At 49.9% G+C, this 55568-nt stretch overlaps 1 protein-coding gene and 1 long non-coding RNA gene across 4 annotated transcripts; one reads left to right on the plus strand and one right to left on the minus strand.

Moving 5' to 3' along the window:
- Nucleotides 1-12699: 12699 nt before the first annotated feature.
- Nucleotides 12700-31349, minus strand: KCNE3 (potassium voltage-gated channel subfamily E regulatory subunit 3). 3 transcript variants are annotated; one of them, XM_037916094.2, is made up of 3 exons: nucleotides 31231-31349; nucleotides 17024-17229; nucleotides 12700-14431 (listed from the first exon to the last, which is right to left on the minus strand). In XM_037916094.2, exons 1-3 carry the CDS (start codon nucleotides 31345-31347, stop codon nucleotides 14104-14106), a joined length of 651 nt encoding a protein of 216 aa, XP_037772022.2. In that variant the 5' UTR covers nucleotides 31348-31349; the 3' UTR covers nucleotides 12700-14103. The 3 variants fall into 3 exon arrangements, with proteins under 3 accessions (XP_037772022.2, XP_043383299.1, XP_043383296.1); XM_043527364.1 differs by lacking the exon at nucleotides 17024-17229 and having other exon boundaries at nucleotides 31231-31305; XM_043527361.1 differs by lacking the exon at nucleotides 31231-31349 and having other exon boundaries at nucleotides 12700-14435; nucleotides 17024-17219.
- LOC122462758 lies at nucleotides 30427-43131 on the plus strand. The gene is made up of 3 exons (XR_006285504.1): nucleotides 30427-30487; nucleotides 32459-32834; nucleotides 42898-43131. It is a non-coding gene; the product is annotated as an uncharacterized LOC122462758 (long non-coding RNA).
- The last annotated feature ends 12437 nt before the right edge of the window (nucleotides 43132-55568 follow it).

Here is a 55568-nt window from a genome sequence, read left to right on the forward strand (position 1 = left end):
CAGCTGGTCCTAACCCCTTGCCAATGATGAGTGGCCATTACAGACTGCAGTCTGCCCCAGAGAAAGGGGGCCAGATGATGACTGGCAGTAGCCACTGAGGCAAAGTGGGCTTCGAGGGCTGGAGGTTCCCCTGGGAGGGGAGACCCAGAGTGTGGGGGTACTGCTGGGGCAGAACCCTGAGGTAAAGGGCACTGGGGTCTGGGAGGGACATGGGGCTTGAGGCAGGTGAGACACTGGCCAGCAGAGGGTGCTCTGGAGCTGGAGTTGAGCTAATTCCCAAGATGACCAGCAGGAGGTGCTGCACCAGTGCATCCATGATCTGCTACAGTTTGATTTCCTGTGAGTTATCTTGAAAGCTGCTCTCTTTGTTGAGAGGCTGAAGCTCTGAAAGTTAGCCCTGGAGAAGGTAAGCATTAACAGGAGAGCCATTGACAAAGCCCTGGCTGGGATGATTTAGTTGGGGATTGCCCCTGCTTTGAGCAGGGGGTTGGACTGGATGACCTCCTGAGGTCTCTTCCAACCCTGATATTCTACGATTCCCTAGGGCGCACTGTCCAGCATGCCGACAGACCCAAATCACTGGGTACGTGAATGTAAGTAATGTCCTTAGGCTAGTTCTGTGAGGAAGCAGAGGTCCCAGGGTGTGGGTCAAGGAGATGCCAATGGGGAGGCAGAGGCCCTGTCATGGCACCAATGGGGTCTAATTTGCACTGTGTGCTTTGGTCATCCACTGTGTGATGGCCCTCTTCTGTAATGGGTGCCATCAGCCTGTTGTAAGGGCTCCAACACCACCCTCCTCCCAGCCTGAGGAGAAGGGGGTGTTCCTGAGGGAAAGAGGGCATGGCTGCAGCATCCCCGAGGCTGCTCTACTTTATGTTGGGGGGCCTGCCCAGTGGCCAGATCCCCTCCAAGTTGGTGGGGGTGGCACACAAAAGCGGCTTTCAGGCACATTCCTACACAGCTGCCAGGATCTGCATTGAGCCTAGGATCTGCAGAACCAGGTCACAGGCTGGCCCTCAAGTCTGGCAGGTTGGCAGATGCCGCACTGTGCGGTAGAGTGACTCGGTATCCTGAGTCAGGAAGCTTTTCTGCTGCTTCGCTGATCAGAGGAGCCTGGTAGGTAAATGAGGCAGGAAGAAGATACGCCTGGTTAATACAAAGACACAGATGGAGCCCTGGAAGCCCATATTTCCTGATCTTTAGTCAAAGAAGATCAGGGCAATACAACTAGACAGTCCTCAGCAAGGACTCATCAGAGAGACCCTCAGATATAAAGAGGCAGAAGGTGGGGAATACTGGGTACAACTCCCCAGATACATTTCCTTAGTCAGGGATCTGAGTGAGGGGGAGACCAGACCGTCAGTCAAAGGAAATAGTGGACAGTGCGATGATTATAATCTCAGCCTAGAGGTGCAGGAATGAGTCCAACAAAGTAAAGCCCCTTCAACCTCTTTGTTCATGTTGGCCTGATCCAAACAAAGCTCATAGAAGTCAGTCTTTCCGTTGTCTTTAAAGGGCTTTGGCCCAGGGCTATAGAGAAGAGAATGTGGTATTTGAGCCCTACAAAGGACAGAGCAGAGACCATTTCTATCATTAATAGTGTGGTGATTGGGCTGGAATAAAGCTACTCCAGGGTTCCCCTTTCTCTGCTGTTGCTAAACGTCTCTTCTCCTTGTTGATCCCCCCACACGCAACTGCTGGGCACCACCAAAGTCCACAAACAGGAGAAAAGAGGGAGGAGCAGCATCCACCTGCTAAAATTCATGGGTGAGGATGGACCAAGTAACCTCTGACCTTAGCAATCTCATGTATAAAATAAAAACCAGCAGGATCTTATTTAAAGGGGAAAAGGCAAAATGCCACATTTATTGTGAATACAGAAAGAATCGTAGTAAGCAGTTAGTTATAGCTATAACATTCCATTCAATTTCATATTTATTCACTCATTCATTTATTTATATATATAATACACACACAGGTTCTGCAAGGTTGTTATCATAGTTACCAGCCTTAGAGTTGCTCGTGCCAAGCCACTGGACAGGTGGCCTGGACAAGAGGAGGGAGCAGGGCCTTGTCAGATGCACATCTGATGCTCCTGGAAGCTGGATTGCAGAATCAGTCCCCAAAGTTCTCAGTGCTAGAGTCCATTTTTATAGGAATTTATTCCTATGCCAGTCTATGGGAATTGCTTCACCATGCTGTTGCTGATTCAATCAGCAGAAGGCACGTTCCTGACAGCTCCGTGCTGCCAGATGTTATCTTGTTCTTCGGTTCTCCCATCCTTGAGGCTGTTGGGTGGATTCCAGTCTGCCCTCCGGGGGCCTCTGGTTATTTGCACTTGACGTCTTCTTCGGCTGATGGACACTGATTCTTAGGCTGGCACCTCCCTGATCGTTCCTTTATTATCCACACCAACCATCCATCCACATACATCCTCCATCTCTATTTTAATCACAATTGTTAACAAAGAGATAAATACAACAAAAGGGCGGGGAGTCTCTGTGTGCTGTTTCTGTTGTTACAAAGTATTGCTTTGAGAACAGACTCTGTCTTAGGATGTACTAACGCAATTAGCAGCCAAAAACCAAGAGACCTCCCTCTTAGTTTAAATTCCAGGGTATTACTAATTATGGGGAATCAAACTCATTTGTGATTTTTAATACAGAACTTCTTCAATATGATCCAACAACTATGCATTCCTCAGGGGACCCTTATTACATAACAGTACCGTGATTGGCCAGCCCCAGGCTGGCAGGTCAGGCAGGATAAACCCAGAGCACAGCAACCTCTCTCCTCATGATTGAAACAGGCTGTTTCTACTAGACTGAGCTGATGCACTAGACTGGGCCATGCCTCCTTCACCTATATTACGCAGCAGTAAGGGTGTCAATCACATGATGAAACAAGGAGATCAAAGCTCTGTAGAGCTAGGGACAAGCTCTCTCTTTGCCACCACACACACACGTGCACAAAAAAAGCCGTAGGCAGGCCCATGTTAACCATTAAAGCAGCCTGTCGGTTTGCCTGGGACAGTCCAGCTTGCAGTGTAGTTCTCCTATAGTCACTCTGTACTCTGGCTCCCATCCCCTCTGAGTCTCCCAGCCCAGTCACCATACAGCCCAGGGCGACTCTGAGGAGACCCTTCCTGAAGCTGTTGCTCAGAAAGAAGGGACCTGGCTGGCTGGGAAAGCTCAGAGCACTACAGAGCCTGCTAGGGTGACCAGATGTCCCGATTTTAGGGTCTTTTTCTTATATAGGCTCCTATTATCCCCCACCCCCATCCCGATTTTTCGCACTTGCTGTCTGGTCACCCTGGAAGCCAGCTGGGCCTTTAAAGTTTTTCAGCCTGTCAGCATATTGGATTCAGACTAATTCTCAGGCTGAATTCTATTTATAACAGGTACCTTCCTGTGCTAACTTAACTCCGCTTTGGGGGAGAGTAGAGATCTGTAGGAGGCCGATCTGGGAGACGTATTCTTCCACAGCTACTACTGCGAGGTTCTGACATCTTCCTCTGACCCATCGGGTGCTGGCCGCTGACAGAGATGGGGTCCTGGACTGGATGCAACTCAGTTTTGAGTCAGTCTGCTGAGGCCTATAGATATTCCTTCACTAGTCAGTACCAGACTCCAGGAACCAGCTCCTTGGATGGCGCAAATTGGCTTCACGCTATGGAAGGCAATGGAGCTCTGCAGATTCACACCAGCTGAGGAGCTAGCCCTGCAGCCTCAGTGACTCAGGACACTGGAGTGTGTTGGCTGAGGCTTTGAAATGATCATGGCAATGAGAGATGGGCTCAGACTGGAAACCCCAAACCCAGCACGGGTGGACTTGGGGACGCTGAGATCTGGATCCAAATCCAGCTGAATCATGTGGCTTGGGGCAGTCACTGATTACAATAACCCCTGGTGTATAGCTAGGCTGTGTGTGCTGCACACTGGGTTCCCAACTGCAGGATTTGTCTATAGTCTTTTTAAAAAAAAAAAAAAAAAAAAAAATTTTGAGGTGCAGAAGGACAAGGAAAAATGACACCCTGTCCCAGATCCTGAGCTATTTCTGTGGTACTGGGGTCCCTTTACGAACACAGCAGCCATCTCCATACAGCTGCTAACAAAAAAAAAAAAAAAAAAAAAAAAAAGCTTCCATTATCCTTAAATCCTGTCCTTGTCCCCCTTCCATCCTGCTCTGGCCCTTATTACGCAGTTGGCCTTGTCTACACTTACGTGAGCATGTAGGGTATGGGTAGGTACAGGCGAACGGCTGTGGTAGGGAGGGCAGCCAGGCTCGGCTCGGGGAGCTGCCACTGCCTCTCCAGTGGGGAAAGGCTCTGCCAGAGGGATCTTTCACTGTGGCGGGGAAAGGCTCTGGCAGAGGGGAAGGGGCAGGATGCTACCCTACTAAATATAGCAGTGTAGGCATGGGAGGCCCTGCATGGGCATGTAAGGTGTGTATCCATAGGGTTCGAGCGTCCCTTTACTCACCTAAGCCGTGCCTCACCATCTACACTGTTTATACCTGTGCTAGCAGGATAGAAATAGCCACAAGTGTAGACTTACCCAAAGCAACCCCCCTCTGTTCCCAGAGTCCTAATTGACTGCGCTTGAAGAGGCTTGGGGATTGCAAAGGAAGGCAGGGTCCAAATTAACACCCTGGCCCAGCAGCAGCCCCTCTGGTGGGAATTCCTCCTCCAAAAAATGAGTGCTCTTTGGGGTAAGGCAGAAACTAGTCATGTAAGCCACTCACCACGGGGTGGTGCTGATGCTTTGCCTCCCCTACTTTTTTCTCCTAGGTCCCTTGGTAGCAGATCAGATTATAGCCGGTCTCTGTGCCCATTGACACAGTGTGAGTAGTAGGGTGACCAGATGGCCCAATTTTATAGGGACAGTCCTGATTTTGGGGTCTTTTTCTTATATAGGCTCCTATTACCCCCTGCCCTCGTCCTGATTTTTCACACTTGCTGTCTGGTCACCCTAGTGAATATCAAGAGCCCTTCATCCCCGCGGTGGCATGGGCTGTTACGTGTTTGAATGCTTAATCCTTCCTCTACCTATTCCAGGCCGGAAGGGCTGAGGCGCTGTTTCCCAAGGAGCTTGTTCCAGGACGAGCTAGGTAAGCGCAGACATGGGCTGTACACTACAGCTCTAGGTACTCGCCTTAACCCTAGAGGGGCAGGACATGGGGTCCTTTCTGGTGGCAACGATGCTGTTTTTAATATGAGTGTAGAGTGTTTAGATGCAAGGCGGATGGATAGAAACAGAGTTTGGAAGATCGATAGCTGAAGATCATTGCTTTTATTGTGGGTTTTTTTTCCCCTCTCATAGGAGCCTTTCCAAGCATCACAGACGTATGGTCCAGAGTTAATATGGCAGAGTTGTTAGTTGCATAATAAAGCTGCTGCTGATTTCCAAGTGTGTGGGGCCTGCTTTCCTCACTGGGCACTAGGCTGCATGTAGCCATGTGACTGAGATGTCGTCCTTCTCTTTTCTGGGCACTCCACCTTTAATTGTAGAAGAATCTTCCTGGCTGCAAGCATGCTGACTAGGGTTGCCAGGTGTCTGGTTTTTTACCAGAACGCTTCCTCGAAAAGGGACCCTGGCAGCTCTGGTCAGCACTGCTGACTGGGCTGTTAAAAGTCCAGTCGGTGTGGGGCTGGCAGGCTCCCTACCTGGCTCTGCGCGTCTCCCCGCAAGCAGTGACATGTCCCTCAGCTCCTAGATAGAGGGGCGGACACAGCCCCTATGCATGGCCCCTGCCCCGAGCACCAGCTCAGCAGCTCCCATTGCCCAGGAACCGCAGCCAATGAGAGCTGCAGGGGCAGCACCTGAGGGCGGTGGCAGTGCACAGAGCCACCTGGCCGTGCCTCAGCCTAGGAGCCGAGGGACATGTCACCGCTTCCTGGGAGCCGCCTTAGGTAAACACCGCCTGGAGCCCACACTCTAGAACCCCTCCTGCACCCTAACCCCCTGCCGCAGCCCTGAGTCTCCTTCCCAGACCCCGCACTCCCCCCAGACCCCAACCCGCCCTGAGCCTCCCTGCACCCCAAACCCCTCAGCCCTACCCCAGAGCCCACACCCCCAGCTGGAGCCCTCACCTCCCCTCTGCATTCCAACTGCTGGCCCCAGCCCGCACCCAAACTCTTTCCTGAAGCCTGCACCCCACCCCCCCCGCCTCAACTTGGGTTTGGAGTGCAGGAGGGGGTTCCCTTGTCCCCAGCCCAGAGCCCGCTACCCCAGCTGGAGCCCTCACCCCCAACCTCCTGCCTCAGCTCAGATCCCCCTCCCACACCCTGAACCCCTCAATTCTAGCCTCACCCCAGAACCTGCACCCCCCCAAAGCCCATACCGCCTGCCTCAGGCCAGAGCCCTTTCCCACACTCCGAACCGCTCATCCCCACCCCCACCCCCAGCCAAAGCCCTCACCCCCTCCCACTCCCCAGCCACCTGCCCCAGCCCGGTGAAAATGAGGGAGTGGAGTGAGGGTGGGGGAGAGCGAGCGACAGAGGGAGGGGGGAATGGAATGGGCAGGGCAGGGGGAAAGGTACTTCCTCCTCGTGGGTTGCCACTTTTGGTTGGATGTATTCCTGAAGGTTTCATAAAATGACATAATTGTTAATTAAAGATTAATCCCTACCCTATCTTCTGCTTTGCCCACCCTTCATTCATTCCCTACCTTGAAATTGGACCAGGAGAGTGGGGGTAACCCCCCAATTCTGGCAAAAAGGGGTGTGGGTTCTTCAGGAACCACCCCTGGTTGGGACCTCAATTTTACGGCTCCTCCAGCAGGTGGTCCAGCAGCACAGCGCCCCCTAGCCCTACTGGCTCAGTACTGACAATAGAGGAGCTCCAGCTCCTACAGCCCAAGCAGTGCAGGCTGGAAGGTTCATAGTTGGCCAGGGGGAAAGCCAAGCAAATCTGAGTGACATCTGATGAGGAGGTGAACAATCATGAGTTAAAAGCTCTTGCAAAAACAAATCCTCAGGTGCCCACAGATGATAAAAGCCTGAGACACTTGGAAAGATTTATTTTTTTCTGCCCCATGCAGAGGCCACAGGATAAATGATCCACACCTCTGCTTACTTCTCTGTGGGAAAAACACACCTGCTCTGCATTGCTCAAGCCACGGGGTGACTCATGGGAATGCAAACGTTCTCACTGGCCTCCTGAGAGCCGCATCAAACATGGAGCCATGGCAGGAAACAAACCTACCAGGCTGTAGGGCACGGCAAGTTCGGCTCTGGACTGTATTTCACCTGCAGACTGTATTTCACCTGCAACAATATAGGCAGCCCCAGAGGGAATGCCAGCAAAATACCCCCGGTTCAGCTCTGTGTCGACAAGAGCAGCTAAGGACACAGACAATAACAGAACCAGGGGTAGGTTCTTGACACCACTGGTCCCGTAGGGCATAGGTTTCTGGCCCTATGCCCAGAACAATTCAAATCTGTTGTTATTGTAGCGCCCCCCTCTCCACCCGGTTACCTTCTTTAATGCCAATCTGCTGACAGGTTTTGATGGACAGGTCTGGGTTCTTCTGGATCTGGGTGTATCTTCTTTATTTTTCCCTATGAATTTATTTGGCGGTGCCTCCACCCCCCTCGCTCCTTCCTGGCAGGGTCACCAGGGCAGCTTGGGAGGAAAATTCTAACCACAGGGTAACTCCTACTTACTTGCCAGATAGCTGGAGACTTTCAAGAAATAACACAGACACAATAATTATATTAAACAGGAGACAAATATAACATAACAGGGTAAAACACTATTTTTAGGGTCACCAGCGCCCACGCTGCTAATACCCGTGACTTTTCCCAGTCACGTGACTTGATGTAGCCAATGTAAGATTCGTGTCCCATTGGTACGCGTACCTTGTTGAGGCCCTTGATGACCTATGGCCACAAAAGTCTTCTCTGCAGTGGTTTAGCAGTGTGGCTGACTGCATTCAGGACTCACAAGTGGGAGAAGGTGGTAAATTCCTCCACAGGTTTAATATGCAACAGGTTATAAAATCCCCAAACCCTTACTCCCTGGCTTGAGGACACAGTTCAGGGAGTAGGGGGTCCCCAAAATGAATTCCCTGACTGACTAGAAGATGGTACACTCACAAACTCCATGAATGATCCTCAGGTTCAGAGATGACTCTGGACTCCTCAGTCACTGCAGAGGGGCTGATTTCTGCTGGCAGGGATCCTCTTCAGGCAGGAATCAGGCTGCTTTGGTCCCAGGATTTCCCCTCACCACGAAGGGGTGCAGGGCTCAAGGTGCAGATTACACAACTGTACTAAACTTCAAACTGTCGTCTCCTAGTCCAGCATCCAGACACACTCCCAGCAGGCAGCAGCCCTGGACTAGCAGCCAGAGCAGAGCTGACCATGTGGTGACTGGGCTCACCTAGGGAGCTGGGGGGCGAACTCAGCCTGGCTGGGGAAGTTTCCCAGGAAACGCTACAAACTGGGAGTCATCAGTGGAGAGGGAAAAGCCCAGCTGAGGGATCTGCTGTCAGGTCCCTAGAGGCCAGTTCTCAGGGGGAACGCTGCATGCAGGCCTGGGACTCCCCAGCTCCCCACACAGCCAGTCCTGCCCTTGCCCTGGCTGGCTCCAGACTGACTCCAAAATGGCTTCTCCCCTTTTCTCAACTCCCTGGGAGGGCCTCTCACTCCCTATTGCTGGGCAGACTGTGAGTCTGCCTTGGCTCCCCCTCCCTACCAGGGACAGTCTGTCTCTCCCTGAGCTGCCAGCAGACAGAGTCCCAGGAATCTAGGTCATCTCCTTGGGGGTCACATTATTATTATTTATTTGAATTTCAGTAGGACCTAACAGCCCCAGTCCATTGTGCCAGGTGCTGGATATGTGTTGTTATTTGTATTACCATACTAGCTAGGAGCCCCAGTCATGGACTAGGCCCCGTTGTGCTAGGTGCTGTACAAACACAGCACAAAAGACAATCCCTGCATGAAGAGCTGACAGTCTATCAATGGGATCCATCTTCACCCTGCATACAGTCTCTTCACACAACGCACAGTCAAACTGCGGAACTCCTTGCCAGAGGATGTTGTGAAGGCCAAACTATAACAGAGTTCAAAAAAGAACTAGATAAATTCATGGAGGATAGGTCCATCAATGGCTATTAGCCAGGATGGGCACGGGCAGCGATCGTGTCCGTAGCCTTGGTTTTGCCAGAAGCTGGGAATGGGCGACGGGGGATGGATCACTTGATGATTTCCTGTTCTGTTCATTCCCTCTGGGGCACCTGGCATTGGCCACTGTCGGAAGACAGGATACTGGGCTAGATGGACCTTTGGTCTGACCCAGTATGGCCATTCTTATGTTCTTATGCGAGACTAATTTTGTAACCTAAGCCTGGTTCCCCTAACCTCTCTGGGCTTCAGTTTGCCATCTGTACAATGCAGCTAATAACCCTTCCCTCCCCCTGAGGGGGGTCCATGAGGCTAACAGGTACAGATGTTTATCAAGCACTCTGAGGACATTGGATCGCTGTCCCCTAAGAAACCCAAAGTCTCCTTAGCGTAGTCATGCAGGAAAGCATTTAGTGATACAGTGGCAAGACAGACCTATTTCTGAATATCTCATGGTGCACAAACACTATCATGGGGGAAATCTGGGAAATTAAAAAGAGACCCAATATGCAGGCCATAAATGAGATAGGTGAAATCACAAAGGACTAAACCTAGCCTTAGCCCTTGTACCACCACAGTGAATACACCCTCCACCAGGGGCCCGCTACAGCAATGCAGCTTTCGCTGAGCAGCAGGAGAAGAGACAATAATTGCTACAGACCAGATGCACTAGTGGGAGTGTGTTTATATGAAGCATGAAGGGCCAATAGGTTGAGTTCAGGCCTGGTGGGTGTTCAGGGGGCTAACACTGAGACTGAACGTAGCTCAGTGAGTCCTGTAGTTTGAGTAAAGGCCAGGTGCGAGGAACGGGCAACTTGGACGCCGATAAGCCAACCACTGACCACCTGATTAGGGCTGCCACCCATCTGGGGCCGCAGGAAATGGCCGCGTGTTTGAGACCCCTGGGCTACATTAAGTAACTTCTGGTTTTTTAAAAAGAAAAGGAGTACTTGTGGCACCTTAGAGACTAAGCAATTTATTTGAGCATAAGCTTTCATGAGCTACAGCTCACTTCATCGGATGCATACTGTGGAAATGTAGAAGATCTTTTTATATACACACAAAGCATGAAAAAATACCTTCTCCCACCCCACTCTCCTGCTCCTAATAGCTTATCTAAAGTGATCACTCTCCTTACAATGTGTATGATAATCAAGTTGGGCCATTTCCAGCATAGCAGCAGGAGAGTGGGGTGGGAGGAGGTATTTTTTCATGCTTTGTGTGTATATAAAAAGATCTTCTACACTTTCCACAGTATGCATCCGATGAAGTGAGCTGTAGCTCACGAAAGCTTATGCTCAGATAAATTGGTTAGTCTCTAAGGTGCCACAAGTACTCCTTTTCTTTTTGCGAATACAGACTAACACGGCTGTTACTCTGAAACCTGTCATTCTGTTTTTTTGGATCTTGGTTAGGGTGATTTGTGGTGCCATCTGTTGGCTCAGATGTGTCAGCACAGACACTCTTTTGACTTTTGGTTACAACTGCTATGTTATACTGTCCAGCTATTATATCTACCTGATTATTCCAGGTGGTTTTTATACCCGTTTCTTTACTGTGTGCCCTTACATGTCACACCTTTAACTGTTTAGGGTTTTTTGTTACCCATTGGTAAATCTATTTTTATTTTTTTGAATATGCAATTTTTTTTATTTGCTGCTTTTCACCTGTTCCTATACCAATTATGTATCCATATAAATAATAGACACATTATTGTGTACATAGATTACATTTGTATACATTTGGGGGCAGTTAAGTTCCAATAGAAACCCCTTATGTTCTTTTAGGGAATTTGACTAAATTGTTCATAGTCAAATTATTTAAATCAGATTGTCTTTTTGTCTGGCTTATTTACAGACATTCCTTTGGTAAAGGGCCCATTTCTCCTTCAGAATGGCTGCAAAGAAACCAAGAGTTTTCTTTCTATAACTCTTTTCCTTTTTAACATTTTTACAACGTTCAACTGCTTAATTCCCTCCAGCCTCTGCAGTGTTAACTTCTCACTCTCTTTCCTTAAATCACTTGCTTATTTCCCAAAATGACACCTTCATCAACTCAGATTTCACCATTCCAAGTATTGTTCCAGGGATCTGAATTCCCCATGCCTGTACTTACTGCTTTCTTTACTCCTGCCACTATGCCCTCAGGACTTCCAACCTGTTTTCCAATTTTTTAAAATTTGTTGCCTGCCTGCTTGTCTGGGCCCGATTCTGCTTTCCTTGCTGAACTGTCCCTTTTCATGGACACAGACTTTGTTCCACTGCCAATTTAGCAAGGAGGGTGGGCTCCTCAACTAGCCCCCACACCTCCTGGTCCCTTTTCTTAAACATTTTTTTTTAAGTTTTGAAATCACAATATCCCACACTCCTGTATCTTTCAGAGTGAGGTCTTACAGAAATCTACTCCTTATTTGCCCACACTTGTGCTGGGACTTACAAAACACAAAAAGTCTATACCCACTAAAAACTCTGCCTGACAGAGCAGGGGGGGACGGGATGCTAAGCCTCTACCTTTTGGGCTCGATCCTGCTATGTCCAAGGGTATATTGATCTATGCAATTTTTCCCCGACAGATGGGTAGGAGCAAGGACTCTAATCCTCCCACTTATGGCCCGGCACCTCTAGGACCTGGGGTGTATAGACCTAGACAGTTTGTATACATCTTATTTGTATAGTTTTTCCTGACAGACGGGTCAGAGCAAGGACTCTAATCCTCCCCCTATAGCCCGGCACTTCTACGACTGGGGGTGTGCACACCTGAATGATTGATCACTTTATAGGTATGGTATACCTTTTAGCAATATTTAGCAGTATGTTCAACAATCACAGTGCATGTCGTCCCCATTTCGCAATTCTCCACCAAAAATGTTATGCTGATAAGAAGCACACGGGACCTTTTTCAGGGGAAAGGGCAATGTGCCGCGTTTATTGAAGAAACAACAATTAGCATATGCATTCAATCACCCCCCCTTCCCGCCCTCCCCACACACACTGTCCCGCCAGTCGATGTTATAGTTACCAGTTTAGAGTCCGGATCAATCCAGTGGCCAGCTAGGTTGATCATGGATAGGGAGGAGCCAGGTTCCGTCAGTCGCGGCACGATGCTCCGGGGAAATCTTGGCAGGACGAACCCAAAGTTTCATTGCTAGGCACCCTGTTTATATAGTGATTTTCCTTTACTGGACCAATGAGTTTTGCATCGTCATGCTGTCATCAATTGTTGTTTGACAAGTGCTTGTTTTCTTAAATTGTCCTTCTTACTTTTTATTTTGTTTTATTAATTTTTTTAGGGAGTTATCCCAGGCTGGTTTTGATCACAGCTATTTTGTCCCCATTGATAGGTGCCTGTCTCATTTTTAGAGTTGTTAATTTGCCCTCCGCTGACATTTCAATAGGGGCGTGTTGCAAACTCCTGGGACTCCTGCGTCTGTCTTCAGTTCCTTCCTAGAATATCTGGTTCAGCAATGGCCTTCACACTTACCTCTTAACACATACATTTCTTATTTACACACAAAACAGAATTAATTTACACAGAACAGTTTGAACAGGAACATCAAGTTGCAATGCAAATGAAAACAATCACGGCATTCTTTTACTTATTTTAAAATGCTAAACCTACAACAAAGTGGTGACCTTAAAACGTCTGTTACTGCCTTGAAATCAGCCCAGACACAGATTTCGGCTGATGCAGCTTTACCAAATGGCCCATTAGGCCCGTTCCTTTCTGCTGTTCAAAAAGGGTGGCTGGCAGGTTACAGTCAAATGGTACATCAATACATTTCATACATGGTACATTATTATTCTTTATTTTTCATTTTAAATTGTACAAAATACAAACATAAAATCCTACTACTACAACTGTATATCATAGGCCCTATATTGCTAAAAAGTCTCTTTCAGCTACAAATGTAGAAGCCTGTGCTTTTGGAATAGGAGGAACTGAGCTATATCTCTGCTGTCCCCAGGAAGTTCTGAGTAGCCAACAACTGTGTGTGTTACGTGGCCATGGATGTATAAAATGCACAACCGTTTACCCAGTGCAGGGAACACAGCTTGACTCCCTGTGGCGTACAGACCCTCTTGGCCCTCGGCACAGAGATCAGTGGGAGCTGCGTGCGCTCAGCCCCTCTCAAGATGAGCCCCACAGATTTGTTCTCTAGCTGCCGCCCTGAGATTGGGAGGCCTCCCTATTCAGAGGCCCATTAGACTCCAGGCCGCACATGCATAGCAAGAGGCTGACAGGACGTGGAGGGACAAATTAAACAATCCGATTGGCTCATCCGCCAGCCATTCATTCTCTGTTCTGCTGACAGGGGCATCTTCACACACTGATGCTGGGTCATAGCACCAACGTTCTGGACTCTAGGTGGAGACAAGAGGTGCCCTCCTCTTGTGCTCCCGCCCAGTCCCCGAACTGTGTCATGCTCTGCCCTAGCCAGGCGCCCACTCACTGTTGAGCTGCGTGCACCATGCACCTGAATCTCCGCATCCATTTAGCTACGATCTCATATGGCGTCCAACATCACAATAAATAAGAACTTGCAGCACTCACGTGTATCCCATGCTCCTTTGCATTGGAGCAAAGGATTCTGGGATACACTGAAGACCTTCCATCAGCCTATCCCCATGCCCTTTGGCGTAAACAGAGATGCTCCTTTGGAGGAGGACGAGGTTGGTGGGAACTTCACAACTGGCGCAGAGTGATCCAGAACGGGCCTGCTGGAGAGCGTCCAGAGCCGTCACATGACTATTCTGCGGCCTCTAAGATCTGGCACTCTCTGCCTGTGTGCAAGATCAGGCCTACTAGTGCTCCTCTGCACTAAATGGGTCCACGTGGCTGTCTCTTAGCAAGATGGAGCCGTGTGTTGGCCCCTCCGAGAAGAGTCTGACTGGACCAGGGAAAAGGGCTTCTCTTGCTACAGAAGGCAGATGCCGGTAGCTGTGCATGTCCTTGCAGCAGGGTCCCTGCCCTGCTCAGATCATAGACACCCTGTCCTTAATGTATATGTGGTAGGGATCACTCCGCTTGTCCACCTTCCTGGATTTGGTGTACCCCAGAATCAAACTCCCCACCGTGGCGGCAAACAGAATCATCACGAACAAGATGTACATGTAGGAATAGTCGTCTTTGCTGGCTAGCTTGGTGTGACTGCCATTCGTCCACCTCGTGGCCTGGTCTGGTGGGCACAGGATGGCACCGTGAAGTGTTTGGTTCAGGGCCTTCAGCAATGAGTGCAGGCTTTGGTACAACGTCTCCGTCAGGTTCCCCACCTCCATGTCCTCGCAACTCCCAGGAAACTTTCTGCCAGGATAAAGGGGGAAAAGTGACTTCAGTCAGGCCTCACTGGCGGGGTGCGGGGAGGGCACATATACAGTAAAGAAAGACCCACTGCAACGAGCCTCAGAGCCCAGGTTAACTACCTGGGATTGCACCGCAGGGCTACATATAGCAGTGTAGACGTCCGGGCTTGGGCTAGAGACCGGGCTCTGAAACCTGGCGTCGGGGTGGGTCTCAGAGCCTGGGTCTGGCCTGAGTCCAAATGTCTACACTGCTAGTTTTAGACCTGCAGCACAAGCCTGAGTCAGTTGACCCGGACTCTGAGACTTGCAGTTTATTTCGCAATGGTTTGAGGGAGCTTACAAGTCACACAGCATCACTGCTGCAAGACAGGCCCTGCGGTCATGCTGGCTGATTAGCACCAGCGTACAATTTGTGCATAGTGGTGAGATGGGATCAAAGTGCAGACCCCAGATAACATAACATTGTGATGTCACCTTCCCCCGAAGGATCCCAAAGCGTAATCCCAATGTATCACCAGCCACAGACACGCAGCGCCACTGAGATGAGCCACCTCTGGTGCAGAGCACAGCAATCAGACAGCACACAGTGGGGACATTTTGGCCATGTGCGCTTTGGAAAACCCCTGTTCTTACATAGGGAAATCCTGCTCCCTTCCTCTGGATCTACTGTGGGCCCTGGCAGCAAGGTAGTCACAACAGGTCCATTGCAGGGTGGAGGGCACAGGATTTGTGGAGTCTGTAGAGAAGTTTTGGTGTAGGCCTTACAGATCAGGTCTGTGCAGGGGCTCTCTGTGCATGGCTCTGACGATGGATTGAGGTAGGGTGCTCCTGGGGCAGGAGGGTCTGAGACCACACGGATCCACCAGCCCTATGCCTTGATGTACAGGGGGCTGGGGAAGGCGGGGGTAAGCAGAGCCCACCGACAGTAACTGCCTCTTTAGGCCTGGTGGGACAGGAAGCTATTCAGGTGCAGCACAGCTGGAAGGCTTGTGCCCCATCATATCTGCCACACGATCTTCAGCATCTAAGAGCAGCTGTCAAACTGCACAACGCTCCAATGGACCTACCTCGGAAGGGCTGGGCCGGGCCTGCAGCCCTGGGCCTGTCATTCCGAGGAGGTTCAGGGTCTCCACCCCGAGGCCTGCTTCAAGCCTGTCTCCCCAACACTGCGCTACACCAAAGCTCTGGTGACCCCTCACCAGGTGTGGGCCTCAGCAGAGGTTCGCCTAGTATTTCTGCTCCCTGCTTTGCATCGTCCCTCTGTAGCCACCCTGGGGACTTTCCCTCGGCCAAGAGTGACAAGCTACAGATAGGTCCCTTCCTTCCCCACCTGGGGGTCTAGCTTCAGCCTGCCTTCTGAAGGCCTGTGATAAATGAAGTCCGGGGGGTAGCTCCCTTTGATGGACACCCAGCCAGCCAGTTAGCTGTAAAATCCCTCTTCGTAGCTGTTCTCTACTTGCTTTACCTGTAAAGGCTTAAAAAGCCCTCCGGGTAAAGAAGTCGGCACCTGACCAAAAGAGCCAATGGGAAGGTAGAACTTTTTAAAATTGGGAGAGAAACTTTCCCTTTGTCTGGTTTCAGAGTAGCAGCCGCATTAGTCTGTATCCGCAAAAAGAAAAGGAGGACTTGTGGAGTACTTTGTCTGCTGTTCTCTGGAGAAGGAGACACGGAGCAGCAATGCTATAAGCAGGAATGTAAGGCTTAAACCAGGTATAAAAATTCATCTTCCATACCTAGAAGATATCACTGGACAGGGCATGTTTAAATAGACGCGATTAGGTTTATTTCTTTATTTTGTGGATCTTCTCTGTGCTAACCCCAGATGCTTTTATTTCACTTGTAACCTTTAAGCTGAACCTCAAGAGAGCTATCTTGATGCTTAATTTTTGTAATTGTCTCTTTTAAGATTTAGCAAAAAGCCTAAGTTCCATATGTATTTCCTTTCTTTTTCTTTTTAATAAAATTTATCTTTTTTAAGAACAGGATTGGATTTTTGGTGTCCTAAGAGGTTTGTCCATGTTGTTTAATTAGCTGGTAGCAATAGCTAATTTCCTTTGTTTTCTTTCTCAGCTCTTCCCCAAAAGTGGGGTAAAAGGGCTTGAGGATACCCCACAGGGAGGAATTCCCAAGTGCACCTTCCTGAGTCCAAGGGTTTTTTTTTGCATTTGGGTGGTGGCAGTGTTTACCAAGCCAAGGTCAGAGAAAAGCTGTAACCTTGGGCGTTTAATACAAGCCTGGAGTGGCAAGTATTAATTTTTAAAAATCCTTGCGGGCCCCCACCTTCTGTACTCCAAGTGACAGAGTGGGGATTCAGCCTTGACAAGGCCCCTGGAGCAGAGTGCAGCACAGAGGAGACCACCCAGCAAGGTCTACACCTCCATCCACATGGCCCCTGTAGCTGGGTGATCTACAGTGCCGACAGCACGCTCCCCTCATTGTGCTCTCAGCCTGGGAGGGGCACCCGTGGAAGACCCTGGCTAGACAGACACACAATCAGCCCCCTGTCCATCGTGTGCTGGGGCAGCCAGAGAGCAGTCATCCTTGGGGGCCTAACCCCATGTCAGGTAAGCCAGGGTAAATTCTTTGTACTTACACAGCGTCTCCCATCCAAAGAGCGAGACAAAGGGGCCATGTGGTGTTGGCATCCGCCCAGTTGTGGAGATGGACAGGTACAGAGATCCCCAAGGACACACAAGAAGTCACAGATGTCCACAGATGACTTGGTCTACAGTGTGGATAGCCCTCTACCTTCGGCCCATTGGTGGGGTGGGACAGAGGAGCTGGTTCACAGGGCCCGTCCTGCAGACGGACAGAGGATGAGTCTCCAGGGCTGTCGATCAGGCACCCCTCACCAGCACTATCATTCAGTTAAACTAAATATTAAAACGGGAGAGCTCCCCGGTGGCAGGCACCAACTACTTGGTTCTGCGTCTGTACAGTGCCGAGCACAACAGGGCCCTGATCTTACACTGGGGCCCCAGTTTAACCCATGCCATGTGTGGCTCTCTGCCCCCCGCCAGCGGCTAGACCACAGAGATTTGTGACGGTGCTACGGCCATTGAGCTAACGGATCTGATCATTTAACTGAAGCAGTAGAGACTGGCGCTTTTCGATTCAGAGCTTCGATCCCAGCAGACAACCTGCCTGGGACACGGTCAGGCAAGGCACTGTGGTAATGCAACCAACCAACCACCTGATCAAACCTCCCGAGATTTCAGAAAAGCTTTCAGCCTGCTCAGGGGCTACGCTTTGAGTCTGCTCCGGTTCTAGCTGCTCCCCAGCCTGGAGCTGGTCTCTCCTTCCCAACATATTGCTATTTGTTAAGAAAACCAGAAAGGATGTAAAAGTCAAACTAACCGAACAGTGAATCTGGGGACAGGTGAGCCCCTGGCGTGAGTGGAGGTGCAGGGAATCCCGGAAATAAAGGAGGCTGAAGGTGTGAACAAGGGGCCTTGCAGGAGGGGAATGGAGGGATGCCAGGAGCGCCTGGCCTGTGCAATACACTCATCCCACAGCAGCATCAAACCGTGCGCCCCTCTAGTTAAACTGCCCCCCAGAAACACTGCAGAGTGGGGCTGCGTTGGGCACTCAAAGCTCGAGCTAGGGAGTTAATCACAGCTAATTGCTAGGGTTTGATCCTCCTTCCAACTGCTGAGTGAGGCCGAACACCCTCAAGACCCAAGGACTTGTGGGGCCTGGGAGGATGCTCCCAGGGATCAAGCCCATTGTATTAATTGGGCCTACAAATGTACCCTCGCTGTGAGCTCAGCTGTAAGGAGTGAACGTTCCTACAACAGCACCACACCTACAGTAATAAATGTTGATGGTGAAAGGTGCAAAGGGACGACACAAAGAGGGAAGGAGTCCAAACAAAAAGGCCTGTTGATATAACTCAGGGACTGTGTTAACACCATGCCTGGTAACCAAGAGAAGGGTTGGACCAAAAATCAATGGACCAAAACTGGTGTGTTGGAAATTAGGTCTAACTGGTGAACAAATTAACGAGGGGAAGGGCTGTTGCACCCATCGCTTCCTTCTGGGGTCCTCAAAAGAAAAAAAAACTTTTTTTTTCCCGGGGCAGCGGGGGGCGGGGGAGTCAAGAGGATGAAACTGGCTGCCAACAACCGCTGGCTGAGAGACTGGAGAACGGGAATGGAGCGAGATTCCCCATCACGGCTGCCACCCCCACCGGCTCCTGGGACCCAGGATCCACCATGACACAGTTGGGCCTTTGTCGTCCTGATTCTCAGCAACGTCCCAACAGGGCCAGGCCAAGAGAAGGACCCAGACTCAGGCCATATCTACTCTACAGACCTGTACTGGCATCACTACACTGCTCAGGGATGTGAAAATCCACCCCCCCCGACCTAGCTCCTCGTGCAGACAGCACTATGTTGATGGGAGAACTCCTGCCGCCAACACCCTCCGCCTCTCGGCGAGGTGGGTTAACTACGCCGCTGGGAGAAACTCTCTTTTTGACGTAGGAGCGTCTTCACGTCAGTGCTGCAGGCGCAGCTGGGCCGATGCAGTGTTTTCAGCGTAGACCTGCCCTCGGTGCTGCTCGTTTTTATGCCAGCACTGGGGCACCGTGTTCTGGCTGGCCGGGCAGTTGTGTGAGAGCAACGGAAGCCCAAGCAAGCACAGGCCCTTGTGCACATGCACAGGTCGCACAGACCCACGCCGGTCACTGCTGCTCTGGCCGAGATTCCCCTCCGCAACACTAGGTCTGTGCCGGTCAGCTGATCCACACAGGACGGCCTTGCAGCTCAAGCCTAGGACTAGGTCTCAGGAGATCTGGCTTCTATTCCCAGCGCTACCACAGAATGTCCCAAAGCAAGTACTGTCGCCGCTCCCTGACTCAGTTTCCCCATCTGAGACCCAGAGATAACAATACGTCCCTGACACATAGGGGCCCGGCGAGGCTCACTAGTGTTTGGGAAGTGCTTAGAGCTCCTTCGGTGGGGTTGGGCCAAATTGAGGTGTGGTGACAGCAGGTCTAACTCCGTCAGTGGAGAGGCTCACAACTGCTCTACCGCTGCATTGCGAGGCAGTAGCTTTGGCGGATTACACCGGGATGGGGAGGCGGTTATGGCCTCCTGCAACCACCTGAGGAGTTTCACCCACTCGCACTCCTTCACAGACAAACGGCAGCAGCTGCCCATTGTTGAGCCCCTCACCAAGGCTGAAGGAGAACATCGTGGTGTGGTTAGTAGCCAGTGCCTGGCAACGCCCTCTCTCCTTCCCTCGCATCACTGGTCCCCCATGTGCCAGCCCTCAGGGGTCACAAGAGCCGAGGAACGACTGACAGGGGGTGCTCAGCACCTGCATTCGATCAGTACCCGGGCGAAGGAAGGAACCGCTAAGCCCAGGCAGAGGGGGACGCAGACAGTAGAGAAAGGGGAGGATGTCATGCAGCCAGGGCTCCTGGTGCCTTTACTTCTGCGGATCACGTTCCCTCTGCTTCCCCTGCCCCGGAGCTCAGCACCATCTGTCCAACATGCATCCATCAGCATCAGTGGGAATTTGTCCTTCTCCCAACCTGGCTAACACTTCAGCTCGTACCTTACACACAGACCAGAAACAATAAACACAGCTTGGGCTAACCATGCCCTGGCCTTGCAACAGCTGGTCAGCTCCTACTTAAAGGCTGGGTAAAGACATATTCTTGCCAAATAATCCATTTCACTGGATGCCAGAAGAATTTAATGATGGTATTTTATTACGGATCACCTGGAGGGGCTGGCCCAAGGAGGCACTACAGGAATTCACAGGGCCTCATAACGCATTAGCCAACAAGACGAATTACAAAATATTAGAGTCCATTTACAAACACAGCAGTGACAAAACAAGCCCCTAATAAGCAGCAACAGGTCAGTCCTGTTAGACACAGAGGCAGGCAAACCCTGGATCTGGATTTTGCATTTGGCCAAGAGATTGCAGCTGCAAACAGCAGCCCCATTGCTGGAGCAGGAGATTAGGCCTTGGTTTGCCCTTTACTCTGGACTCATTGCCAAGGAAGGGAACCAAGCTGGCCCATAAGTTGTAAGCATGTGCAGGGCCCCCAAGCCGTCCTTATGCTTAAGGTCCTCTCTGATCAACGCACTCACCGGGAGACACACCTGTCACTAATTATACTAACTGCCCCTGTGCTGAGGTGACACATCACATCTCTTTTACAAAGCTAGACCCAGGCACAAAGAGGCACTTGCCCCAGGTCAGTGACAGAGCTGGCCACGGCACCCAGGAGCATTACAGTCACGCCATCTCGGAGCTGAAACCGGGGTCAATGTCCTTTGTTTGCCTGGACTCAGCTGCCTTTAGAACCGCGCATCCCGCCCTGCCAAGGAACTGCCAGCAGCAGCGCCGGTCAGAGGCGCTCAGCTGAGCCCCCTTGGCGGTCTACAGAATTCAAGAGATCAAGGAGCGAAGCAGCAGGGGAGCAGGAGGGTGTTGCAAGGGGAGAGGATCCACTACAGGAAGTTTCACACCCTCTGCATAATGAAGAGGCTGGAGAAGCCCTGGCCAGGGGGCTCCTTTCCTAGTTTGGTAGCAAGATCACTGCTTCCTATGGGCTGCTGGCGTGCACCGACCCTGGAGGGAGGGAACGTTTGCCACACTACCAGGCTAACCCTTGATCTCTTTTGAAAAGCTCCACGTAAAAGGTCACTTCTCCCTGGCCAGCCTCCAGAGTTGGGCAGAAGGACTTTGGTTTAACATCTCATCGGAAGCATGCCACCAATAAGGGCTTGTCTACACGGGGAAATTTACTAGCATAATCCTACCTCTACAGTTATACCCATGAGCCATTTTTAAATTACTCCAGCTGGTGAAAGGGGTCATACAGCCCCTTCTGTAGATGGACACTCGGTCCCCACAATAGAGGTAGCCGTAGAGCAAGCATCCTAACACCATCCACCTGTAACCCACCCTTACATGGGGTGGCTCTCTGTGCCCCTCAAGTAGCTGGACCACAATGAGGTTTATGAATCGGCTACTGGTTTTGAGCTCAGAGGGAGGGGTCTTTTAGATCAGACAGCTGAGGCTCATGCATCTAGCTGCAGAGTGTGACGCTGGCTGACCAGGTGCTGGCTCCTGCCAAGGTCCCCTGGCCTCTATGAAACACTGACCAGTACCTAGCTGGATTCAGTCTGGCTCCCCTGTGTGTTATTAGTATTTAGTATGCTTAAAAATGTCCTTCTTTGAATGCTTGCAAGCTGCTGCACGCATTAATCTCACTTATAATGTCTGTATCCCATATTGTATGGTAATATTTAAGCATTTGTACTAAAAGTCTCCGTGAATCATCAGACAGGAGAGAGAGACATTAACTAGTGTAAAGTGCTGATCTCCAACAGAAGGTATTACATCCTGCCCAACAAGGAAGGGACACCAAAACCAGACAAACTATTGTGGAACATTAAAGAGGACAAAAGACTTTGTTGATTGTTCTCCCCTCCATGAAGATGAGTCATACAAGTGAATTCCTTCCATCAGCTGAGTTTGCAGCTCAAAGCACAAGGTGCGGAAGGGGATAAAAACCCCTAACGATAAACTGTGTGCACTGCTTGGACTCTGGAAGGCAAGGATTGCTAGCCATAAACAAAAGATCCCTCAGCTGGGTGGCGAAACAGATCAGAGTATCCAAGGGGACTGTCTGTGACTCCATGTTAATTAAGCCTGTTATAGCACCTGAGGCGTTTACACGTGGTTGGTGAAATCCCAGGGCGGGTCTACACTACCACATAAAGCAATCCAACTTACATCGCTCAGGGGCGTGAAAAAGGCACACGTCCCCGAGTGACGCCAGTTACAGCAACCTAAGCGCTGTCCCCACCAGCTTCTCGCGGAGCTGGAGCGGTTATGCCGACGGGAGAGCGCTCTGCCGTGGGCACGGACGGGCTTCACCAGAGGCGCCGCAGCGGTGGAGCTGCACTTGTGCAAGCCTGGCGCCAATGCAGTGCTTCTACTGTCGCCCTGCCCTGTGCTGAGGAAGCTGGGTAGCAGCCTATCGCGCGCCAGGCAGGCACTCAGGGAACCCGCCCTGCCGCGGCCAGGGCCTGCCAAAGGTGCCGACTTCCCCTCTAGCCAGGGGGTGCTTGACCCCCGCCTCTGCCCCAGGCCCTGCCCCCACTCCACCCCTTCCCCCAAGTCCCCGTCCTGCCTCTTCCACCCCGGCTCTGCCCCCATCCCGCTTCTTCCCTGCCTTCTCCCCCGAGCGCACCCCATGCCCGCTCCGCCCCCACCCTCTGGGAGGGAGGGGAAGAGTTGGTCAGCGGGGCCACTGGCAAGTGAGAGGCGCTGGGGGAGGCTGCCTTTTCTCTGTGGGTGCTCCTGGACCTGCCGCGGTTGGGGGAGGGGCAGTCCGAACCTAGTCCCAGCCCAGACCTACCCCAGCCGGGGGGCACCTATCGCACGGCCCCAGCCCCGGAGCCGCAGCGGGGAGAGAGAGCTGGGGGGGAGTTCTCTCTCCCCACCATAGCCCCAGAGCACTCTCCTGCACCCCAAACCCCTCATCCTCGACCCCACCCCAGAGCCCGCACTCCCAGCCCTCACACCCCTGCACCCCAACCCTCTGCCCCAGCCCGTAGCCCCCTCCTACACCACATGAATTTTGTTATGTGCACCAATATGAAGGTGATGTGTCACACATCACCTCCATATCGGTGCTCATAACAAAATTCATTCCACACGTGGGCGGGAAAAATTAGAGGGAACACTGGCCCTGTGTATAGAACCAATCTAGAGTTTGTGCCTGGCTCCTAACAGACTGCCCTGAGGTTGGTTATTCAAGCTCTTGAGACACTGCAGGACAGCTTGACACAGAGGCCGCAGGTTCAAGCCCTGCAGCTGCTCACATGCTCAGGGGTATCACGTGATAAGTGGTGGCCCCCACAGGAAGCTCAGCTGGGCAGAGCTCTGAAGCTCAGGGTGAGCTACCCCAGAGGGGAAGGTCTCTTAGCTCAAAGCCAGCAGAAGAGCCATAATTCTCTGTGGTCCAGCCGCTAGAGGAAAAGAGCCACACTGAGCAAGTATGGACTGATGACAAACTCATGTGCCCCAGCCATACTCTAGAGGACCCACCAATCTCCCCACTGGGGGAAAGAGGACTAAGTTAGCCCCTGACCTCTCGGGGTGGTTGTTGTGGCCTAGACCCAGGACCAAGGCTGAGTTTATTTCATAGCTGGCTGAGTAAGGCATCAGAAGGTAACAACCATCAGCCAACTCCCAACACAGGCTGGGTTTGAACTGCTGACCTAGAGCTGGGAGGGGCTCCAATTCACAAGCTAACGAGTTCCCAGCTACACCTCTCTGAAAGGACAAGAAGGCTCTGTAGCGCCAACAGGGCTGGTCCACTTGAGCTTCCTGCCAGGGCCAGACACTGGCTTCTGCAGCTCTCGCAACAAAGGAAAGGATAATTGTCTCCATTATTCAGGGTCCTGCCTAGGGGCGGAGTTGAATACCTGCCCATGTCTCTCATGAATGCAGCAATTGTTCTGTCAGAGGGTAAACGGATATCTTGGGATGTCAATGGCTTAGTCACCTGCTAAGGACCTGTATCCCATACAACTCTTTGGCACTTGTCAGGCCCATTATTGCAATCCCCTTTCTAATGCCTCCGGAAAAGTGAAGCCCGGTCTACACTTCAGGGTTAGGTCACCGTAAGCTGCCTTGAGTCCACTGAGCTGTGGAAGTGTCTTCAATTAAATTCGGCTCCCGTTGACGTAAAGTGCCTCCCTACACCGATTTAGTAATGCCACCTCCCCGAGCGGTCGATGTCATTAGGTCGACACAGAATCAGCGCAGAGCTGCCTAGGAACGAGCACTGCGGAAAGGGATCTGGGCGTCATAGTGGATCACAAGCTAAATATGAGTCAACAGTGTAACGCTGTTGCAAAAAAAGTGAACATCATTCTGGGATGTATTAGCAGAAGTGTTGTAAAGCAAGACACGAGAAGTAATTCTTCCACTCTACTCCGCTCTGATTAGGCCTCAACTGGAGTATTGTGTCCAGGTCTGGGCATCACATTTCAGGAAGGATGTGGACAAATTGGAAAGAGTCCAGAGAAGAGGAACAAAAATGATATAAGGTCTAGAAAACATGACCTATGATGGAAAATTGGAAAAATTGGGTTTGTTTAGTCTGGAAAAGAGAAGACTGAAAGGGGACATGATAACAGTTTTCTAGTATGTAAAAGGTTGTTAGAAGGAGGTGGAAGAAAAATTGTTTTTCTTAACCTCTGGTGATAGGACAAGAAGCAATGGGCTTAAATTGCAGCAAGGGCAGTTTAGGTTGGACATTAGGAAAAAATTCCTAACTGTCAGCGTGGTTAAGCACTGGAATAAATTGCCTAAGGAGGTTGTAGCAGGCGGTTGGACTAGATGACCTCCTGAGGTCCCTTCTGATATTCTATGATTTCAACTACATGTTAGCTCGCTTCAGCTTGAAAGCCCTTTTTGCAGTGGATCTTGAATCTCCTACTTCATATGAACAGCCGTAGTGGGCCAGACCAATGATCCATCTAGCCCAGTGTCTTGCCTCTGACATTGGCCAGTACCAGATGCTTCAGAAGGAATGAACAGAACAGGGCAATTATTGAGTGAGCCATTCCTTGTTGTTCAGGGGGGAGGGATAGTTCAGTGGTTTGAGCATTGGCCTGCTAAACCCAGGGTTGTGAGTTCAATCCTTGAGGGGGCCATTTAGGGATCTGGGGCAAAAATTGGGGATTGGTCCTGCTTCAAGCAGGGGGTTGGACTAGATGACCTCCTGAGGTCCCTTCCAACCCTGATCTTCTATGATTCTATGATTCTCAGCTTCTGGCAGTTGGATGTTTAGGGACATCCAGAACATGGAGTTGCATCCCTGCTCATCTTGGCTAATAGCCATTGATGGACCTATCCTCCAGGAACTTCTTTAATTCTTTTTTTAACCCAATTATACTTTTGGCCTTTACAATGTCCCCGGAGGGAAGCAAAGAGGCTTTCAGAGGACTAATCTATGAGAGAGTTGTGGGCCTCACTTGACTGAGTAATACGATATGGGGGAAGCCTTATTTCTTAGGAGATAGGATTAGGGAGGTAAATGAATCAGCAGGCTGGAAACAGAATGTCTGGACTAGCTAAGATAAGGGGGAACACCCAGGAAACCATTTATAATGGACAAGATAACGGATAAGCTAAGCCTGGAACATAAGATGAGGTAGGTACAGAGTAAGTTGCGCATGGACAGTGCACACTGTACAGGAATTGGTTTCTGGAAAGTGACCATGCCAATCCCAAAATGGGTGATGCAGTACACAGTAAATGCCATAGAACGTGTAAATGTATATAAAGGAAGAGATTTACTATGTAACTTTGGATGTGTGGTACGCCCTATACACACCCCATGCTTGAGTCTGAACAACTCAGCCTAGCTGTGCCGTATGCCAAATAAAGGAACCTGAGTGACAAGACTGGAGTCAAACTGAGTTCTTGGGGAATCGAGGGGAAGAGGTCTCAGGGGAAACCCAACACAGAGGTGCCATGACTCAGATCCCCTCGTCTGGAGCAGGTAACGTATACACCCCTTAGAGTAAGGGGCGCGACCCAGTGTTAAAGGAAATGGCATTGGAAGGGTTTAACGGTTTAAACAAAGTTAGCACCACACTGGAAAAGTAGGTTAAATCTAAGGGACGCCCCAGAAGTATTACAGGGAAACTAGGACTGGGTGAAAAAAGGAACTCCAGAGAGTGGTACTGGAGAGAGAGAAAAGAATGCATGGCAGAGCACCGCAGTGGTCCTCCGAGTGCCACTGAAATGTTCAAAAATTCCTGAAAAAAGGCAGGAGGAAAACGATGTCTATTCCCTATCTGCATAAATCCAAAGTAAAAAGCAGCCGCCCTTCCAGGACTATATTTAGTGAGTACAGTTTTGCGGCAAAGTGAACGAAGTTAAAAAAGAAGTGCAAAAAACAAACAATAAGCTTAGAGCCCCTGAAAAAAATGTCAGTTTAAAAAATAATTAATTTTAAAAAACCCTTAAAAGTTAAAAAAAGCTTTTGGACAAATAAACCCTGCTGAGTTGAGAAGGAATTAAACAGTTGGGGGTTGCAAAAACGTTTAAAAGGACGTTAACATGTTAAAGAAGAGAATGCTCAGTTTAAGACTGAAACCCAGTTATGGCAGTAAAACTCTGTGCAGTCATGTCCGGTGACACCCTTGGTCATAAAATAAAGTATGCAACGGGGAGGTCAAGTGGTGACAACTACTACCACTATATGCTTTTCCCCCCGAAACGCCTTTACAGCCATTCTGAAGGAAGTGGGCCCTTCCCAATGAATGTGTCTGGAAATAATTAACTGCGCCGGCTGCTGCGGGCAGAGTGACAATCTCATTTGAGTAGCTGGACTATAAGTAATTCAGGCAAAATCTCTAAAAAGCAAATGGGGATTTCAATATGGTTTCACTGCTTCCAGATATACGAGTGAAAATGTGACAAAATCTGACATAAAAATATAATTAAGAGCAGTGCAAAGGGCATTAATCAGCTCAAACCACAGATTGTAAAAAGGGGAGAAAACACCTAGTCAGTTAAAAAAATACCGCCCATCACTCAAAAATAAACAATCAGGTTACAAATGCCTCAAAGAGCAGCACTCCGTCCACTCTGCCTACAATGCCAGCCTCAAAGGTTTCTGCTACCACTAGCTGGAATTTTTTTTTCTTTTTTTGGCTGATTTTCAACCACATCACAGAGCTGGTCACATTTTGGGGAAAATTAAAATGTTGATGAAAAATATTCAGCCCGATTTCAGCTGCTACTTTCTGCTCCTTCAAAACCTTCCTTAAGATCCCCCCCTCCCGCCCCCGGCCCCGCACTGCAATGCCCGTAAGAAGCATTTGCAGGTTAATGGTAGATCCAGGAGGAGAGCCCAGACTGTGAGTCAAGCAATCTGGGTTCTCCTCCACTACCACTAATCTGATAAGGGACCTTGGGCAAGTAACTTCACCTATCTGTGCCTCTAGCTAGGACCACCTCTCGCTAAGTGTTTGTACCCAGCCTGGCGCTATGAGGCTGTTTGGATATTACGGCTAAGTCAGGCGGTAACTGGGTTGTGAGAGTGTGGAATGTAAGGTGAGGCTAGACGTAATTGTGCAGCTCTAAAATGCTGGACTGGAGTCACGGGAGTGGGGGGTTGTTATGTGAAACTGAATAACAATTGCTACAGAAAATTGGGTGGCTTTCCTGCAAACTCTGATTCCATGGTGGGAAGAAATACAGGCAACGCAATCAGTCCTACCTGCGGATCCTGTCCTGTTGCCAGCTCAGTGGATTGTTGCCATGAAGTCCCACCCTCTTTCAGACAGAGGACTGTAACCCCAGTGCCCTTGTCATAATGTATTTACCCCCCCCCCCCCCATAAAATTCCAGGGCTGATCCTTCTAGCCTGGACTATGCTGGCAGAAATCAAGCACAGAATTCCCCAGTGGCCCAGCTCCACTGGCAGGAGCAAGGATGGAAGCCATAGCCCTGGTCTACACTAGGACTTTAGGTCGAATTTAGCAGCGTTAAATCGATGTAAACCTGCACCCGTCCACACGATGAAGCCCTTTATTTCGACTTAAAGGGCTCTTAAAATCGATTTCCTTACTCCACCCCGACAAGTGGATTAGCGCTTAAATCGGCCTTGCTGAGTCGAATTTGGGGTACTGTGGACACAATTCGACGGTATTGGCCTCCGGGAGCTATCCCAGAGTGCTCCACTGTGACCGCTCTGGACAGCGCTCTCAACTCAGATGCATTGGCCAGGTAGACAGGAAAAGAACCGCGAACTTTTGAATCTCATTTCCGGAGACTGCGGGAACTGTGGGATAGCTACCCACAGTGCAACACTCCGGAAGTCGACGCTTGCCTCGGTACTGTGGAAGCACTCCGCCGAGTTAATGCACTTAATGCACTTAGAGCATTTTCTGTGGGGGGACACACACTCGAATATATAAAAACGATTTCTAAAAAACCGACTTCTATAAATTCGACCTAATTTCATAGTGTAGACATACCTATAGTGTAGACAGGGCTCAGGCATTTTTCTCCCTGTATGATGTCTAACACCGCTCAGAGCAGGGTTAAACAGCAGAGTGGTTAAGAACAGCTGAGCCCTGCCTAGGGAAGCACTTTCACTATTATTACCATCTATGGATCTACACCACCAGGGAACCGTGGGGTTTATTTTTGCCAACCCAGAGGCAACCTCTGTTCAACTCTGCCTCAGTGATGACCCCATACCTGTCCTAGAGCTTCACTTCCGCAGGAGTTTGACAGAAACATCGGAAAGATCCACATCCTCCCCCATTCTCCCAGTGGAAACGCAATTTAGCATCTATCCTCGTATGGTGATTTCCTCTCCCCAAACCCCCGATTTAGGAGAGGCGGGTGGACTCGCCCTCCCACTCCTGGGAGATGCTGTGTGCTGCCGATGCCCCTTGACAAACACATTTTATTGGAGGGCCTCGTCACCCAGGCAAGTGGTTCCCATCCCAGCTCACATGGCCGCTTTCTCCCCTTGCTTCCTTTCCTGTTAGTGTCTAGCCATAGTTCCTTTCCACCACCCTCCTCTGAGCAGAGGGGACCAGCAGGGCACGAGCAGGTAACTCTCTCCCAGATTGCTACTGAGGAGCTAGACCTGGCAGGGACTTGCAACATTTGGATTTTGAACACTCCCGAACATCACAGGGGTTTGAAGGCTGGGAATTTTGTTTAAGCCACTCGCTAACGCACGTGGTGTCAGGCTTTACCTGTATATGAGCATTTAATCATTGAAATACACAGTTCATTTCAAGGGGTAGCGACCCACATAGGGGTAGGTATCCGCATAATCACCCCCAGTAACCCCGCAAGTCAGTCTTTGTCCCCCTCTTGTGGCTGATTCACAGAAGGGGTTGAAGAGTCTGTGGCTTCTAATCGAGGGTACGTCTAGACTGGCATAAAAGGCATCTCTTTAAAGCGAGTTAGCGACACATTTTAAAATCCTGCTGTGGACAGGACAAGTTGTATTTTAATGTGTGTTAGCTGGAATTGTTAAAATACCTCTTGTTCGGTCCACAACACTAGGGTTTGAAAACACGTTGGCTACATTGCTTTAACCAATATGTTTTGAAAACACACCTTTTATCTGAGCCTAGACAAGCCCTAAGGGATTTAATTCTTTATTCAATTGTTAGAGGCTTATGCTTTTGTTACTGAAGGTCCTATCTAACTCACCCGATTGGCCCACGTTGGTTCAAGTTACATATGCCCAATAAAGTATTTCCAGTCTCCTGTAACAAAACCATAGGCACCTAGGATTTCCTAATGCCCACGCCACGGCTACTTAGAACTTCACTGTGACATGTGACAGCCCAGATCCTCCTGCTCCCAAAGCATTAGCCCACACCATTTTTTATTATTATTTGTATATGGTAGCGCCCAGGAGCTCTAGTCATGGGCCAGGACCTCATTGTGCTAGGCCCTGTAGAAACACAGAACAAAACAGCCCCTGCCCCGAGAGATCTTAAGGGAGAATCTCCATTAGCTATTAGCATCATAATGTTTATGACCCAGTTGAGTGGTGCTCACTCCATCCAGTAGAGGGCAGTGCCGCATGCACTCTAGACAGGACTTTCAAGTAACAACTAATAATTATTCAACCAATTCCCCCCTTCAAACTCCGCCGTGCCTGCACACCTACAGTTACCTCTACCCTAAGAAAAGTCTTCAGTGTAGAAATGCCTCCTCTCGCCCAGCTACTATAAGGCTGGTTAACAAGGCTTTGCCAAGCTCTCTTGAGAGGATGTTCAGATTTCGGGAGCCAACAAGGATGACAATATTTTTAGCCCAAAGGTTAAAACTTTCTGCGAAGAAGTTAAGCGCCTGAAAAGGTGCTTTTGTTAGGATACGCTCCTCACCCCAGCATCCGCGTCACCCACACCCACTCGGGCTTTGTATCACCCAGTTCCAAAGCAAAGGCACTCTCCACAACACGCCCAGGGCCAGAACGTCTCAATTAGGACAAATCCCCCTTCCCCCAGCTCACACACGCCAGGTATGTGTCACCCCGGGAGTCCCCTGAGCAGTTTGGTTCTCCCTGAGCCCCCCAGCGCCTCCTGCAGCAAAAGGACAGGGGGCTGGGGCATGGGGAAGCGGGGTGGGAGGGATTTGGGGACAGGGGTGAGGGGGATAGGTGAGGGACCCTGGGTCAAGAAGTAGGTAGTAGGTGAGGTCTGAAGACAGGTGGTAAGGGATCTTTGGGGGAATGTGCAGGGGGTTTGGAGGGTCCCCTGGGACAGGGGATAGGAGCTCCATAGGGAAAGTGCAGGGGGAGGGTCAGGGGTCTCCTGGTACAGTGTGTGTGTGGGGGGGGGGGAGGAAAGGGGATCCCCTAGGGAAGGAGGGAGAGTCAAGTATCCCCTGGGACACCAGATAGGGGCTCCCTGGGGAAGATGAATGGGGGTTTGGGGGTTCCCTGGGTGGGTTGGGGGTCCCTGAGGCAGTGGATGGAGGCTCCGGAGGGGGGGGCAGGGGAAGGGGGAGCCCTGGGGGATCGGGGGGTCCCCGGGGCAGGGCGGCTCCCGGGGGGCGGGGGAGGGGTCAGGGGTCCCCAGGGCAGGGGACGGGGACTCCCTGGGGGGAATTCGGGACGGGGGGGGGTCTCCCGGGAGGGGCTTCGGGAGCTCCTGGGGAAGACCCCACCCGGGGATCCTGCGGCACCTCTCGAGCCCCCGGACCGTGGCTCCGCGCAGCGCCTGCCCCAGCCCGTCCCTGGCCGCCCGCCCGCCCCGCACTCACCCGCCGCTCGCTCCCCGCAGGCCGGCTGTGGCTGCCGCACGTGGGGGCCGCTGCCCCGGTCCCAGCCCCGCCCGCCGCGGCTGGGAGGGGAGCGCATCGTCCCCCGGCTGCAGCCATCGGCACCGCCCGTCCCGGGGCAGGGCCACCTGCTACCGCTGCCCCACACTGCCGCCGGGGGGCGCCTCTGCCCCAGCTCGGGGCACGGGGTCCTCTCCCCGATCCGTGTCCCTGCCCCTCCAGCCTCTGGCACCGAGCCCCTGCCCCCTCCGGTACCTCAGCCCAAGGGGCACCCCACACACCCCGGGCCCCGCTGGCTCCTGGCCATGTCCCCCTACGTGAGGGGTGCCGGCTCCCTGCCATATGCCAGCAGCCCCGAGGCCATGGGTCCCAGCCCCCTGCCACGTCCCTGGGTACAGGGTCCCGGCTCCCTGCCATGTGCCCCAGGCCTGGAGTCCTGGCTCCCTGCCACGTCCCCAGATACAGGGTCCCGGCTCCCTGCCACGTCCCCAGGGCCTGGGATCCCGGCTCTCTGCCACGTCCCCAGGGCCTGGGATCCCGGCTCCCTGCCACGTCCCCAGGGCCTGGGATCCCGGCTCCCTGCCACGTCCCCGGGGCCTGAGATCCCAGCTCCCTGCCACGTCCCCGGGGCCTGGGATCCCAGCTCTCTGCCACGTCCCCGGGGCCTGAGGTCCCAGCTCCCTGCCACGTCCCCGGGGCCTGGGATCCCGGCTCCCTGCCACGTCCCCGGGGCCTGGGATCCCGGCTCTCTGGCACGTCCCCAGGGCCTGAAGTCCCAGCTCCCTGCCACGTCCCCGGGGCCTGGGATCCCAGCTCCCTGCCACGTCCCCGGGGCCTGAGGTCCCAGCTCCCTGCCACATCCCCGGGGCCTGGGATCCCGGCTCTCTGGCACGTGCCCAGGGCCTGAAGTCCCAGCTCCCTGCCACATCCCCGGGGCCTGGGTCCCTGGCTCCCTGCCATATCCCTGGGTACAGGGTCCCGGCTCCCTGCCAAGGCCCCCAGGTAATTAGTTCCTGGCTCCCTGCCACATCCCCCAGGCCTGCCGTCCTGGCTCCCTGTCATATGCCCCCAGCCCCACCCCCTGCTTGGCCAGAGTTGTCACTAGGGCGGATGCAAAAGTCTCGGGGAAGTCAGGAGGAGCTGAAAGGGCTGGCCCAGCACTTCCCTCTTCTGTACTCTCAGTCTTTCCTCTTCCTCTTCTCCATGCCAGATGACCCCTTGCTGCTGGCTCCAGCTTTGGCACCCTTTGGCCTGGAGCGGTCTGTGACACCAGTCACTCTTGGTTCATGGAATTAAATGAGCCCTTTGTGCACAACGGCAGCTGGCAGCCCTGGGAAGCGTGATCCCCAGAGAGCAGGGGCAGGGGCCCAGCAGCCTGCCCCTACTGGTCACGGGGCTTGTTCCACGCTCCACAGATCTCCTTAACCCCTGTCCATCTGGGTTGAGAGCTGGGTGCAGGAGCCAACCTGCACTGGTGGTGTTGGCTGGTGAGCATTCCCACAAAGAGGATGAGAGAACATACAACACATGCCAGATGCTAGTCGCTTTGCTTAATCCGCTACGGAAGCCGCTCAGCTACGACGGTGGTGAGTGCGGTATCAGAAGCTTTGTCCCAGCTGATTCCGTTCTATCTCTTGGGTGCCTTTGCTGTGATGAGTGATGAGGGGTGGTTGGCAAGGGTGTGTGGTCCGTAGCAGGAAGAGGTGATTCAGCTCGGCAGTGGCTTCACTCCTTTTAATACAGAAGGATCCAGATGGTGAACAAGGGCAATTGATTATCTAAGCCAAGGGCTCTCTTTCGAAGGATACTGTGCGGTCATGCAGTATGTGTATACTAAGTGGATTAGCAAGGAGATATGAGTCATGCTATCTGCTGTGTGTGGAGCTATCCGTGTAGCTCCATTATGGATGATACCACTGGTGGAGAGGCCTGGCTACCTGCTGCCTACTGGAGACTGGGGTTGGCGTGAGGTCTCATTGGGTGAGGCTCAGTCAGGACCAGACAGAGGTAGTCTCAGGGTGGGGGACGTAGCTAGAAGAACTGACTGGAATTTGATCAGCTCTGCCAACTGTTGGTGACTGGCCACAATATGTGAAAGAGGTTAGCAATTTACAGGTGTTCTTAGACTTGGGGCTGCTGCTGGGGGCCTAGATAAGTGAGGCCCTTGAGCATTCTTCAGGAGGGCCCCTCACCTTTGGAAAATGCTTCCTACCCTGCTCTGCTCGGGCTGATGGGCTGCACTGCAAGGCTCATGGGGGAATTACATTGGGGACTGGACCTAAGGATGGTTATGGGGGACAGTGGCATTGGATCTAAGCTATTTAATCATAGAATCATAGAACTGGAAGGACCTTGAGAGGTCATCAGGTCCAGTCCCCTGCACTCAAGGCAAGACTAAGGACCATCCATGACAGGTTTTTGTCCAAACTGCTCTTAAAAATCCCCAATGATGGAGATTCCACAACCTCCCTAGGCAATTTATTCCAGAGCTTAACCACTCTGACAGTTAGGAAGTTTTTCCTAATGTCCAATATAAACCGCCCTTGCTGCAATTTAAGCCCATTTGCTTCTTGTCCTGTCCTCAGACGTTAAGAACATTTTTTCTCCCTCCTTCTAACAATCTTTTATGTACTTGAAAACTGTTATCATGTCCCCTCTCAGTCTTCTCTTCTCCAGACTAAACAAACCCAATTTTTTCAATCTTCCCTCATAGGTCATGTTTTCTAGACCTTTAATGTAATGTTATAGTTACTTTGAATAAGGAATCTTGTAACCTTTCCCCCAGCTTGGGAAGAGCCTTTCCATTAGCTGGGTTTTATAGACCAAAATAAATAGACACAGTCCCCCTCCTTCCCACTACAGGCTTTGTGCACATGGGTATCAGGGTTTTTCCCATGTGCACTTGGAACTTGATGCTGCAGGCCTGCACCCCAGTGATCCCAATTGACTTCAGTTTGCTGTGAGCAAGGACTGCTGCTACCCTGGTAAAGCTTGCGGGCCGGGGTATCCAGGACGTTGCATAGGAAGTTCTGTGCACATAAGTGTTGGCACGCATAACTGTCTGGAATTTGAGAGGAGATGTCTGAGAGCACCATTATTTAATCTCTTACTGGAGAAACCAGCATTTCACAATCCTGGCTTCAGGCAAAGGAAGAGAACAACATGTGGGTCCACTCCCGCTCCCATTGAAATCAAGGTCAAAACTCCCATCAACTTCAGTGGAACAGTCTGCACCATGTTATTTGTGCTTTGTGGCATGACTGTAATCCAAATTCAGTCTGATTTCTGTGTACCCTAGCTTATTAATAGACAAACCCAAGAGATATACCCGAGTTACACTTCAGACAAGGTGTAACCCTTCTGCCAGGTGGAGCCGGCAGCAACCTGGGCCAGGTTCAATACCTAGGGGTTCCTTTTCAACAATGCAACACAGAACCAGCTCGAGCCCCCATCCAATAACCTGGGAAAATTACCCACCACTCCCTGGGCACCTCTGAGAGACAATACTTCCCAGCTTGCAAGCACAGAGTCTGAGTGTAGAAAAGAAACTTTTAATGAAAGGCGGGAAGTCACCCGACATTAATTAGGGGAAATGTTGCAAGCAGGATTCATAAACATAAAACTGTGAGCAGGACACCCACTCCAGAGTGAGTGGGGCAGAGCCTTACGCCTCGTGTTCTTGAGTTCTACAACCAAAAGTTCCTTTTCTGTGCCCCTCTCTGTTCCATCACCATACCCCACTCACAGTGATTGTCTTTGGTCAGTGAGGACCCAGGGTTCAGAGGTGAATTTGTGTGAGTTCACCTCCGGCCCGGGGAAGAAGGCACCTTGCTTTCTCTGCCATCTGAGCACTTGCTCTGGCTGGCAACCCCACCAGTTGCGGTTTCTCTCCACTGGCCGCCCCGCCAGCTGCTTGTTCGCCACTCCCACCGGCTGACTGCTCGCCACTCCCACCGGCTGACTGTCAGTTACCTTTTGCTGCCACCTGCCTCTCTGCTGTGACCTCTGCAGGTCAGTCTCTTAGTGGTTGTCAGCTCCTAGTGATTTTCGGCTTTTTGCAGGCTGGGCAGAAACACCGCCCCACCACAAGTGATCTCAGCTCTCATTTAAGCATTTAGAATAACAAAGGCTCTTAATGGAACCTATTTAGCTATATCTTTGAACAGCAGAGAGGACCAGGTTAAACCAGACCAGGAACCATTGGGGAGAGTCCACATTTTATGGCTGGGACAGCTGGCATTTGACACCCTGGCTTAATGAGGTCCTTTCAGCTGAGGGTGACCCCCTCATTAGGGACAGGTTAAGCACAGTTCTGCTCCCCTTTGTTCATACAGCAACATTGATAACTACATCTCCCTACCCCTGCTTTCAGTACTAAAGTGATTTGTAACCCAACACCAGCCAAAGTGGATCACTTTGAGCAACACCCCTCTATCTGCTGGATATCTTGGCAGAGCAGATATGTTTATGTAAATACAGTTTGCTCCTAAAATCTCTCCCCCTCCCAGCTCGTTGTCAGGGGAGAACTCATTCAGCCCCTGCTTACATAGGTATCCCTGGAGATGGGAACTCAACTGGTAACACTACAAGCTACCATTGACCTACATGTGCCATACAGAGTCCCTGAATGCACCTTTGCCCTTAGGTATAAAACTGGTCTGCTATTAAACACCCGTTTTAAAACATGATTATTATTAAACATAGGGATGAGGAATGGACTTCTGGTTACAGCACCGGGCTGGGAATCAGGAGTTCTGAATTCTATTCAGGGTCTGCCCATCCACCTCCTCAGTGTCACTTAGCAGCTTCGTGCCTCAGTTTCCCCCCTTGTAAAAGTTGGTAATAACAACTAGCTGATAGGGGTATTGCGTGGCTTAATATATCCAGGATCTTTGAGATCTTTGGATGGCAGCTGATATAGAAGTGTTGTTATGCTTTCCTTAAGGGGATATGTGTCATCTATGGCAGTGGTTCTCAAACTAGGGCCACCGCTTGTTCAGGGAAAGCCCCTGGTGGGCCAGGCCAGTTTGTTTACCTGCCGCGTCGGCAGGTTCGGCCGATCACGGCTCCCACTGGCCGTGGTTCACCGCTCCAGGCCAACGGGGACTGTGGGAAATGGTGCGGGCCGAGGGATGTGCTGGACACCCTTCCTGCAGCCCCCATTGGCCTGGAGCGGCGAACCGCAGCCAGTGAGAGCCACTATCGGCCGAACCTGCGGACACGGCCGGTAAACAAACCAGCCCGGCCCGCCAGCGGCTTTCCCTGAACAAGCAGTGGCCCTAGTTTGAGAACCACTGGTCTAAGGTACAGAAAATAAAGGCAAATGAGCACATTTAACCCTTGGGGAGCTGTGTCATTGTTTTGTAATGGGTTTATTTTAACTGGTACAAATCCCTGTGTGGTACATTCCAATCAGTTTATAAATGATTTATATCAATTTACCTTAATTTGGTAAGGAGCTGCCTTAAGCTAGATCGAGGTAAGTCAGTTGTAAACCGATTTAAGTGTGTCCACATAGGGGTTTGCTGCAGTTTAATTTTAAAACCGATTTTAGTTAAACCTATGCAATTTTGTGAGCAGATGAGGCCTTAGGAACAATTGTGTTCAAGTGCAGAGCATGGTGGCAAATTCAGACTTGAAAACATGACCTGACTGTAGCCAGTGCAGTGATGTCTGCCTGAGCCTGCAGCCAGCCTGAACCAACAGCTCGGAGAGATGAATTGCCCTGCGTATCACAGTGGGGTGTTCAGCAATTCAAAGCGGATAAAGCCAGAAGAGACCATCATGCTCATCTAGTTTGATCTCCTGCATAAAACAGGCCAGCATGTCTATTAAAAACACATCCACGCTCTATGTAAAGAGTCCAAGTGATGGGGAATCCCCCACCTCCCTAGGTCGGCTGCTCCAGGGATTAATTCATTACACTCCCTGTTAAAAATGTGCACACTATTTCTAGTCAATTTGTTTCCCATCAGCTTCCAGTCTTTGGAATGGCTGCTAATGACATCCGGAACTGAGGGGTGAAGGCCCTGCCATTCCCTCCCCCCCTCACTCCTCCAACAGAGGACTCCGTGGGAATGTCCACACTGCAAAAAAAGGCCCATGGCAGTGAGTCTCAGAGCCTGGGTCAACTGACTCTGACTCAGGGGGCTCGCACATGGGGCTAAAGGCAGCTGTGTAGACATTCAGGATCAGGGTCTGAGCCCCTCCTCCCTCGCCAGGTTCCACAGCCCGGGCTCAAGCCCAGGCTCGAGGGTCTACACTGCTATCTCTGTCCCCACACTGTGAGCCTGAGTCGGTCAAGCTAGGCTCTGAGACTCGCACCCGCAGGGGTTTGTTTGCTGGGTGGACGGAACCTGTGTGTAGCTGAAGAGGGAGGCAGGCCCAGCCCACCCACCAAAGCTGATACACCCCATCTGCTAAGCTAAGTACTGGGGGTGGGGAGGCATCCCTGCCTCTCTGGGAATGGCGGAAAGGGGACCCCTTTACCACCCCCCGCTACTCCTGAGGGCAAGGGGCGGGCATAGACGGCCCCATGCAGCTGCTGTCTGGCAGGGGAGGACGGCCCCCAGGTACCGTCACTCCAAATTGGAGCAGGGCCTCATCTCCAAGCTGGGACAAACCACCGATGCCTCTGGAGGTTCCACAGCTCGCTGCGCAGAAAGCACACGGCAGAGGCCAAAGGCAGCAGCTTCCCCGATTTGAAGCATTTCTGGGCCGGCTCCGTTAGTGTGTAGGTAATTATTACCCACGCTAATCTCTGTGCTGGCTCCATTCCATCGGCTGTTGCAGCAGGGTGTCAAACATCCCCAGGGCTAAAGAACAAAGCAGGGCCCAGCACAAGCTAATCAATCATGAGCGGGAGCACAGAGTTCAGCTCACGAGGCTCACGAGGAGCATCAAGCGCCACCTTGTTAGCTCTCGCCAGAGGAGCGTGGGGGCTGTGAGTCTAGCCCCCTGGGAGCTGGACACAGCTGAACTTCCCCTTACTCCGGCATCATGGTCACTAGCTGCAACAGAGGAAAGTGGTTCCCAGTAGGGACAGGGAGCACATGCATATGTATTATTGCTGGGGCGGGGGGTGGTATGACAGTGATCCCCCATGGCTAATTATTCTATTCTACTGGAGCAAATCCATGTCTGCCTATGTCACTGGGCTGGGCACCGGGAGCATCCGGATACCTCAGTGACAACTGTGATAGAGCTCAGATCCTCCTACTCAGAAAGCACAGGCCCTTTCCATTGAACTGAAGGAGAATCTTCATTAATGTTAGCAGTATAGGGCCTATGACAAAGAGTTGATCAATTCCATTCCATAGAAGACAGTGGTTCCTATACAAACTAGCTAGTTCATTGCACACTCCTCTTTTTAGGAAAAACGTGTGCTCCCATGTCTGGGTTTTACCTACACTCAATCCTGCCAGTATAACAAATCTACAGCCACATATCCTGGGTGGCCACAGGATTGCTATTGTGTTATTAGGCAGAAGTTAGCTGTTGGTCAGGGATTTCCATAGATCAGCTGATATTACCCCATGAATACTTGTCTTACAAGTCCATGCACTAGACAGATGATGCATTACTCATTTGAGCTATCAGGCCTGACGTCCTCCAACCGCCCCTGCCAACTTCCAGCTCCCCCTGTCCTGACACAGAGGCTCTCATCTTTGTTTCTATTCAAAACAAGTTACCAAATTCTCCTCCCCCACGATCCCAAAATGATGTAGGGGGAAAAAGACAGCTTGCTTAGAACAAAATGATTAGGAGACAACATAGTTCAACAGATTCCTTCAACTTGGTTTAATTCTTCACTCACATGTTTTTCTATTCTCAGATTCGTATTGAAATAGATGGCCCAGTAGTTTCAATTTTGGCGGAGGTCAGAGGTGAAATGAGTTTGTGGCCTCAGCTTTCTGAAAGCACTAATGCAATTTTGACCTGTCACTGTTTGGCCAACAGCCATCAGGGAAGGAATGTTTATGAATAATTGTTCCCATTTGCTCAAAGAATCTAAAGAGCTTTCCAGATGGCGTGAACTGCAGGTATCAGTTCCACCCCCACCGAAACGCAGCCAGTTCTAGGGTGTAACATGGCAGTTATTTCACAGCACAGGGCAACATTACCTAACATTTTAGAACAGGAAACATGGAAGAATTCTGGATCCATATGAAACTTCAGAGAAAATATAAGGAGACAAATGACCATTAACTACACAAACTGGAACTTAGCCAGGACACCAAGGGTGACATCCTTTCTCAAGTCCCTCCCCTGCCACAGACTTCCTGTGTGACCTTGGGCAAGACACTTAGTCTCTGAGTCTCAGATCTGCACTGTGCAATGGGCATAACCGCATTGCCGTGCCTCCCAGGGGTGTTCTGAGGATAAATACATTAAAGATTGTAAGGACCTCAGTTGCTGTGGTGATGGAGGCCATATAAGTACCATAGACCAGTGGTTCTCAAACTAGGGCCGCCGCTTGTTCAGGGAAAGCCCCCGGCGCACCAGACCGGTTTGTTTACCTGCTGCGTCCACAGGTTCAGCCAATCGCGGCTCCCACTGGCCGCGGTTCGCCGCTCCTGGCCAATGAGGGCTGCAGGAAGGGCGGCCAGCACATCCCTCGGTCCGCGCCACTTCCCGCAGCCCCCGTTGGCCTGGAGCGGCAAACCGCGGTCAGTGGGAGCCGTGATCGGCCAAACCTGTGGACACGGCAGGTAAACAAACCGGCCCGGCCCACCAGCAGCTTTCCCTGAACAAGCAGTGACCCTAGTTTGAGAACCGCTGCCTTAGACCATGTGTCCGGGGTCTGCTAGTGCAACGACTATCCCAATCCTATCAAGATGCAAGAGGCAATTGCAGCAACTTTGAACCAAATGCACAGTTGGCAAAGTGGTTTACATCTGGATGTGAAAGAGCCTGGCGTGTTTGGCAGAAAGGCTCCAAGCTGTGATTTAGCTGCCTGTTAGCTGATATGGAGGGAATCAAAACAGGAGGAGCTGGTTTACTAGCTGAAATGGTGCCACTTCCAAAGGTTACTTAGTCTTTTGTGATTTAGCCATTTAACCACTGAGTCTTACTCATAGATTATTTAATTATCATTTAAAAGGGGTGACCCTTCTCTAGAATTATTAGTAGACTGTTTCTAAATTGCACCTGATAGAGGAAGGGAGGGAGGAGTTTCATGGCTCACCATGAGATACTTTCTTCTCTTGTTTCTTCTAAAGAAGTCCAGGGTTTTCCACGGTGCTGATCACAACTCACCAATTGCTCTTCTGGTGGAATGGGCAGAACATCAGGAGATGTGAGTTCCCGTCCCGGCTCTGCCATCATTTCACTGCATGACCTATGGGACGACTTCTCAGTGCCTCCATTTACGCAGGTGTAAAATGGATGTAAGGACCAATGGGGGATTTTTTCCACTGCTTTATCCTGTAGATTTGTGACTCAAGCAATATGGCTTCCACCACTTTCTTTGAGAGACTCAATCTACAGTCAAGAGACGTATGGGCTAGTGGTCTAAGCATAGGACCAAGAGCCAGAAACACCTGGCACTAGGTCAGGGGTGGCCAACCTGAGCCTGAGAAGGAGCCAGAGTTTACCAATGTACATTGCCAAAGAGCCACAGTAATACGTCAGCAGCCCCTCATCAGCTCCCCCCCACCCCGCTCCCAGCGCCTCCCGCCCACTGGCAGCCCCGACGATCAGCGCCTCCCCCTCCCTCCCCGCACCTCCCGATTAGCTGTTTTGTGCAGGAAGCTGAGGCGGGGATGGGGGAGGAACGAAGGCACGGCAGGCTCAGGGGAGGGGACGGGAGAGGGTGGAGTGGGGGCAGGGCCTGTGGCAGAGCCAGGGGTTGAGCAGTGAGCAGCCCCGGCACATTGGAAAGTTGGCAGCTGTAGCTCCAGCCCCAGAGTCAGTGCCTGTACAAGGAGCCGCCTATTAACTTCTGAAGAGCCGCATGTGTCTCTGGAGCCACAGGTTGGCCACCCCTGCACTAGGTGATGCTTTCAGAAGAGCCCAAGGTTAAGGCTGCATTGTTTGACATTAAAGATCCCATGGCACTTCTGGTATGAGAAGCGGTTTTCCCTGGTATAACTGGCCAAAACTACATCCTTGTTTCACTTCGCCACCCTATAGTACTGTTGTCCAATATGCTGTGTGCCCGTTATTCACTGAAGCATTGCACACATCCTGTTGGTTTTGTCACCCTGTTTTTCCCAGCATAACATTTGTCATAAATATAAAGGGAAGGGTAAACACCTTTAAAATCCCTCCTGGCCAGAGGAAAAACCCTTTCACCTGTAAAGGGTTAAGAAGCTAGGATAACCTCGCTGGCACCTGACCACAATGACCAATGAGGAGACAAGATACTTTCAAACCTGGAGGGGGGAGAAACAAAGGGTCTGGGTCTGTCTGTGTGGTGCTTTGGCTGGGGACAGAACAGGAATGGAGTCTTAGAACTTAGTAAGTAATCTAGCTAGATATGTGTTAGATTATGATTTCTTTAAATGGCTGAGGAAACAAGCTGTGCTGAATGGAATGGATATTCCTGGTTTTGTGTCTTTTTGTAACTTAAGGTTTTGCCTAGAGGGATTCTCTATGTTTTGAATCTAATTACCCTGTAAGATATTTACCATCCTGATTTTACAGAGGTGATTCTTTTTTACTTTTTCTTCTATTAAAATTCTCCTTTTAAGAAATTGAATGCTTTTTTCATTAGTTCTTAAGATCCAAGGGTTTGGGTCTGTGGTCACCTATGCAAATTGGTGAGGATTTTTATCAAACCTTCCCCAGGAAGGGGAGTGCAAGGTTTTGGTGAGGATTTGGGGGGGAAAGACGTTTCCAAACGGGCTCTTTCCTAATAAAATAAACCCGGTTAGACGTTTGGTGGTGGCAGCAATAAAGTCCAAGGGAAAAAGGAAAATAGTTTGTACCTTGGGGAAGTTTTAACCTAAGCTGGTAAAAGTAAGCTTAGGAGGTTTTCATGCAGGTCCCCACATCTGTACCCTAGAGTTCAGAGTGGGGAAGGAACCTTGACAACACTGAACCCCATTTTTGCCTCATCCACCTGACAGTACCTCATTTGTTAGACTGTGAGCTCTTTGGGGCAGGGACTCTCCTTTTCTCTCTGTTTGTACAGTGCCTGTATGATAAGACCCAGCCCAGATTGTGGCCTCTAAGCACTAACTGTGAATAATAACATCTGCTGACCCTCCACCCCAGAGATGGCTGCATTTCAGTGCTGCCATCTGCATAGCAAAGCCTTTGGGATCGATCAGGGTGAAAGACTTTCTGTAAACCTCAGTTGTTGATGTGTCTTTCTGCAAGTCATGCAAAAAAAAAAAAACATTTTGAAATTCCAAGCAAAATATAGAATGAAACATGGAATTCAGTCAGCTCAAATGAAGTCATTTTAAATTTGATTGCTCAGCACAACTTAGCATCTTCCCTCTGTGACAGAACGTACCCCTGTGTCTACAGCCTATACACTATCATAATAATCTTTGTTCTAAGAATGCCTTGTGAGGTATCATGTGAAAACTCAGAGTTTGCTGGTCAGTATTGTCCCGGTCAAATACGGTGGCAACTTTGCATGTGAAGTTATAAGATTCCCCTCTGTGATGTTATTAACACATGTTCCAAACCCCACAGTCCTGCCGAGGCAGAAGTCAGCTCTGAACCGCTACCACATGAAGAAAAAGGAAGCAAAATTTAATAGTGACATCTACTTCCTGAGCAAATGCACTAAACAAAACATCATCCCCCAAGGTCTCACCATCTATAATGCGCTGACCAGGTAACCAGTCTGTTACGCCTCGCATTTTGCTGTGCTGCTGGGAATTCCTTACCCAGACCTGAAGAAGAGCTCTGTGTAGGGTGACCAGATGTCCCTATTTTATAGGGACAGTCACAATATTTGGGGCTTTATCTTATATAGGCACCTATTACCCCCACCAACCCATCCCTGTCCCGATTTTTCACACTTGCTTTCTGGTCACCCTAGCTCTGGGTGGCTCAAGAGCTTGTCTCCCTCACAAACAGAAGTTGGTCCAATAAAATGTATTCCTCACCCACCACGTCTCTCTAAACAATGGAAGGAATGTGTGCGTGCCTTAATTTAAGCAGTAGAAAACCAAGGAAGTTCAAACAGGTGAAAAAAACAGCAGGGTCCATCCTTCCACATGGACTCTTTTTCTCCTGGGGCTCAGCTGGAAATGTGTGTCAAGAGAGGGACTGAAACTACAAAAAGGAGGGATGGACACCCCAAGACACCCCTGTGATGTTGCACTCCATAATGTTTTATGGAAATATGCTTATGAGTGTGAATATGATGTAACTGGAATATGTTTTATGCAAAAGGTCTCTTGTAAGGTATCATTACAAAGGTTATAACCTACTGAATGTATTCCTCCTATTTGTATGCATGTATCATTCTTGTATCTGAAGCTAGAAATGTGAAGTGTAACTCTGAGGTCATATTGTAATTATGCAAAGTGTGGGCCATTAATGGTGGTTTAGAATCTTAATGGCTCCCATTGACTAGGACAATTGGTTGTAAATATTTATTTACCTGCAAGCTTTCCTGTGTTTGTGTGAGCCCACCCAGGAAGAATGGAGGCTGGGGTCTCAGAGGACATGTGAACATGTCACCTGATACTGGAATCCATCTTAAACCAGGTGCTTTTCCATTTAGAAGGAGGGGTGGGGACCCAGAGAGACAAAAGATTCCCGCCTTGTGCCAAAGCTATAAAAGGGGGTGGAACAGAACAAAAGGGGCTGCCAGTCATGAAAACACCCCTGCTTTCCACCTAAGATGTCTGCTGGAGCTGACAAGGACTATACCAGGGGAAAGGATTTGGCCCAGACTAGGAAGGAGTCTAGTCTGTGAAAGAAGCTTATTGGAACATCTCTGAGGGTGAGATTTTACCTGTAAACTGTTTCTTAATGTATTAGGCTTAGACTTGCGTGTTTTTGCTTTATTTTGCTTGGTGACTTACTTTGTTCTGTCTGTTATTACTGGAAACCACTTAAATCCTACTTTTTATACTTAATAAAATCACTTTTGTTTATTAATAAACCCAGAGTAAGTGATTAATACCTGGGGGAGCAAACAGCTGGGCATATCTCTTGATCAGTGATATAGAGGGCGGACAATTTATGAGTTTACCCTGTGTAAGCTTTATACAAAGTAAAATGGATTTATTTGGGGTTTGGAGCCCATTGGGAGCTGGGTGTCTGGGTGGTGGAGGCAAGTAACCTGCTGAGCAGTTTTTGGTTAAAGCCTGCAGCTTTGGGAGTGTGGATCAGACCTGGGTCTGTGTTGCAGCAGGCTGGCGTGTCTGGCTCAACAAGGCAGGGTTCTGGAGTCCCAAGCTGGCAGGGAAACCGGACTCAGAGGTAATCTCAGCACATCAGGTGACAGTCCCAAGGGGGTCTCTGTGACCGAACCCATCATAACCCCCCCCCACACACACACACACACCTCATTCTCTGCTCCTGAGAAGACAAGAATAAACAGCCTTTGGACTTTTGGGGGAGGAGTCCTGACCTGTAGTAACCACGCTGGAAACATGGCGAGAAAGTTTCCTTTTAAACTGTTAGTTTCTTAAACAGATACTGGTAAGCATTTTATCTTTATTTTTCTTGTAACCATTTCTGACTTGTCTACCTCATTACTTGTACTCAAAATCTATCTCTTTGTAGGTAATAAACCTGTTTTACTGTTTTATCTAATCCAATGAGTTTCATTTGGAATGTCTGGATACTCTATTTAAAATAATAAAGTGGCATATTATTCCCTTAGAGGAATAAGGGACTTAATATATTTGCACTGTCCAGGAGAGGGCTGGGCAGTACAGGACATACATTTCTGGGGGGAGCTCCAGGACTGGGGGTGTGGGAGGGTGCAGGCAGAGGTGCAAGTAAGCCGGTACGCCCCAGTACGGGTAGCGGTGGTAGGGCCGGGGCGGTGATTTAAAGGGCCCGGGTCGGTAGCGGCGGCTGAGCCCTGGGCCTTTTAAATCGTCCCCGGAGCCCCGCCGCCGCTTCCCCAGGGCTCCAGCAGGCTCCGGGGATGATTTAAAGGGCCCAGGGCGGTAGTGGCGGCCGGAGTCCTGTCCCCGGAGCCCTGGGGAAGCGGTGGTGGGGCTCCGGGGATGATTTAAAGGGCCCAGGGCTCCGGCCACCGCTACTGCCCAGGGCCCTTTAAACCGCTGCCAGAGCCCCCGGCTGCTGCTGTTACCCGGGGTGGGGGGAAGGAGGCACGTGCCGGTACAGGGTGGGCCGGGGCTGCCTTTGACCTCCCCCAGCCCCACCCCTTCTGCCCAAGGTCCCGCCCCTTCTCGGGGCCAGAGCCATCCCCAGCCCAGCCCCGTACCAGTGAGTCCCTAGTCTTACTTTCACCCCTGGGTGCAGGATAACCGAGGCTGGTGAGAGAGGGTGTAGCTGGCAGGCTGCAGTTACACACAGACACTCAGGGTGTGACCTGCATGCTGGAAGGCTCTTCGTGAGCAGCCCAGGTGGGAGCTCCCATAGCAAGGCATTGTAAGGCAGCCAAGGTTGCAGGACAGCAGTGACACAGCCCCCCACTGGTCTGGATTGTACCCCTGGAAGGTCACACCCTCACTCTCTTCTCTACTGTACTGACCTGGAGGAGAGGCAGGGGCACTGACCTTGGAGCCAGGAGACTTTCGTTCTGTTGTGGCTCTGGCACTGATCTGCTGAGCGACTTTGGGCAAGTCAGTTCACCTCTGCATGCCTCAGTTTCCCCTCCTGTCCTTTGCCTATTTACACGGTAAGGTCTTTGGGGCACAGTGCCAAGCACAACAGGGTCCCAGTCATGGTTGGGACCCAGGGGTGGGCAAGCAGAGCAGCTGTTGGACTGCTGTGCCACTTGGGATTTTTTCTGCCCTCTCAACTGAGTGGCCAGCAGGGTGCCAAAAATGTTTGCTGCCCTCGCCAGCAGAATGGCTGGGGCTGCCCTTGTTGGGACTGCTAGCTGCTATTGTAATGTCTATAATAATAAAGTTGAAAAAGGACATGTTCTCACACTGCCTTTCCAAACAAACTGCGAGAAGCAATGCAGCTGAGGTGCATATTTTATATGGAAGCACCGGATTGTTCACCCTGGGCCAGATCCGGAGTTGGTGCAAATCCGCATGGCTCTGCTGAAGTCCGTGGAGCTATGGGATTTACACCTGCTGAGAAGTTGGCGAAATCTGAACATGAACCCACGGCTGATGTCGAAGGCCCAAGCTTCTCCTTCCCTGTAACAACAGGGTGGCCTCTAGGATGTGGATTGTCCTGGGTAAGGAAGATGCAGTGGGTGGCAAACAACCAATCTTGAGTCTCAACAGTCACAGATTCCAGATCTCCAAATCTTGGGGTTTGGGTCTCAGGGTTGGGTTTGGTTTTATGGGGAGAGTGTGGGGTGGGGTTTGCTGGCTGGGAACAATATGCAAATGTTGTTCTTGGGTTTTAAAAGAAAGAGGACAACCCTTCTGCACCCCCCAGCCACTGGTTATGGAGCGACGCTGCAGTATTTGAGTGTGTTCTCTGAACAACCAAGTTCAGAAATCATGGTTGTTGCTATGAAGGGTATTGAATGCCCCAAAACGTTGTTAATCAGAGATCAGGTTGCTCTGTGGTACCTCATGCCCTTCCAAAATGTGGAGTGGCTAAACGTAAACTTCTGAAATAAGAAGTGAAGGTGCATGCCACCTCCACAATGTGACCAAGTCCTCTTTGAGCCATGCCCCAGCACTCCAATAACACACATACTAGGAGTCTCCACTTACAGATGCTATAGAATACTTGGGCATTCAGCACCATGGACACTGTAGGACAAAGTCCAACACCTTCGCTTCGCTAAGGCAGAGCTCGGGCTGAGGTCAGGTGTCACACACAGGAGCTACCTACACTCAACCCCGAGCCTACTCCACACAAACACCCCAGCCTTGCTAAATGCCACCACCCTGTGACGTGGTCATATAAACCCCGCAGTAGCATGGAAGGGGTTAAGGAGCTGCTTTGGGCTGGAGTGGTCCCCCCCTGCCATATTGGCAAATCATGCCAGGACTGGAGGAGGAGTTAGAAGGAGGGAACTCTGCTGAGATGGGGGTAACCTTGTGGAGCTTCTCCAGCCCTGGAGAGAGGACTGACATCCTGCAGCCCCCTGCCCTGGCAGAAAGTGGGTGCAGAACCCCTGAGCTGAAGGGGGAAAAGGACTGAGACGTGCACGGCAATCCCAGTGGACTCGCACAGCCCCCTCTGAAGTAAGAGAGGCTCATAGCCTGGAGGGAGATGCTCACAGGTTTTTCTTTACCTTTCTTTTGCTTAACCCCGCTTGCTGACTGTGGGCTGTTCTGTGATTTCAGCTGGGACCCTGAGAGGAGATGAGAAGGTTGAGAGGCCTTAGCTGGAGAATTAAGCACTGGCCTGGTAGAAAGACACCCTGAAACACCTGCCAGGATGAGAGATTCACTGGGCTCGTGTGCACGCTTCCCATGTAGCCCAAAGGGGGCACTCTACCACAAATGAGTCATGACACGCCTCTTCACCCTTGCCCTGGGGATTCCTTCTGAAGCATTGCCTTTACCTACCCCTCATTAAGCCCCAGCGACCACTGTCAGGTCGGCCACCAGGCTGCTGACAATCCCCATGGCAAGAAGATACCCTGGTAGATCTCTACATACACAACCTACAGAATGAGGCATATTTGATCTCTCAAGGCACATGTGCACCTCTCAGTCGCAGTCACATCTGTGTCCAGCTGCTCCAAGTAATCCCGCCACCATTCAGCACAGCTACTCTTCACACGGCCAGCATAGCTAGAGTGCATGCAAACAAATGCTAGAATTCAAATCTGTAGAATGCCACAAACCATGGCATGTTCTCTTAGTCCTTCCTCATATCTACATGTAGCAGAGTCATAGATTTTATGTCAGTAATTTCCTGTATATCACAGGCCAAAGAATTTCACCCAGGCGCTCCCATATTGAGCCAGTAACTTACAGTGATTAAAGCATCTTCCAGAAAGGCATCAGGTCTTGATTTGAAGACATCAAGAGACAAGAATCCACCACTTCACTTGGTAGTTTAAGTTTTGCATCCCTCTGACTGAACCCTTCCCAGTGGTTATTGCCAGCTCTAGGGGGGCAGAGTTAAGGTTACACTGCGACCTTAACTTTGTATTTCCTGGTTTTCAGGCATTTTTAAGTTTAGTCACTCTCCACATTTTGGAAGGGCACAAGGCACCATTGCGCAACCTGAGCTCTGCACAAACAAAGTTTGAGGGCATTTTCTATGGGTGAAGCTGGGATTGAATGGCTACAGCATGTCCCCTTGAGTCGCCCAGTTACTATGACAACAGAGTGCCTGGAAACCCTCTTGCTGCACATGTACATTTGGCGCCGTTTCGTTCACACAGACCGGGAGTGACAAACTTTACCCTTAATAACTTTTTTCACCATGGCTTCTCCAAGGGGACTGTGGGGGACCATGCAGCAGTTGAAGTACACCCTGAATGACTGAGACCAATGTGGGAAGGATCAAAGCCGTAGCTAAAGACCCAGGTGTGTGCAAAACACAGAAAAAAGTTTTTAAGAATAAGATGATTTTGTAAAATGCTGTTTGCTTGCAGGGGCTGCACCTCAGGAAGCCCTTGATCAAATGACCCCAAATTTGGATCACTAACCCTAGCCCCCATGAGGTGTGGCAAATTTCAAGACAATCCACTTCAGCATGTGGCTTGTAGAGCACTTAGAATAGTCCAACTTTCAAGAGGTAGCAACCCTCAGCCTTAACTGCAACAGAGCTGGTACTCTGCTATAATATGGTTACGGATGGGGAGGATTGGAATGAAGGTGTAAATCATAGAAGATCAGGGTTGGAAGAGACCTCAGGAGGTCACCCAGTCCAACCCCTGCTCAAAGCAGGACCAACCCCAACTAAATCATCCCAGCCAGGGCTTTGTCAAGCTGGGCCTTAAAAACCTCTAAGGGTGGCGATTCCACCACCTCCTTAGGTAACCCATTCCAGTGCTTCACCACCCTCCTAGTGAAATAGTTTTTCCTAATATCCAACCTAGACCTCCCCCACTGCAACTTGAGACCATTGTTCCTTGTTCTGTCATCTGCCACCACTGAGAACAGCTGAGCTCCGTCCTCTTTGGAACCCCCCCTTCAGGTAGTTGAAGGCTACTATCAAATCCCCCCATACTCTTCTCTTCTGCAGACTAAATAAACCCAGTTCCCTCAGCCTCTCCTTGTAAATCATGTGCCCCAGCCCCCTAATCATTTTTGTTGCCCTCCGCTGGACTCTCTCTAATTTGTCCACATTCTTTCTGTAGTGGGGGCCCCAAAACTGGACGCAATACTCCAGATGTGGCCTCACCAACGCTGAATAGAGGAGAATAATCACTTCCCTTGATCTGCTGGCAATGTTCCTACTAATGCAGCCCAATATGCCATTAGCCTTCTTGGAAACAAGACCACGCTGTTGACTCATATTCAGCTTCTCGTCCACTGTAATCCCCAGGTCCTTTTCTGGCCATTCAGTCCCCAGCCTGTAGCAGTGCATGGGATTCTTCCATCCTAAGTGCAGGATTCTGCACTTGTCCTTGTTGAACCTCATCCGATTTCTTTTGACCCAATCCTCCAATTTGTCCAGGTCACTTTGGACCCTAACCCTACCCTCCAGTGTATCTACCTCTCCCCCCAGCTTAGTGTCATCCACGAACTTGCTAAGGGTGCAATCCATCCCATCATCCAGATCATTAATAAAGATGTTGAACAAAACCGGCCCCAGGACTGACCCCTGGGGCACTCTGCTTGATACCGGCTGCCAACTAGACATCAAGCTGTTGATCACCACCCATTGAGCCTGACGATCAAGTCAGCTTTCTATCCACTTTATAGTCCATTCATCCAATCCATACTTCTTTAACTTGCTGGGAAGAATACTGTGGGAGACCGTATCAAAAGCTTTGCCAAAGTCAAGGTATATCACGTCCACTGGGCTGGCTAGTTTTATCCTGTCTTCTCAACAGTAAGTCAGGAGTACTGGTGGAAAATAGCCCCCACTTGTATACTTTGTGGTCCTCCACCTCACAAAGGGGAATTCACCTCATGCCACCTATATAGTCTTGAAAGTCTCAAAATCCTTTAAGCCTCCCAATGCCCCCATGAGCTCTAGGCATTATCATTGCCATGATCCAGAAGCAGAGGGCCAAAGTGTAACTGACTTAGCCAAGGCCATGGATTGTATTGCTCCTCCCTTTGACTGCATTGAAGAGTAGGTTAAAAAACCATGAAAACAAAGGCTGAGAGTATCAGAGCCACCTGAGATGCCCAAATTCCATTAAAGTCAATGGGAACTGAGCATCCCCTAGGCAATTTTGAAAATCTCAGCCTCCTCCCCCTCAAAGTTGCACATTTTAAGTGGTTATTGCCTGGGATGGGATCAAAGCTTGATGAAGGTTTTAATGCTGGGGCTCCACTCACTTCAGAAATGAATTCAGCCTCCACTTAGAGAATTTTCTCCCCTGAATTCATTCTGGTGGTAACGTCCTCTTTGTTTAAATCTCTCCCTTCCAATACATCAGAATGTTGGTAGTTGGTTACTGAAGGCAAAAACCCTGAGAGACTGAATTCCTCAACTGAATCACAATTAAATGGGAGAGGAAAACAGATTAACAAGAAATCTTTTAACTTGTTTTCAAACCAAATATTGACCTTGGGCTGTGTCAGTTCAAACCTCCCTCCTATTTTCTGCTCACTGTTTTTCTGCCACTCTGCCATTTTTCCTTTTACTTAACTTTCCCACCCTTTGGCCCTGCTAGTGGAATTTTTTTAATCACCTTTTCCAGATATTTATCTGCCTCTGGCACCATTTTTCAACCCGTTCTGACAACGTAATATGGATCCTTTGCTTTTCAATGAAACCAAAGGAGTTTCTCTGGATTTACAATAAAAGCAAGCTATTATTCATTGAACACATTCTCAAGGGCTTGGCTGATGGCCTAAAGGTAAATACACAATGTATTACGCAAACCAGCAATCCTAGATTTTGTGTCACTAGACAAGCAAAATAACACCTGCTTCTTTACTTGTTTTATTATATTTAATCTTATTGTATTACTGTTTTATCTATTTTTACAAGCAGGTGAAGTGATGAGACTTTAAAAATAAGTGGCATTTTTCTTCTAAAGTTCCCCAGGTGCTGAAAGGATGCACGCTGTATCCTGCATTTCTGAATAAGCCCTTCAACATTATTATTAGAATTAATTACTTCTATTACTGTAGGAACCCTCGTAATAGACTGGGACAGCATTATGCTGGGTGCTATACAAACATAGAACTAGAAGATGGCCCCTGCCCCAAGGAGCTTACAGTCTGGGGATATAGCTACACTTAAAACGCTGTTGCAGCTGCATTGCTGTAGTGTTTTAGTGTAGACACTACCTACACTGACAGGAGGGGTTCTCCATCGGCATAAGTAATCCTAGCTAGGTCTAGCTAGACGTAGCACAGTCTACACCAGGGGTTAGGTTGGCGTAGCTATGGCTCTTGGGGTGTGGATGTAGCTGTACCGATGTAAATTTCTTGTGTAGATCAGGCCTAAGTGTAGATAAGAGACAACAGATGGATAGAGAGAGATGGGGGAGAACATCGTAACAATGAGACACCACTGGTCAGCATGACAGGTGGTGGTCTCAGCATACCAGCAGCCTAACTGTTGTCAGGTGTTTAATAGACATCATGGAAAAGGAGAATTTTAAGAAGGGCTCTGGAGTAGGACAACAAGTTAGTTTTGCAGATGTTTATAGGGAGAACCTCCCAAGCTTAAGGGCACCATGGGAGAAAGCACAAAGGTGCTTGTTTAAAAATTTAACAAGTGGGCAATTGTGACAGTCTGTACCCTTATGTTTTACCAGCCTATGATAAACTTCGTACAAAGTATGCATTGTGAAGTATCATTTGAAAGCTCATAACCTGCTGAACGTTATTGTCCTGGTAAATATGAGTGGAAGGTACTGGGTGGGCAGTACAAGAAGCACATTTCTGGAGACAAATTTGGGACTGGGAAGTTTCTGGTGTCACTCTGAAATATAATTCAGGAATGGCTGGCGAAGAGCACTCATTTAACTCAGCTAGAATAATTTACATGCTAGAGGCTGGCTGTGAGAAGGCCAGGAGTGGTTGTTCTCACAGCAAAGCAGTGTAAAAGGCACCCCAGGTTGTAGAATTGAGGGGACACAGCTGTCCATCAGTCCAGATTGTACTCTGGGGAATGTCACCGCGATGAATATCATAGGTTGAATGAGAGATGATAGGTAGGGTGAGGATAGGCCTTGAAAGTGAAGACAAGTAGCTTATGTTAGATAGACAAGGGGGAGCTAGTTGAGGGTGACTGGCAACTTCCTTAAGAGTCTTCTACAGACAATCCCAAAGAAAACGATAGCAGCCTTAGCCTGCGTGCACTGGAATCACACTAAAAATACATATGCTGTTAAAGATGACTGCAAAGGAGGTGGGAGGGGGCCATGCCTTTTTTTTTTTTTTTAATGCAGTTGGTGGGAGGACCTGCTTTTTTGTTGTTACTTTAGCAATATCAAATCATGTCTTGCACATGCCCTTGCAGGACCACGAGAACCGGGATGTCAGCTCTTGCAGCCACTAATCGATTTACGTGGGTGTTGAATCAAAATCTTTCCTTCCAGCTGTGTGTCAGGTTGAGTTAAACAGTCTGAATAACAATCCCTTCCCCTCTTTGTTAACCAGGTTTCATTTGTATGGCATCCGATATCTATCCAGGCACTTAGGCGGCCCTTATCACCGTGGTACCCAAGTGTAGAGCCCTGCAAATCTGCCGATAACCGCATACCATGTTTGCAGATAGTGGATTGGACGCGGATACAAATTTTGTATCCATGCGAGGCTCTTCCTGAGTGCCTCAGTCATCAATAGATTTTATCCTCACAACACCCCTGTGAGGCAGGAAAGTATTATCTTCATTGCACAGATGGGGACTTGAGAATGGAGAGATAAAGGGGGATATTTTCAAAGGCCTGAATCAGAGTTATGTACCCAACTCCCAGTGACTTTCAGTGGGCATTTGGTGCCTAATTGTCCTCTGTGCCTTTGGAAATCTCTCCCAAGGAAGCACATAGAAAGTCTGTGGCTGAGCCAAACCCACATCTCCCGAGTCGCAGTCCTGTGCCCAGTTGTCCACTAGACAACCCTTCCTCCCATTAAGGATTTTGGTAATCTTGTCACTTTCCCAGTTGTCCACACAGTCTTCCGGGGGGGAAGAGATCTAAGGTCCCAGTCCTGCAAGGGTGCACTACATGGGCAGAGAGCTATGACTGTATGGAGACCCAGTAGAGTCATGGGAGCTCTGCACTGGGGTCCACCTGAGCAGAGGTTATTGCAAGATGAGGACCCAGGCACTGTAAATGCCAGAAGGGAATTCACTGAAAGAAATAATTTAATCAGGTTATTAATAACTATCTAGTTCAATTCCATTACACGCTCCTGGTATCATTCTTCTTGGGGAACAAGGCAAGCCGGTGAACTATAGACCAGTCAGCCTAACTTCAATACCTGGAAAGATACTTGAACCATCAATATTAAATGGTCAACTTGTAAGTACCTAAATGATAATAGGGTTCTAAGGAATAGCCAGCATAGATTTTTTCAAGAACAAACCATGCCAACCAACCGAATTTCCTTCTTTGACAGGGTTACAAACCTAGCAGATAGGAGGGAAACAGTAGACATGGTATATGTTTATTTTAGTAAGGCATCTGACACAGTCCCATGTAACATTTTCATAAGCAAACTAGGGAAGTGTGGTCTAGACGAAATAATATAACATTGGTGCACAGCTGATTGAAAGACTGAACTCAGAGACAGGTTTCAGAATGGTAGCCGTGTTAGTCTGTATCAGCAAAAACAATGAGGAGGACTTGTGGCACCTTAGAGACTAACAAATTTATTTGGGCATAAGCTTTTGTGGGCTAAAACCCACTTCATCAGATGCATGGAGTGGAAAATATAGTAGGCAGGTATATATACACAGTACACAAAAAGATGGGAGTTGCCTTACCAAGTGGGGGGTCAGTGCTAACAAGACAATTCACTTAAAGTGGAAGTGAGCTATTCTCAACAGTAGAATACCAAGGGAGAAAAAAAATCACTTTTGTAGTGATAATGAGGCCAATGTAATCAGGGTGGCCCATTTCAAACAGTTGACAAGAAGGTGTGAACAACAGTAGGGGGAAATTAGTATGGGGGAAATTAGTTTTTGTAGTGACCCATCCACTCCCAGTCTTTATTCAGACCTAATTTGATGGTGTCAAGTTTGCAAATTAATTCCAGTTCTGCAGTTTCTCGTTGGAGTCTGTTCAAATTAGGCTGTTAGTGTGAATCACAAACTAAACATGAGTCACATAGCCCTTCCTGTTTTAGCCCATGAAAGCTTATGCCCAAATAAATCTGTTAGTCTGTGAGGTGCCACAAGTACTCCTTATTGTTTGAACTCAAAGAGTAGCTCTCAAGGGTTCACTGGGAGAGCATATCTAGTGGGATCCCGCAGGGGTCACTCATGGGTCCAATATTAGTCAATATTTTTATTACTAACTTGGATAATGGAGTGGAAAGTATGCTTATAAAATCTGAGAATGACACCAAGCTGAGAGGGATGGAAGCACTTTGGAGGACAATATTAGAATTCAAAATGACCGTGACAAATTAAAGAATTAGTCTGACCAGTCAGACCAATCATCTTAATTTTGTTACCTAGAAAGATAATGGAGCAAATAATCAAAAAATCAATTTGTAAGCACCTAGAAGATAAGGTGATAAGTAACAGTCAACATGGATTAGTCAAAGAACAAATCATGTTAAACCAACTTAATATCCTTCCTTGACAGGATAACAAGCCTTGTAATATATCTTAACTTTAGCCTAAGGCTTTTGATACCATCTCATATGACCTGCTCACATACAAACTAAGGAAATATAACTTAGATGAACCTACTGTAAGGTGGGTGCATAACTGGTTGGAAAAGCATACTCAAAGAGCCATTATCAATGGTTCACAGTCAAGCTGGAAGGGGATATTAAGTGGGGTCCCACAGGAATCTGTCCAGGGTCCAGTTCTACTCAATATCTTCATAAATGATTTGTATAATGGCACGGAGAATCAAACTTATAGTCTGCAGATGATATCAAGCTGGGAGGGGTTGCAAGCGCTTTAGAAGACAGGATTAGAATTCAAAATGATCTTGACAAACTGGTAAAGTGGTCTGAAATAAATGC

The sequence above is a fragment of the Chelonia mydas genome, chromosome 1, assembly GCF_015237465.2.
Source record: "Chelonia mydas isolate rCheMyd1 chromosome 1, rCheMyd1.pri.v2, whole genome shotgun sequence".
Classification (NCBI taxonomy): Eukaryota; Metazoa; Chordata; order Testudines; family Cheloniidae; genus Chelonia; species Chelonia mydas.

What these genes read in the sequence shown, in the direction of transcription:
- KCNE3 (XM_037916094.2), bottom strand. Translation starts at nt 31,347, where the DNA reads ATGGCTGCAGCCGGGGGACGATGCGCTCCCCTCCCAGCCGCGGCGGGC. An exon ending in CTGCGGGGAGCGAGCGGCGG is followed by an intron (nt 17,230 to 31,230) that starts GTGAGTGCGGGG and finishes GTCCGTCTGCAG; the next exon opens with GACGGGCCCTGTGAACCAGC. An exon ending in CTTTGGATGGGAGACGCTGT is followed by an intron (nt 14,432 to 17,023) that starts GTAAGTACAAAG and finishes TTATCCTGGCAG; the next exon opens with AAAGTTTCCTGGGAGTTGCG.